A 72,089-nucleotide genomic window follows, 5' to 3' on the forward strand; every position below is an offset into this window, starting at 1 on the left:
TTTGAAGAGTCAAAAACTCGGGAATTAACCCCGGGTGGAGCTGGGGTAGTGAGACTACACGGAGGTCTACGGAGTAGGTGGAATACTCTGTGGAACTCCCCCACCCACCTCCACCCCCATCAAAAAACAGTTAAAGATTAATTTAATCTCCTCCTCCTCACCATCTCTCTCTCACATTGGGTACATCTTGAGAGAACTGTGCGTGTGTGCATGGGTAGTTTTTGAAAGCTGATCAACCTAAGTAGGAGAGAGACAGCGAGGAAAAGGAGGAGGGCACCCGGGGACGCGGCAGTACAGGTAAGTGTTTATTTTTTCATTTTTAATAAACTATTAATCATATTTGATAGGTGGGGTGGAGGCGGGGGCTGGCCAACTCTGCTCTGCTGTGGAGTAGGAATTTTGCCCTATACTCTGCATTCTACGTGGAACGCGAGTAGGCAAATCTCCGCACACTCCGCTGGCAGAGCAGAGTTCTGGCCCGGACTTACATTGAACTTTAACTTCTGTCTGACTAGACTCGGACCCACACTCAGCACCCATGCAAGAAACCTTACAATAAGCATTGGACATGTCCACTCAAGTCAATTCCATCACTGCATCCTGCTTCCACCCAATGAAGATGTTGAGGACGATCTTCAAATGGATCTCAAGCAAGACTAAAAAAAAGTGACTCATGCCCTAGTCACCAACAAGTTGGACTTCACCTCAATGCCGCAATCACCAAAAAACTCACTCAAAGCCTACAAACGATATAGAACTCGGCAGCCAAACTCATCCTCAGCCTCTCACACAGACCTCACATCAAACAACACATCAGGGTGTACAGGCTCCTGGTACACAAATGTGTTAATTCCAAACTCCTCAAACACACATTCAAGGCACTACATAACTTAGGCCCCACCTAACTCAACAGTTACAACTCCTTCAACCACATACCCAGACAGCTCTGCAGGACTGCTACTTGCATACATCTCACACACACATAGAACAAGATCAGGAGGACAGACATTCTCTTACACAGCTCCTAAAAGGTGTTAGACCTGGCATCATTGGTGTGGGCCTCTCCTGCATTTATTGCCTGTTAGACCCGGCCCTCGTAACATCGTCAGACCTGACCCCTGCACCTCACACCAGCCCCGAGCCCCTGGCCTGGCCGATCCTTCCCACCAGAACACACACACCCGACCCGGGCTTCCCCCGTCCGTAGGCCTTTCTCCTTTGGCCACCCCGGGCCCGCGTGCCCACTTCATGCACCAAGATGGCCGCCCAGCCCCAGCGCGACCCTAGCCTACAGGCGCCACTCCGGCTGGAGGACATCGCGCTCCCCTTGGGATGAGAAAGGGAGGAGCAGTTTCCATCACACCTCTGCGCTTCCCTGGGAAGGTGGGTTTCGATCGACCCGCCGGCCTCCCTGAGGGCTGGCTCCACGCCTGCTGGGTGTCTGGGGCTCCTCCCGACCCGGCCCTGAAAGGATCAAAGGACAATGGCAGGAAACCCCCAACAAGTGACCCCCAGGTGACGAGACCCCTGCCTGCCCAGACTCCGGACATCAAAGAGGAGTCGCCCTATAACAAGGGGTGCCCTGGGACTGTCCGGCAGATTCGCCTTGGAAACACCTGAGCCCTGCTGAGTGACTCGCGGCTCCCTGAAGATCGTAAGACCTCCAAACTTGTGCTTGAGCCCTGCTGAGTGACTCGCGGCTCCCTGAAGATCGTAAGACCTCCGAACTTGTGCTTGAGCCCTGCTGAGTGACTCGCGGCTCCCTGAAGATCGTAAGACCTCCGAACTTGTGCTTGAGCCCTGCTGAGTGACTCGCGGCTCCCTGAAGATCGTAAGACCTCCGAACTTGTGCTTGAGCCCTGCTGAGTGACTCGCGGCTCCCTGAAGATCGTACGACCTCCGAACTTGTACTCGAGCCTGCTGAGTATCTCGCAGCGCCCCCAGACTCCCTTGGTCCCGCCGGACCCCACGACGACAAGCGTATCCCCCAGCTCGAGGATTGTGAGCTGTGCGCCGGATATGCTCCTGCATTTGATCCATTCCCCCAAAGACTGTCCCGCTACCTCCTAACCCCCCTCCAAGACTTTGTGAGCCCGCGCTCTACTTGTATATATATTGCCTTGCTGATCATAAAGATCTTACCACTCCGATCTGATAAAGATTTGCTCTTAAGAACTCTCGGTGTGGTGTCTCTTTGTCGTGTGGTGCCGAGTGTACGATCCTAGATACGAGATTCCTCCCCTGAGGAGTCTCCCGCCAGTGCCCGGCTACGATACCTCGAGGGTTGGTCTCAGGACAGTCAGGGCCCCCTCCGGGCCCCTCTGAGGTCGCCTTCTAACATTGGTGGCAAGCGACGGGATTCGGGCCCATAATCTAGAGATCGTACCGTGAACGGCTGACGCACTACCGACAAAGATGGCAGAAGGGAAATGCCGTGGTTCTCGTAGAAGACGACGCCAGTACCGTGTTCCAGGTGGAACAGCTGGAAGAGTACACTCACAGGGAACTAAAGCAATTCTGTAAGGAACTCAGAATCGCTACCACTGTTCTCAACACCAAAGAAGATATGCAAAAGGCACTGAAAGCTTGGGTGGATTCGGGAGCCCCCCGCCCAGAAGGAGCGGTGGAGCCCCACGACGAAGCAGGACCCTCCCAAGGAGAACGCAGCAGCAACCAGGTGCGAGGCTTCGTACCAGACGGGGGCCTATCCCCGGAGGAACTCGCAGACAGAGAAAAAAGTCGCCATCACGAGCTCGAATTAGCCAAACTCAAAATTGAGGGCGAGTTGAAATTAGCCGAGAAAAAGCTAGCAGTAGAACAGTTGCGAGTGCAAGGAGAACTGGAAGAGAACAAACTCCAACGAGAACACGAGGGAAGGAGACTTCAACTAGAACATGAACGCAGTTTGAAGGAAATAGAACTAAAAGCAAGAAGCGAAGAAGCGCGGCCCCCGGGGAACCGGGAGGCGGCCGCCCCGACGGAACAGAAGGTCCACATCCCCAAGGATCTGGTCAAGGAATATTACAAGAATGATGACATTCAGCAGTGGTTTCGGGCCTACGAGGTCGCCATGACCTCCCATCGGGTCCCGCAGAAGGATTGGGGGGCTGGGTTATGGGGACGGTTCCTGAGCGAAGGAAGAGACACCCTGCTCGACCTACCCACCTCCATGCAGACCTCATATGAACACATGAAAGCGGCCCTCCTCACAAGGTACGGCCTCACCCCGGAGATGTACCGCCAGCGGTTCCGGGACTGCCGGAAAATCCCGGGTACCACCTGGGTGGAATATGTGAATTTCTTCAGCCGTGCCTTCGATGGGTGGATCAAGGGCAGCAAGGTAACCATCCTGGAAGAACTAACATCCTTATGTTATGGGAACACCTGGCTGCCAACTGCTTTGTGGAACTACGCCAGCATCTGCTCGACAGCAAGCTCACGGACCCGAGAAAGCTGGCTGTCGAGGCGGATCGCTGGACCAACACACGGGTCTCCCGGGGCCCTGTAGGAGAGTACCCCTGAGCCAGTCAGGGACCACCCCGCCAGAGAGGGGGGGGAAACCAGGGAGGGCAGAGAGAGCCCCAGACAAGTCCCCCAAAGTCCCAACCTCCGCCTTTCCCGGCACCCCCACCAGCTGTATCCGGCCCCCCCCTGAGACGGGGGCACCGGGTAACCATCACTTGTTTCCGTTGCCAGAAGCCCGGGCATTACGCCAACGACCCTGAATGCCCCATGGCCCCACGCACCAACCAGGCAGCACCCCCCGCTAGGCAGATAGCCAATGTAGCCCTGGGGGAGGAGGTTGAGGAGGCCGATGAGTGGGAACCCGCCGCTATGGCCCTAGTGTCCTTAGGAGATAGAGAGATGGTCCCTGGAAGCCTCCTGCCCTCTAACACAAAGAAATATGGGCAGCTCGTCACGATCAATGGCCACCAAGTAGAAGCCCTCCGTGACACCGGGGCCAGCATCACCGGTGTCCTCAGCCATTTAGTCCACGAGGACCAGGTCCTCCCCAACATATTTTGCCTGGTCATTTCAGCCGACAACACAGAAAGCCTATGTAAGGTAGCCCTGGTGCCTTTCGAGTGGGGAGGGGTGGTCGGTAAACTGAAGGTCGCAGTGAGAACATCCCAGCCCGTCGACTGTCTCCTGGGGAACGACCTGGAAAGTTCCCCCTGGGGGCAAGTTGAGCGCAAGACCCACCTAGGGATGATGGGCCTCCCTGAGTGGGTGTGCGCCACCACTCGATCCATGGCGACTCGACTGACCCCCCTGAGGGACGTCGATGACGCCCCGACCCCTGAGGATGGGATGGTCCCGGCTGAGGGCCCCCACATCCCCCCACCGGAAGAGTCGCTCGCCAGTGACGAACCGCCGCCTTCCGACTCCACCCCAGACACCGAGTTAGGCGATCTGCCCGAATTAGCACAGTGGTGCCACGAAGGGGGCCCCTCCCGAGAGGAGTTCTGCCGAGAGCAGGCTACCTGTCCCTCCCTGGTCGGCCCCCGGCAACAGGCAGAGGCCCAGGCCACAGGTGACCAGACGGGAACGCACCGGGTCTATTGGGAGAATGACCTTCTGTACAGCGAACAGAAGTCGGTGGAGCTAGGGTCCGGCCGAGTGCTGGTGGTACCACTACGCTTCCGAGACCTCCTCCTGGGCTTGGCCCACGACGTCCCCCTTGCAGGCCACTTGGGTCAGGACAAAACACACAGTCGCCTCGTGACTCACTTCTGCTGGCCCAGAATGAAAGCGGATGTAGAAGCCCACTGCAAGTTCTGTCCCACGTGCCAGGCCAGTGGGTAGAGTGGAGGGAAGCGCAAGGCTCCCCTCCAGCCCTTCCCTGTCGTCAGTACCCCTTTTGAGCGGGTCGGGATCGACATTGTAGGACCTCTGGACCCCCCAACTTCCCAGGGGCACCGGTTCATCCTCGTCCTGGTGGACCATGCCACTCGTTACCCTGAGGCCATCCCCCTGCGCACCGTCACAGCCCCCGTGGTGGGTCGGGCGCTGATGGGGATCTTCTCCCGCATGGGTTTTCCCCGCGAGGTCGTGAGCGATCGCGGTACCAACTTTATCTCCCGATACATGAGGTCCTTATGGCAACAGTGCGGGGTGTCCTACAAGTTCACCACCCCGTACCACCCCCAAGGAAACGGCCTGGTAGAGCAGTTTAACCGGACTCTGAAGGGGATGATCGCGGGCCTGGAAGAGCCCCTCCGGCGTAAGTGGGACCTCCTGCTCCACTGCCTCCTATTCGCATACCGAGAAGTTCCCCAGAAATCCTTGGGTTTCAGCCCCTTCGAGCTACTCTACGGGCACCCCGTCAGGGGGCCCCTCAGCCTGGTCAAAGAAGAGTGGGAGGCGGCGCCCCGAGGCACCCCCCGAGACGTGTTCCGTTACGTCCTGACCCTCCGCAATCAGACTAGGAGGTTCCGGGAAAAGGCAGAGGCCAATCTGGAGGCGAGTCAGGAGGAGATGAAGCGCTGGTACGACCAGAATGCCGCGCTAGTCGAGTTTCAGCCGGGCCAGCTGGTGTGGGTCATGGCCCCCGTGAAACCCTGCGCTCTCCTGGATAAATGGACCGGGCCCTTCAAAGTAGTTGAGCGAAAGAGCCCGGTCACGTACTTGGTAGACGTCCAGTCACCCCGGGACCCCCTCCGGGTCCTCCACGTGAACCGCCTCAAGCCCCACTTTGTGCGGACAGAGCTGAGCCTCCTACTGGCCACTGACGACGGGTCCGAAGAAGAGTCGGATCCTCTCCCTGATCTTCTATGCACCAAGGAGAAGGACGGCTCCATAGAAGGAGTGAACCTCTCCCCGTCTCTCACTCCCCAGCAACGTGAGGATTGCCGCCAGCTCCTAGGGCAGTTTCCGGACCTTTTCTCCCTGGTCCCCAAGGTCACCGACTGGTGTGTCCATGATGTGGATACCGGGGACAGCCCACCAGTGAGACACCGAGCCTACCGAGTCCCCGATCGGGTCCGGTCCTGTATCCAAGCCGAAGTCTCGAAAATGTTGACCCTAGGCGTGATCGAACCCTCAGACAGCCCCTGGGCCAGCCCCGTGGTCCTGGTCCCAAAAGCAGCCGCCCCCGGGGTCGCCCCGGAACTCCGCTTTTGCGTGGACTACCGGGGGCTCAATGAGGTCACCCGAGCCGATGCCCACCCCATTCCCCGAGCCGACGAGCTCATTGACCGGCTCGGAGCTGCACGGTTCCTCAGCACCTTCGATCTCACCTGCGGCTACTGGCAAATTGCGCTCACAGAGGGAGCCAAGGAGCGGTCCGCCTTCTCCACCCCGGATGGGCACTATCGCTTTCGCGTAATGCCCTTCGGGATGAAAAATGCCCCGGCCACCTTCCAGCGACTGGTAAATAGAGTCCTGGCCGGGCTGGAAAAATTCAGCGCTGCATATCTCGACGATATCGCAGTTTTTAGTTCCGAATGGAGAGAGCACCTCCAACACCTCCGGAGGGTGCTAACCGCCCTACGCCAGGCGGGCCTCACCGTGAAAGCCAGCAAATGCCAGATTGGGCAAGGTTCGGTAACCTACCTGGGGCACCAGCTCGGAAGCGGGCAGGTCGCCCCTATACAGCCCAAAATCGACGCCATCCTAGCCTGGGAACCTCCCACTACCCAAACAGAGGTCCGAGCCTTTCTGGGCCTCACGGGCTACTATCGGAGATTCATCCGGAATTACGGCAGCCTGGTCGGTCCACTCACGGGGCTCACGTCCAAGAAGCAGCCCAAGAGGGTACAGTGGTCCCCTGCCTGCCAAGAGGCGTTCAATGCCCTGAAAATGGCCATGTGTACGGCCCCCGTCCTCCAGGCCCCCGACTACTCCAAAGTGTTTGTGGTACAAACTGATGCCTCCGAGCATGGCATCGGGGCCGTCCTCTCCCAAGTAAATGACCAGGGTCTGGACCAGCCCGTGGCCTTCCTCAGTCGAAGGCTGTTGCCCCGGGAACAGAGATGGAGTACCATCGAGCGCGAGGCGTTCGCAGTAGTCTGGGCCCTCAAGAAACTACGCCCTTACCTGTTCGGCACCCATTTCAGGGTCCAGACCGACCATCGCCCCTTGCGATGGCTCATGCAGATGCGAGGAGAAAACCCCAAGCTTCTGCGGTGGTCAATCTCCCTCCAGGGGATGGATTTCACCGTGGAACATTGCCCTGGTACTGTAGAAAATAGGCCTCAGCTAGGCCTACCAGTGCAAGGGGTTCGCCCTTCTCTGCACAGAGTCTTCAGACTATTAGAAAGAAGTTGGCACAGAAACTGAAATAGAAAATACAGAGTTTATTAAACCTCATGAGATGGAACCACATTCACCCAGCACCCTGTGGTGCTGAATAAAGGTAGCACACAGAGTAGAAGAACCATGGGTCTTTTATACCCACACAAGGGCTCAGAAAAAAGGGCAGTGCAAGTATACATGAGAAGAGTTACATACATAGATGGTCATACAGAAATGCCCCGTCAACAGTAAAGGAGGAGCTAGCAGTTGCTGACTCTGGTAGAAACAACCTGATAGTTACAGACTAAAAACAGATGCATGGACAGTTAGATATTCCTGCGCATGTGCAGGGTAGCAAGTATAGCCAGTCCTTTAAACAGAGCACAAGGGAAGACAAAATGGCTGCCAGAAATACAAAATGGATTCCACAAAATGTACAGGATAGCCTCTAAATACCAGATGGATTCTGCTAACGCTAATTTAATCGCAGCCAATTTACGACAGACGACCCTTTTAGCGTTAGCTGAAGACATCTCCCATAATCCAGTAGGAAAAATGAAAAATATGCATATTAATTTTTAATATATATATATTTTTTTTCATAAATATCCTAATTCATTGCTAGGTGGGCATTTCTCATTCTAAATATTAAGTGAGTATGTATAAGGTATAAACAGAAGTACAAAGGGAACAGAGAATTGGGTCATACAGATAGCAGGAGAGAGTAATTACTATTATCAGAAACAGAATTATTAGCTTTCTAGTCCTAAGCAAATCCTAGAACCATGCAGTAAAAACATTTTCAAGGCTCCTATGCATTTCAGTTACCATCAATTTTAACTTCAAAAACATTTTCGCTAGACTTTTCCAGTGTTTCCTTTATGAGGGCTAGAGTATCTATCATTATACCCAATACAAACATTAAAGCAGTCAGACATATTATTTACAAAAATGATCCTGGATCCAGAGGACCAGGAGAACTACACAGGACCATGAGAATTAGGACGAAGAGCTGCAAAGGGTTGCTCCTCCTCAAAAATGGGACGATCAATGGGGTACATTTTCAACAAAAAGAAAAAGAAGTCCTTGGGAAATTAAAGCCGCTGTACAACCAACCAGAGGGGAGTCTTCTCCCTGTGTCCGTTTGAGCCTCACAGGCAGGCTCTTGTTGTTCCCACGGTGGAGCTGCACAACTCGCAACTCAGGAATCATGGCCTAGTTTCAAGGGAAAAGTTTCTTCTTTCAGGATAGGGCAATCACCCACCAGGGCAAATGCGCTCAGCGATCCTGTCCAGTGTCTCAGGCAGTGCACCAGTTTTCTTCATTTCAACCTAACAGGCACCAGAGACACAGCACCTGTACCCTGAACTCAAGTCCTTCCCTAACTCCTGTATGGCTCTGCTGGCACACTACTCTTTCGTTGGGGCCATAGATCTTGGCCAACAAAGGTGAAAACTTTACAGCCACTTTAGGACCAGGATTCAGAGGCCTGATGCTAGGATATCTGAAGCAACCCTTGTTTCAAAGGGGGTTACCTCAAGCAAAAACTTTCTCGCCTTCCTGGTCGGTCTGTGACTCTCGGCTGGGCATCAAAAGCTTGATCCACGATTTCTCCTTCTGATTTGTGACCCCGTCTTTTGCCCAAGATATTAGCAGGGGTACACTCATCACAATGCTTCCGGCCTTCTACCTTCACTGAGGTCCTGGTTGCCAGTAATGCCTGTGCTGGTTACCTTCACTTTGACTTCAAGCTGGACTGGTGCTGACTCCTCAAGCTGGATCTGATGTCCGCGCCCCTCTGTCAATGGTTGTAAAGCAGCAAATATCTATTGGTGGACAGAACAAAAGGTCTTTAGACAAGGCACAGAAATAATCTATCAACAGAGAGGATAGTCTCAGAATACTTCCTAGACTAGGGACGCCCCATATATTAACAAGGCACCCTGGAACCACTTTCATATATGTGAGAGTAAATAAAACAACAGCCTGAACCTATTGGCAAGTATAAAAGGAACTCTTTAGTGAACTGACAAGAGTAATACGTCACCCAATGCCAAGCAGTCAAGGAAGTCTGTGTTCATTTCTAAAGACCCTCAAGAAAAAGGAAATGTTATACAGTTTTACTCCTAAACATTGCATTATTTGTACAGGGCTGCAGACACTTCTAAAATGATTTTTCTTAATAAAAGCACCTACATTGTATACTCAGGACCATGCTCTCATGTTATAGGAGCAACAGGAAAGTCTAACACTGCTAATTTAACAAAGATTCTTATTACATAAAGAACTAAAAACTTCAACATAATGGATACACGTTCTCCAGTGGAACATCTTGTGACTAACAGACTCCTATAAAACAATATTTTCCTCAAAAATGTTTGCTAAGGATCACATAGACCTCTTCCCTGCATTCTACATTTTCACAATCCAAACTATGCAACATTAGTTCTAGTAAGGACTGTCAGTTTATTTACACAGACTAGCTAATAAAACTAGAAATGCACTTGCAAAACTGTATGTAGCATGAGAATAACAAACAATAGTGGTGTTGTCACCTGAGAATTTTCAAACAAAAACTACCCACAACTAGTTCCCCTTAAAGATCAAATAAGGAAGCAGCAATCTAGACTACTCATCCTCTCATAATTCCATCAGAGAGGATGGGTAGTAACATAGCAAAATATATTTATTCGTTTTATTAATGCTAATAATGTTTAAAACAGTATTACTGAATAGCCAATTAAATGTCTCATGGTTATTTCACAGACAGTTTAGACAGGCTCGAAAAACAAAAATTAAGAAAAAGAGAGAACAGATAAATTTGCCTACCCTTAATTTGTAGAGGAACTAGCCTCCTCTCCCCAGACTTGACAGTAAGAAACCTGTAACAGGTTTCATTCTGTCAACACTATTAGCACCAATTTGTAGCAACTGGGCCTAAACAAACTCTGAGGAGCTAAATAGCACATTTCAGCTAGCCAAAGAACATATTCCTTTAGCAAATGTACTAGTGCAACATGAGGCCGCATGAATTCAAACTGAATCCCATTGCTTCCTGAATTCAACCCTAAAAACATTTATACTATATATATATGGCAGAGCCATTGTCTTTTAAAGAGAGGTCACATATACTATGTTCATTGAGTGCACACAAAAACTTGCTTTTGCCAAAAAAAAGGTAAGCAAAAACCTCTTTCTTCTCCTGCCATTTCGTCTTTCAAATGTCGAAATGTCAAAGCTCATGGGAAGCCGAGCCCTGCCAGGCCTCTAAATGTAGGAGTTCGGCCTTTAACCTATGCAGCTGTTCCATCTTGTATGCAAGGTTGTCATGCGGTGCTCCCAAGTCAAAGTGACCCTAGAGACCGAAGGCAGAGCAGCAAAACCCACTCTAATGTGTGTCTACCAGCAATTTCAGAGGTAAGCTTAATAACTTCTGCCAGTTTTTGTACATAGGTATATTTAGAATCAGGGTGCTGAGTGCTTGAGCAATATAAATGTCAGCTATGAAGTTTTATGCTTACATATGTGCATTTACTTGAGTCTAAGGCAGTTTAAAAGCTGCTCTGACTGGAGAAATCTCATTTAAATAGTGAATTTTTACTCAATTTCGACTTTGATTTTTAGGGCACTTAAAAATTAATATCCTACAATGTTTTTGCATAATAGTCATCCCCAGAATGTCCTCTACATATCCAGAGATGTGGCATCAGAAATGTATAATGTATGCCCTTATAAAAATGAGTTTTGTACGCCTGGATAAAGTGACATTTTCACATGTAATTGACCCCCTATTGCTGTATAGCACGGCTTAAATTCTATTTGGATGCTAAGAGGTCACAGCATCATGATTCAGGCATTATGAATAGTAAAAAACGGAAGTGTTTTTGCACCTATTTGAAAGGACATTTTTTATATAATCAAAATATATATATATTTTTTAATAAGTCTAATCATTTTGATGAGTCCACATATGAAAAGCAAGCTGCATCCCTTGCCCATCATATGTAAACGCAATTATTCACAGCCCTAAGAACAGAAACTTATCTTGAAAGTCTGCGCCACTTTTAAAAGACAGTCATTATTATTTAACATCAAAACCCACTCTTATCCCTATTTAAAAAGGCATTAACAAAAGAAATCCCTACTGTCAATCTGTCCTCTGTTTATCAAGAATAATGAAACTATATTTCTAACTTTTAAAACAGCAGTCTGAAATGCCGCATTTTACAACGTGTTTGACTGTAGCTGTTCTCTGTGGCCCGAGTCCGCAGAGAATAGAAATAGTCTTGCTGACACAGCTGTTTGACACGTAAAGGCGTCGAATTCACACGCCTTTCAAGTCAACCTTTCAAGCCAACACAACTCTGTCGTTCTGTATAATGTGAATGCCTTTGAATACCCTATACAAAAGGATAAATTCTGTGACATTTTGTATCTGAATTTAGTCTATTGTAAAACACACAATTTCGTTTTTCTCTTTACACAGGTCATCTTAATTTTAACTTTCTAAAGGTAAAACTCTTATCTGATAGTCCATGTTAGCTTTGCTCCACAATTTCCACTGAGAAAATTAATTCTCAATTGGAAAATCGTTTTTATATAGGCATATAGCCCTTAAAATTTCAAGCAAGAGCATCATTTTACTTTTTGTCTAGGATTAATGCAACAGTTTAAAAAAAAAAAAAAAACAGTTTTCTATGGAAAGTCTAACTGGTCTTTGCACAAAATAGGGCCGAGGAAGGCTCCTTGAGTTTCGTTCCTCAGCTGCCCTGTCTCATCAGAGAAGCTAAAAATAGCCCCTCAGCGCAGAACCGGGCCACAGCGAGTGCTCCTGGCCCCCACCTCTCTCCAAGGCTGTCCTGCTGCAAGCATTACACATTTTCATGTCAGTGAAGCTTTCTAAGCAGTGATTTCACCTCCTGGTTCACTCACCTATTTTTAGCCCCCACCTTACAGGCTGCAAGGTCAAAATCTGCCTCACACAGCCCTGAAGCTGTCAAAGACAAAAAGCCTTCCTAATTTTATCTAAACTGCAATAATTTGCCCTATGGAAAAATTTATTTTAATATACAATTTCTTTTCAAGGGTCATAAGTTTAGGTTCAATTCTCAGATTAGCAGGTTCAGCTTAAATTAGAACCTACAACCCTGTGGACCCAGCACATTGGCTCAATGAACCACCAAGAACACAAAGCTGCATAGGAACAATTTGCAAATTCGAAATACCCATAATTTTTTTCAAGCTCAACTTTTAACCGGTCCCTAATTACTCTTCATTAATACTTTTGTACATTAAGGGTGTCATCAAATCACAGGGGTTGCTCTTTCTCTAGCTACATCCCTCTCAATTTCCTTTTGCGACTTATTGATGGTGATGAGACCAAATTAAATTTACTCCTTAACAATTTCACTTCTCAGAATTCTTTCACATATTCACAGTCATTCAATCACACGTTTTTTCCAGTGCTAGCAACATCCAAAACACAATTTATCACACCATAACATTTAAACACACATTTAACCCACAGATCAACACTTAAGACAGACACAAAAGACAGCCCACAGACTGTACTTAAACCAAACCATTTGTAAATACTAGTTGCAAGTCATATTCACCAGATTTGGCTGGCAGAACACCAGAAAAACGTTCTGCATCTCATCACTTAAGAATGTTACTAAGTGCACAGACCAGGATCCTTTTATGTACATTTTTAGTTCCTCGGGGTACTAGTCACCAAAGAAATAAATACTTTTATATACCTAACCCTAGTTAAGTACCCCCTCTAGAGGAGCCGGCTAATTATATACAAAAGAAATGGTACATCCAAGAAGGCAACACATTCATTCATTCACGTACTTTTTCTCCCACATTCGTACACAATCAAACATCTCTTGCCTAGTCTTTTGCTTAAACATACATTGTTTTCCAAAAATCAAATGACCCATACATAGGCCAACGCAACTCCGGATCCTTACAAATGTATTTATTCCATAATGCGCTGTACATTATAGAAGAAAGACCATACTTAATATACATATCCCTATTAGGCGTCCCCTCGGGGGGGGGGCAGTTGTGCTTCATCAAGATTCAAGGTACCATTCCAAAAGCAACACATCTTTGGAAGTGTGCTAAAGACAGGCATGCCAAAAATAGTGCAGAATATGCAATATTATAATCAAAGTAGCACTTAAGGTACCTTTAGTACGATGTGCCGTTCAAATCAATTCAGTTAGAGAAAATTCTCCTCATTACCTGCCTATGTGAATTGCAAGTCACATATGTCAAAACAAACCAAGTTGGCCAACACAAAATATACCATACTCAAAGCCACAGTAAGCGTTACTAAACTACCTTACCAATCACAGGCATCAAAACCAACAGCAAGTGCCGCAGAAGGACACTTACCAATCACTTGGTGTCCAGATTCATCCTGCCAAGTTCTAAAATCGACCAAATGGTCACTGCACGGTGAATCAACAGAAGAGATCTCGGTCGAGGACCAGTGCCACCTGGATGGTCAGATCAGAAAGAAAGGAAAAGTCGCCGTGGATGCCAAGACTCTGGTCTTATCGGGCAGTGATCACGTCCAGAGCGAGATTCCAATCCTTCGTCGCGACCGATCCTTTGGGCATCCGAGTCACCGATGAGCCCCACGTTGGGCGCCAATTGTAGAAAATAGGCCTCAGCTAGGCCTACCAGTGCAAGGGGTTCGCCCTTCTCTGCACAGAGTCTTCAGACTATTAGAAAGAAGTTGGCACAGAAACTGAAATAGAAAATACAGAGTTTATTAAACCTCATGAGATGGAACCACATTCACCCAGCACCCTGTGGTGCTGAATGAAGGTAGCACACAGAGTAGAAGAACCATGGGTCTTTTATACCCACACAAGGGCTCAGAAAAAAGGGCAGTGCAAGTATACATGAGAAGAGTTACATACATAGATGGTCATACAGAAATGCCCCGTCAACAGTAAAGGAGGAGCTAGCAGTTGCTGACTCTGGTAGAAACAACCTGATAGTTACAGACTAAAAACAGATGCATGGACAGTTAGATATTCCTGCGCATGTGCAGGGTAGCAAGTATAGCCAGTCCTTTAAACAGAGCACAAGGGAAGACAAAATGGCTGCCAGAAATACAAAATGGATTCCACAAAATGTACAGGATAGCCTCTAAATACCAGATGGATTCTGCTAACGCTAATTTAATCGCAGCAAATTTACGACAGTACGGACCACGCCAACGCCGATGGCCTCTCCCGATTCTTCCGCCTCAGCGAAGAGAACCCCAAGAAGATAGGTAGTTATCTCTGGCTTTCAGCTGGGGGGGACGCGTGTTAGACCCGGCCCTCGTAACATCGTCAGACCTGACCCCTGCACCTCACACCAGCCCCGAGCCCCTGGCCTGGCCGATCCTTCCCACCAGAACACACACACCCGACCCGGGCTTCCCCCATCCGTAGGCCTTCCTCCTTCGGCCACCCCAAGCCCGCGTGCCCACTTCATGCACCAAGATGGCCGCCCGCCCCAGCGCGACCCTAGCCTACAGGCGCCACTCCGGCTGGAGGACATCGCGCTCCCCTTGGGATGAGAAAGGGAGGAGCAGTTTCCATCACACCTCTGCGCTTCCCTGGGAAGGTGGGTTTCGATCGACCAGCCGGCCTCCCCGAGGGCTGGCTCCACGCCTGCTGGGTGTCTGGGGCTCCTCCCGACCCGGCCCTGAAAGGATCAAAGGACAATGGCAGGAAGCCCCCAACAAGCGACCCCCAGGTGACGAGACCCCTGCCTGCACAGACACCGGACATCAAAGAGGAGTCGCCCTATAACAAGGGGTGCCCTGGGACTGTCCGGCAGATTCGCCTTGGAAACACCTGAGCCCTGCTGAGTGACTCGCGGCTCCCTGAAGATCGTAAGACCTCCGAACTTGTGCTTGAGCCCTGCTGAGTGACTCGCGGCTCCCTGAAGATCGTAAGACCTCCGAACTTGTGCTTGAGCCCTGCTGAGTGACTCGCGGCTCCCTGAAGATCGTAAGACCTCCGAACTTGTGCTTGAGCCCTGCTGAGTGACTCGCGGCTCCCTGAAGATCGTAAGACCTCCGAACTTGTGCTTGAGCCCTGCTGAGTGACTCGCGGCTCCCTGAAGATCGTACGACCTCCGAACTTGTACTCGAGCCTGCTGAGTATCTCGCAGCGCCCCCAGACTCCCTTGGTCCCGCCAGACCCCACGACAACAAGCGTATCCCCCAGCTCGAGGATTGTGAGCTGTGCGCCGGATACGCTCCTGCATTTGATCCATTCCCCCAAAGACTGTCCCGCTACCTCCTAACCCCCCTCCAAGACTTTGTTAGCCCGCGCTCTACTTGTATATATATTGCCTTGCTGATCATAAAGATCTTACCACTCCGATCTGATAAAGATTTGCTCTTAAGAACTCTCGGTGTGGTGTCTCTTTGTCGTGTGGTGCCGAGTGTACGATCCTAGATACGAGATTCCTCCCCTGAGGAGTCTCCCGCCAGTGCCCGGCTACGATACCTCGAGGGTTGGTCTCAGGACAGTCAGGGCCCCCTCCGGGCCCCTCTGAGGTCGCCTTCTAACATTGCCTGTGCCGCCTGTGGTCTAGATGCTTTGGGCACTTTTCTACTGCTGTTCAGTGCCAAAGTGCAAGTGCTCCCTTTGTAAATTATTGGTATGGATTGGTATTTCCATGATAGGCTATTTGATTTATGAGTCAGTCCCTAGTACAGTGCACCGTGTGTGCCCAGGACCTGTAATTCAAATGCTGCTAGTGGGCTTGTAGCACTGATTGTGCCACCCACATAAAGCAGCCTGTAAATGTAACTCAGATCTGCCATTGCAGTATCTGTGTGCAGTTGAGTACTGTCATGTTGACTCTGCAAGTGCACCCACTTGCCAGGCCATACCCTTCCCTTTGCTTACATGTTATTCACCCCTAAGGTAGACTTAAGGTGCCCCTGTGAGCAGGGTGCAGTGTATGTGAAAGGTAGGACATGTCCTGGTGTGTGTAGCATGTCCTAATAGTGAAATACTACCAATTTTGTTTTTCACTATTGCAAGGCTACCTGTTCCCATAGGATTGAATGGGGAGTTAGCTTATAACATTTAATAAGCTGATCTACCCCTGGGAACAAGTTAGGAAAATAAAGTTGAGTATGCCTGAACTCAGAATGTTAAAATGCATCTTTTAGTGAGGGTGATTTTTACATTCTGTGTTTGAAAATACCACTTTTTAAAAGTAGGTATTTTCTTGCTTAGCTATCAAGTGTGCCAATGCTGAGATGTAGATTGACTGTCTGGTTTTAGAGTATCAGGGGCTCCAGAGAGTCGGATGAGTTAGGGCTGGGCTGAATAGACCTGGGCTGCATTTACAGTAGGAGGAGGAGATTTCCTTTCACCTGAATGGGCCTGGTATGCGCCCACAATGCAGTCTCCACCTCCTGACAGGAAGTTGCCCCAGAGAGGACAGAACTGAATCTGACTGAGCACAGGGCTTTTCTGCCACCAGAGAACAAATTATTTTGTAGTATAAATATTGGGGCCAGACCCTAGAACTTTAGATCACTTCTGGGAATCAAGAGGAACCTTTGCCAAGGAGAAGAGTCAGAGAAGCTGAGGAGGAATACTGCCCCAGTGCTGATTTGCTCTCTGGGGTTGTCCTGCAGTGGCTACTTGCCACTAAGGAAAGGAGAAAGACTTTGCTGTTTGATGTGTCCCATGCTTGAGGAAGATCTCCAATGGCTAGATATAGAGCTTGCCTCCTGTTCTGAAGTCTCAGGGACACAAAGACTTAACTTCTTCTGTATTTCTGCATCTGGAACTGTTGTTTCAGCTGCCACAGAATGAAATTACAACACGGATGCCAGCGAGTGATGCCGTAACCTGCACCGAAGCCGTGGGCATCACTCGTGAAGAGCACGACGCACCACACCCGATTTAAACCGTAGGCCCGATGCCTGCTAACATAGTGCTGCATCCACTCTGAAGCCATCTCCCGTGAAGGCCGCTGCCTTCACCAGAGAAGAGGACACTGCTCTTGACGTCCACGATACACCGTCCTGACTCGCATTGTAGCCCCGACTTCACAGACACCGGTGCTTCATCAACGCGTAGCCGATACTCGACGTGCATTCCTCCTGAATCCATCGACAGCGCACCGTCGTAAGGAACCAACCCCTCGCCACCAATGTGACGTCACCTCCCCGACACAGTAAGGAACCGACATCTCACCTCGCCTGCATCGCAGTAAGGAACCAAGGCTTCACCACCCCTGGGGTCATAAGGAACCAACCGGCGCCAACAAAATATCTCCTCCCTGACATTCTGCACCATCTTTGCTTTTATCGTTTCCAAGGTACTGTTCTTTGGGGGTCTGCTTGACTCCGCACCTGACGCCATGCACGTTGTGGTCGGCGCCGTGCTTTGGGGCTTTTCATCTGTCACAACGTTGTAATAACTCCAGGTGGAGTTATTTGTTGCTACAAACTTTATTTGAGTGAATCACCTATTTTTAAGGATATCTTGATAACTGTATGGTGGATCTTTTGTCATTTTGGTCTTGTTTGGTTTAGATAAAGATTACTTATTTTTCTAAACAGGCGTGGTGTCCATTTGTAGTGTTCTCACTGCATTACTGAGTGTGTTCACAAATGCTTTACACACTGCCTCTGGGATAAGCCTGTCTGCTTGTGCCAAGCTACCAAGGATGTGAGCAGGGGTTATTTTGGAAGTGTATTCCCTTACGCTGACTTGGAAGAAGGGCCCATACTTGGACAAAGGTACTTACGTCTGCCAACTAGACAGGGTGGAACAGCCTCACACTCCACATCATTGCCTCCTCCTCTCATCTTTAATTCCGTAAGAAGCTGAAGACCTGGCTTTTCAATGAACCAACCTATCATAGGCAGAACTAGGCACACACATCTGCTCAGCACCAGCATACCCCAATGGGTAATAGTGCACTTTACAAATCCACATAACATAACAATTTGTAACCACCATTTTTGGCATTTTTGTAGTATATTTTGACATTCCAGATTATGAGACCAAGTGATGACATTCAGCCTCTCAAATTAAACCAGGGACTACTATGACATTAACTTGAATTTGCACTCAGTAGCATGGATTGTTAGTGAAGTCTGAAAAAATATTTGGAGATTTTCAGAGTTTAGCAACAGTTAATGGAAGGAGCAGACTAAATTTTTATTGCTTCTCCATTAAGAGGCCCGAGAAGCTCCTCCTCAGAGTCAAGAACTATAAATGAGAAGAATATTGCCCAGAGGGCAATGGCTAATATAATATGTAGTATATAATCATTCATCCTGCTTACAATAGTTCAGCGTCTGCTCCTCTGCTGTGGTGGAGGAGTGTCGCCCCCTCCGCTAGCAACAGCAGCTGCAAAACTTGAAAACTAAAACAATAATAAATCAGGTTTATTATCGTTTTATTTTTCTTTCCTGGCGGGTCTTGGGGGCATGGCTGAATCCATGATTGTAATGGAGGAGGAGGGATAGGTGCTACCAGTGCACATGTGGATTTGGCCGGCCACCTCAGGATGGCCAAACCAACATACGCAATGAGCTGTCTCCAACCCGAGCTGTGTTGCTGGGTTGGAGACAGAGGCACAGGCTCCCAGTCTATCTGGGAGTGCAAATCAAGGGCTCTCAGACCAAACCTGATGCTGCTCTCATGATGTTAGAAGGAGAGTCTGTGAGCCTGTTCTGCAGTGGAGCCAAAAGAGCGGCAATGGTGCGATGCAACATGCATTCAGGTAAGTTCTTTTTCTAGGTGTTTTTTTGTTGTCCACCCTACCTCCCTCCACCCACCACTTTGCCCCAACACCAGCCAAGACTGCAATTACAGGTTCGATACTTTTTCGACTCAAGCAGGATGCAATATAGAGGGTATTGTAAAATCTCAGTTGCAAGAGACCATCTTTTTTTTCCTCTGGAATCTACTCTTTGTTACGGAAAATATAAACATGCTGGCTACTTGCATCAAAGGGCCAGATGGATCAAGACTTTTTGCTTTCTCAAATGGGCAGATTCGCAGAACCAGCCCTTTTGCGAACACAAAAATTGCTTTTCCGATGTAGCAAACCCAATTTTGTGATTCGGTAACCTGTTACGGAATCGCAAAATGGGGTTGGAATTCGGTATTAGGAAGGCCTTGTTTAGGGCGTCCCTTCCTAATACCGAATCACATGGGTATGTATGAATGTTTTGTGACCACAAATGTGGTTGCAAAACATTCACATTTCATCACCTACTTCAAGTAGGTGGTAACCCATTCGCAAATAGGAACGGGTCCCAAATGGACCACTGCCAGCTCTTAAAAAATGAACAGAAAACGTTTTCTTTTTGTAAAGCATCTCTTTTTCCTTTAAGGAAAACAGGCTGCTTTACAAAAAACAAGATTGCTTTATTTAAAAGAAAACATGGAGATGGTGGTCTGGAGGCCACCATACTCGTGATTTTTGCAATTCCTAGGGGGTCGCAGATTGCGACCTACTTTATTAATATTCATGTGGTAGGTTATTTGCGATCCCCAAGGAATCGCAAAAGGTGTACTGTACACATTCATACATTGCTTTTTGCGATTTCCAAATTGTGAATCCTTGTGATTCGCAATTAGGGAATTGCAAAATGCTATATTCAGACATCTGGCCCAAAATTTCCAGATAGATAAATATAGATTTCATTCACACTTCAAAAGTATCATGATTGGTGTTGAACTGACAATGAGATATTCTTCATATGTTCACCCTTTCTTCATAGCTTCAAAGAGGGGAGTTACAAAATGGGGAAATCAGCTATAGGTGATAGCTATGAAAACTTGACTAGATGTGAAAGGTTGGAGTCCTTGTGTAGGAGGTTGTGTCAGGGAGGGATGGAGAAAGGAATTGGCAGCCCTGAGAAGTTTTGGGTGTTCAATCAAAATAGAGAATTTTTACCAACATGCATACATGGAGAGTACAGCTGTGCTATTGTATAATGTAATACCTACATAAAGGTTTATATTTATTTTGCTTATATTGCATACCCTAAATAACCTATTTACTTCTAGGCATAACAGCAATGAGTTGGAATACATAGCAATATACCAGTGTATATAATTGTCTTCTGTAAGTGAAATCGGTTTTAATTGGTTGCAGAGTTGAGAGTCATGTACAATGTTCATATATTATACAGGTAACTGAAAATACCTTTGGTGATACCCTTTCACATTACACCCCACTGGGGGCAGAACTTTTGTGAATGCAAAAGTACTTCGCACATCTGGCCCTTGGTTCCTTTCATCGCAACTGGGCTTTTCCTCACTGTCCGCTTTTAAACAGGCATGGGAGACATTTTAATTATGCTGGAGCACTCTGAGTAATGTCAGTAATTTTATGCTATGCTTGTGATGTAAAGTTATGTAGTTCCGCCCACTTGCGGAGTTAAGAGTTACTTGCCTATCACAAGTGGGCAGGGACAGAGTGTGAGTGGGTACTGACTGCTGCTGTTCATGTTCTGTTGCATTTAAGACTATTTTCTTAGTGCAAAATGCATCCTTGGGTTCATTTTGGACATGAGGATGCATTTTGTGCTAGAAAGTAACACTAAATGCAAGGCTACACTTCTTGTGTAATTCTACATAATCTTGCATAATTTTGCTGAATTACTCTATGAGAAATTATGCAAACTACACCCACATCTACTTTTAGACCAGGTAATTTAAATTCCTGCCTCACTCTTGTCTTTCTGCCAAGATAATTTTTTTATCTGACAGATTATTGATCTATTCCAGCAGTCTCCTTTTGGACAGTGGTGAACCTATTTTATCTGTCAACCTGGATCAGTCGCAGCCTTCAAGGAATTGCAGGCCCTACCTTGGTTGCAAGAGATGGCGGAGGGCCCGATTCACAAAAGTAATCTGAGACAAAATCCTACTACTAATAACCTGAGAAAAATCCTAACTTTACGACTTTCGATATTCACAAAAGGTATTTAGTAGTAGTAAAGTTAGGATTCCTAACTTTACTACTACTAAACTGAGAAAAATCTTAACTTTACGAATTTTGTTATTCACAAAAGGTATTTAGTAGTAGTAAAGTAGTTAGGAATCCTAACTTTACTAATACTAAATGCCTTTTGTGACTTGTTCTCATTGTGATCAGCAAACAGCTTCTCCATTACTTGATTGAATGTGATTCCTAAAACATTACAGCTCTACTCAAGAAATGGATCACATCCAAGATCTTCTCGTGGAAATACATTCTTTAACTTCTCAAGTACAAACCTTGACTACTTAAAATGATGCATTGAGGTCCTCCTGGCAATCTTGCAGCAAGGCATTGTGTATCCACCGCTTGCCAGGCCTGCTGAAGAAACATTGAATGGAGACCCAAGAAGTGTAAAGAGTTCCTGAATACTAGTATTGTTTATTTTATCTTTCAGCCAAATATTTCTTAGCTGTCCTAACTAATGTTGGTTTATCATTAGCATTTCAGTAGGAAGTGCTTTAGCAAGTGTTTCTTCTTTGGTCACCCAAAGTAACCTTTTTTTGATAACTATGCAGCCTTTATAAAGGCATTTAAAAACGTTTATTTGACCTGACTAAATATATTCAGCTCAAGATGAACAGTTGGATATATCACAATGCACTACAAACTCACAAACATGTATACTCATGTTTAAGTATCTAGTTTCTTAGGAAAGAGTGAGAAGAAAAATTGGAGGAAGAACTAGGATGTGTGGGATGCCCAGCTTCCCTATCTGATCTAATATCTGTAGTTCTCCGATTTGAGAGTAGCTTCAGGAAAGAAGGAGAGTAAAATTCAAGAGAAATACCCGAGCAAGACCAAGTACTTGCCCTTGTCATCAAAGAGCACCTCCTGTTTTCAAGGAATCTGAACCTGCAGAAGAAAACCCCATGCAATAAAGAGCAAGGACCCCATTATCAAAGGGCAAGAAATTAAGAAGACAGATGAAACTGTGCCTATATCAGTAGCAGTTGATGTGTGGGCCGAGTGGAGGGCGGAGGACGACTTTGAATGTCGGGAAGGTGGTGGGAGTGGAAAGGGACAAGAAAACATAAAACAAAATAAGGAAAAAGAACTTACCTGCCGCTCGCCGCTCTTCTCCTTGTCCTTGTTGCAGCACAGGCTCCCAGACTCCTTTGCGGCCAATCCTGGCGCTGCTCTCATGCTAGAAAGTGGCATAAGGATTGGCCTGAGTGCCATGAATTTGCACTCCCAGAGAAACTGGGAGTCTGTGCTTTTTCTGTCTCCAACCAATCAATGCACCTGGGTTGGAGACAGCCCAGTGCCCATGTCCCTTGGTGAAAGGGAAGACATCGAACCATACCTGAAATTCCTTGCACAAATATATCAATTGCATTCTGGCTTTGTCATGATACAGTCCATCTTATCTTTTGAAAACAAAACCCACACTGGTAGACAGTCAAGCATCTGGGATTTTTTGTTGATATTCAGTGGGCCGAACAAAACTATGTTCCAACCTGCAAGAAAGGCCAGACAGTAATCAAAGAGATTAGAATTCAGATGGATTTGTTCAGGAAATCACAAGCTGGCAGTAGCTTACACAAAACTTGCTTCTACTCAACCTCTCAATGGAAAGTTAGTAAGAGGAAAACATAATTGTGCATCACTTGGGGAATTCCTGAAAAGAAACAATTATGCTGCAAAATTTCAACGAATGGTTGATCCAGCAAATGTTTTAGAAATAGCATCATAGAAAGTTGTTAGCTGTACCAGGAAGGACTCCTTATTTTGAAGAACAAAAACACTAGAGGAGAATAAAACAGACTGTAAATTGATCACAATGTACAGCAATTATGCAAGTCAAATAAGAAGGATTTATAGGAATCACTGGAAGTAGTCAAGATTGTTTCAGGAGTTGGTTACAGGAAAGGAAACAATCCTCGGATACCTTTCAGAAGATTGGGAACTCATAAGGATGCATTAGTCCATAGTCATTTGGAGAGTGCCAGAAAATGAAATTGGATTATGATTAGTACTGGTTTCTGGCTCTTTAGCAAGTGCAAAGCATTTAAAAATATAAACAAAATGTGCTCTGTTTAGAACACCTTTTTCAGAGACTGAATATAAACAAGCATTTCACATCCAAACCCCTTTTTACGATTTATGTATTCAAATGTGGTTGTCAAGTCAATTAAGTCAAGTCAATTGATCTTTATTCGGATATAAAGATACCCACAAAAGAACATGACACATACAAAATAAGACATTTCGTGATTAAAACACGTTATACATGGTTAAAAAACATTTAAAATACTTCACATCAGCGGGAGTTGGCCAGAGAAACAGCGCTAAAATAACAGGAACATAGGGATTGTAGGGCCACTAGGTAAAAAAGACCCCGAACATAGCAGCATGGTATAAAGTGATAAAGTACAAGAGTTTGGCAAATTTAAAACGGGATACCATAACGTGGGCCAGGCCTCTGTAAACAACATAATACACCCTTATAACAGTAAGCCAGCCCATACATATTAGTAAATGGGTCCTTGGCTGGTACAATGTTAAGAAAAATGCAAAAGAACTGCATAAAAACAACTACCAAAAAACAAGGAACCATGGCTACGTTTATGCGTCCCACCCATCCCTAACCTCTGAAACCAAGGTAGCTACACCTCATTTCTAGTCTTCCCAAGTTTTACAGCTAATCTTAAAAATTTCACAGTGCAGAACAACGTAAGGGGGTCAGAGGAAAGTTTCAAAAACAAGAGTGCCACCTTAACCTGGGTAAATTTATTATTTCTTAAAATGGATTTTAAAAATAAAACCCTCGGGTACTCATATAAAGAACAAAAAAAGACAAAATGAAGAGTATCCTGCGGAGATCTCAGATCGCAGCCGCAAGGACCCTTTATGTCAACGTCTGTTGTGTACCCTGCAGGAACAGATAAAATATGATGCAAAAGATTCAATCTGACTCTAGTCATTAAAAATCTATCATTTTTGTTATATATATACGCCAGGTAGGGTTCCAGACCCGGTAATGATTTTGTTAACAGGTGGCCTCTCACTGAGACTTTCAGAAGTTCGCTATCCTCCCTTTCACAGGCTAAGCGCCAAAGAAATTCAGATTGTATAACACCCTTAACTCGAGGCGTGAGTGTCGCGGGCTCATCAAAATAGTTGGCAAATCCCAGCCATTTCAGGGTGTCCTTTACATATTTGATCCAGGGTATCCGGAGGCCTTTATCTCGATTAATACAATACTCAAGTATTTGTCTGCTAAGGCTAGCCTCGGGATTGGTCCAAATTTTTATCCAACAAGTGATGGGTTTAAGGCTTAACCTATCACTAATATAGGTGAGGCCTAGCTCCTCATGGACAATATAGGCAGGCGTACTTTGGGGCACTTGCTAGACCCTCCTGAGGAACTTATTTTCCCCAGATTGTATCAAAGACGTATTTCTAAAGCCCCATACCTCGCTCCCATACAGGGTTTTGGCACAGCATATTGAACTGTACAAGTGCAAAATTTCATTTGGTGACCAACAACCTAATCTTTTGGCACAGTTCATGATTGAACCCATCGCACTAAATAATTGACTACATTTGTCAGAGATCAGTGTTTTAAAGTTAAGGCGTTTGTCAAATGTGATCCCTAAATAATTAAAAACCTTAACTTTTTCTAGTTTGTGAGCCCCGATTTTAAAAATGAAATTCTTTGTCGGTCTTTTCCCTGTTTCCATTATATATGATTTAGTGAGGTTGGGAGATAAATCTAAATCCGCCATAAAACTGCCAAAACCGTCAATAAGAGACTGGAGTCCCCTTAATGTGCGGGACAAAAGAACCGCATCGTCCGCGTATAGGAGGACAGGTATAATTCTCTTACCTATACGAGGACAGTCTACCCCCAGTTCTACAAGTACCTTATCTAAACCGTTAATGTATAACGTAAATAGAAAGGGTGCCAGAATGCATCCTTGTCTTACCCCCCTGGTACACTGAAAATGTTCCGTTAAGTTCCCCTCGTCGCTGTATCTGACCTGTGCTGTTGTATTCAAATGAAGCATTCTTAGGATATATATCAAACCTGGGTCAACGCCAAGGAGCCCTAAGATTTCCCACAATTTCCTTTGGTTTACCCGGTCAAAAGCCGCAGTTAAGTCCATAAAGGCCAAGAACACCGTCCCCTCGCCTACCAGGGTATACTTGGCCACCAGATGGTAAAGATTGAGGCACTGGTCCGTTGTGGAGCGGCCATTCCTAAACCCATACTGGGAGGCTGTAATGATGTCGTTTTCCTCGGCCCAGATTGTCAGACGGTTGAGAATGACCTTTCCTAGGACTTTCGCTGTCACGTCTATTAGTGAAATTGAGCGATAGCATTGCGGATCACTCCTGTTTCCCTTTTTAAACAGTGGTACAATACTAGCCGTGGACCATGACCTGGGCATTCCTACTTCTACTGCAGTATTAAAAACTCTGGTGAGTATAGGGGCCCATAGATCAACCTGACATTTAAATAGGTCTGGGGGAATCCCATCCGGGCCTGGAGCCTTATTTCTTGTCAGGGCGTTTATTCCTTCCTTAATCTCGCCCACCAAAAAACGCGTCCACGTACTAGGTAGAATGCCTACATCTGGGGTGTGTGGGTCGACAGAGCAGCCATGATTATACAAATTTTTAAAGTGTAACATCCATGCTTCGGGCAAAATATGGCAAGCCACCTTCGGGTTATTCGGTGCCTGGAAACAGGGATCATTAATCACCCTCCAGAAACTATTCATATCCCTGCGCTCGGCTGCCTCCCTCAAGTTCTCCCATGCCTCCCGCTGGAGGGAATGTTTTCTCTGCTTTATGGCCGATTTATATTGGGCCCTACGTTCCGCAACCCTACTCCTATCCTTGGGAACCATTTTAAGTGCCAACTTCAGATCCCTATGTGCCCTAGAGCAAGCTTTGTCAAACCATCTGGGAGATAAGTTGGATTGGGGCTTCGTTTTACTCCTCAGTAGCCTATCAATGTCCAGTGCCGTGCCCTCAAATGCACTAATCAATTCTCTTCCCTCCACTGTGGGGTCTAGACACCTCCATATCCGGCTTTCAGAGTTAATGAGAAGCATTCTATAAAACGCTTCCCCATCTACATCGCTCCATCTTATTCTCCTACCCTGGTCTGACGCTTTAAATAGGCCGCTAGTCGTCCTATTCCCTAACTGGGTGGATTGGTTAACGTCCCTCAAGGACAATACCAGAGGGTTGTGGTCACTAAAGGCACTAACGTTTATACTAAAATCTGTAATCCTACATTTAAGCACATGCGAGACAAAAATAAAATCAATAATTGTATCCTTACCCCTGCCCTTAAAAGAAGGGTTAATTGTATTATACATCCACCACAAATTAAATCCATCGTGTAAGTTAAATCATGAGTGCCCAGAATGTTACTTAATTCACGGCCTTCTCTGGTGTGCTCTAAGTGCCAAACCTTTGTAGATGGGCAAGAATCCCATGTTCCCCCGCCCCATTTCAGGTGTGGACATTGGTGACAATTAAAGTCACCCAATAATATGAGCTGGGGGCTTGTATCCTCTGACTCTTGTATGCCTGCCAAATTTTTGTCAAGCTCGCTCAGCCTATGCATAGATTGGCCCGCATTATAAAAATGTATCAAAATGAATTTTAGGCCCTTCTTGCAAAACCTGAAAACCTGAATATAGTCCGAACTCCAACCCAGATCCTCCCAGGACCCTTGGGAAGTCAGTGACACGTAGGTTATTAAACCGCCCGTGGCGCGACCCATGGTTGTTTTGCCTGCAGGGACAAAAAACATTTTATAACCCTCTAAGTGTGGGGCACTAATATCAGTTTCCCACGTTTCCTGAAGACAAATAATGTGGAATTGTCTAATAAAATCTAGCCATTCCTTATTTTGTATTTTGGCTGAGATCCCTGCAATATTCCAAGAGACCGCTCTAATCTCTTTGGTTGCTGGGTCATCCACACTTCTGCCTAAAATGTGGTTGTCAAAAAGACTATGGTAGAAATATGGGTCTTATGTTAAAAAAAGTGTGACTCTCAAGCCAGTCACAAACTGACTTGTGACCGATAAAACGTTCTATTGGTATGTTCATATTGCTTAAATTGCATGCATTTCTGTTTTTTAGTGCTGCAAACAAATGTTTTTACGATTTGTAAATAGGTCATCGTAAAATCAATTTAGCACTTTGGATTTTGTATATTCAAAGCATTCACAATTTGCTACCAATTGGATGCAGGTTTAAACCAAGGGCCACATTTCTTTACAGAATGACTGTGTCATATGCTATGGTGAAGTGGAGAAGAGGAGGCACACTATGGCAGCAGGGCAGAGTAGAAGGAACAGGCAAGATAGGATCTAGAGGGTCAGAGTTACACTCTTTGACCAAACAAAGGAGGAGATTTATACAAAGCACAGGCTTACCAGAAGGGTTATTTTATATTATATTTAATACATGAAATGCACCCTTTAGTGGAAAGAGACACTCACAGAGCCCAGGCTATGCCCTCACACATTCAAGTGCTGTGTTCCTTGCATCGTTTGGCATCCGGACATTACCAAGCTATTGTAGCTGAAGCAAGAGGCCTTTCACAAAGTGAACTATCTCAGGTTTTCAAAACATTTCTTAAAGCCATGTTGCTGAAATAAATATTTACATTGTGTTCATACAGAAGGTGACCGACTAGACACTAAGTTAGTATTTTTCAGAGCTATACAATTCCCTCAGGTCATTGGCTGCGTTGAAGGGACACGCATTGGAATTTGTTCACCATCCTGGTCTGGATGTTTATACTAAAATACCAAAAATTGCCACTCCTTAAATATACAGGTAGTGTGTAATGATGAGTGTGCCTATAACGGACACTGTATCACGTTATCCAGGCAGTATGTTCTGCGACTTTGGTCTGTACACCCATCTAGTACAGGGCAGCTTAGTGATGGTTTTCTTTTGAGTACGCAATGCGCTGGAATTTAACACATATGTATGTAACTTCATAATCTATAACATGTGCAGGGTTTCTTATAACTTTTAATAGGCCTCTAGATGACAGTGCATATGCTCCTCGAACACGGATTATGAAATTTTACCTAGGTCCTCATTCAGTCAGGCAGCGAAAATATAATGTGACAGACCAGGTCTAATATAGGGCGTATAGTGGGTCTTTGAGTGTCTCAACCCTGAGTCGCCATAGTGGAAAGACGCTTCAGATGCCTACATAAGAGAGCGGGGAACATTGCAGTATGCATAAGTTGTTTCGTGTAAAATTGTTGCACATTGTGCTAAGTTGCATAATGTAGCAACACAAAGAGGTCTTTCTATAGAGATGTGGGAGGACAATAGAGATGATGAAGAAATACCTCCACCTTGTGCACAATATCAAGATGAAGATGCGAACAAAGCCATGAATGAAAGAAATCTCTGAACACAAATCACCAACTACTACTTTTGAAGTAAGTTATTTTATTATTGGCATTTTTGCCTTCCACAAAGTATCATTTTTAAATTGGAAACAATATGTATTTATTATTTTTTACGGACCATTGATGAAAAAAGTTATGTTTTCCTTTCAAGTAACGTTTTGCAATTAAAATGTAACTATAATCAAATCTTGTACAGATATTTAATTCTGTTAAAATTGTATATGCAAAATAAACAAAGAAGTAATACAACAATAGTTTCAGATTTACCACTTTGCTCCTTTTTTCCCTTCTATTCCTTTAAATCTGGTACTGAGGAACCGGGCTGATTCGTAACAGGAAAACCTTCTCAATTGAATGTTGACTCCTTTAATCGCTGAATTTGTTTGTGATAAAAATGATTCCAGTCAAAGTTTTAAACCAGATTATTTGTTTGTCAACGACAGTAATATGGAAATGAAGGTGGAATAGCTTAATGACTTGTACTGGCAACTATACACAGAAGTTAAATAGAAACAGAATTCGATAGAGATTGATTTGCATTGAAAGGGGCATTCATTGAATGATGCCACAATAGATCTCAAAGCACAAACACAAACATCATCAACAAGCATTGGCATAGCCAATAGGTCTCGCCTTTGGGACCTTATAAGTATTTAGTTATGCAGCACAATATCCTTGGTGCAACAACATCAACTGCTGCATGGCTAAACACTTTTTAAGGTCCCAAAGGCGAGACCTATTGGCTATGCCAATGCTATATTTCTGAATATAGTGGGGGAAGTGTGCTGTCTCGCTGTATTAACATGCTTCAACACTTTGAAGCCACTTTGCATTATGTTCCAAGTTATTGCTTATGCAGCAAAATAAGTGTCGTTTTTATACAGCACAGCGTGGGCTCGCATTCCACCGCAGAGGCCGTCTCTCTTTCCAAGCGCAGACACAGAACTACGCAGATAAAAAAAGTCTACTTGTGGGGATATTGAAGGGAAGTGTACAAAGGGATTTTGATACACAAATGCAGGAAGACACGCAACAGCTGCAGCCATGTCGTAGACCGTGGGACACAGGCCTAGGTGCTAACCCCGCCATTCCCACTTGTTAAAGCTGGTGTTCGTATTCCTTCCTCAGTTTTACACAGTTTCCAGATGTCGCCCATTTGGGAGCCCTTAAAATACGCTCAACGCAAGCTTCAACTGCTAAATTTACAGTAAAGTGATTTAACGCCAGTTAGGCACTGCACATAGAAACGTCAAGCATGTAGCATTAGGCGCTATGGGAAAAAAATCAAGATTTTTCATTTCCATGACTGAAGAGATCAGGTGGTAACGAGCTACCGAAAGAATAGTGACCTCACACATATTGAGCCTAAGCTCGCCATAAAGGCCTACTCTTCTTCTCTCCAATCCCTAATTTCCCCTCACCCCCAAAAAACAAGTGGCACTTGCGAGAGCAAGCTGCAGCGGGCACGCGGCCACTCACGCTTTGTTTACATATCCTCACCGATGCCTGAATGGTGGGAGGGGGAGGCGGGCCGACCAGAGCAAAGGACTGTGGCGTCAGAGATGCACCGCGCGTAAGAGCCGCAGTGACATTCCCTCCTAACAGCTGCAAAAACATCACTTGACACCACTCCACCTGGTTTGAAAACAACACCCTCACTCACTAAGCAGTGTTGTTTCCCATCCTTAAACAGTTTCTCCTTTCTTGAAAGAACATGACGGCAGGGGTGCACCCCTGCTGACTACTTTCATAATCAGTGCAAGGCTACCCTATACCTTCGTGTATGGCAGTTAAGGGTGGGGATATGAGGTTAAGTCCCAGTACAAGGTTAACAGGCCCTTGTATTACTGGACTCAATGGAGCATTCCTATTCTGAACCTTTATGGATGAAATGCCTAACTGGCAAAGAGATATCCAGGCACGCACACATCACAGCTTCAGGCGCGTTTACCCACCGAGATGTCTTCCCAGCAACAAGTACACGTTCTTGGCATTTCGAGTGAGCTCGTTGGTTCTTGGAGGGGGTAGCATAAAAAAAACAGCTGTTACAGGGTTGGAGGCTCCAATTTTCAGAGCATTTATCCCTTAATTGCCGGCCGCCGCTGAAAACGAGCCTCTCTCGCCACTGCCCACATTGTTCCCACTCTTGTGAAGCTTTCTGAAACGCGCTTTAGTACATTCACGAGTGTGGCTGCGTAGAGGTCCCTTAATGTGGGTCATTTTATGTTACTTCGCTATAGTGCCGGGCGACTAGCAACGCTTTTGTCGTGGGCCACTTAAAAGAACCAATACCTGGGACATGGCATTTTAATCCCTCTCATGGCATTAATTTTCATGAGCCTCGTATTTATCCAGCCACTCATTTGACTACTTAAGAAACGCATCGCCAGCTAAGTGTAATGTGCAGATCAGACGCCCTTGCCCTGCTGGACTAAAAATAGCGCAAGGGACCCCGCCGGCAAATGAAGGCAACATTAAGACGGAACAAGTTTGACGAGGAGAGGAGGCGGCAGCAGGGGGAGGGGAGAGAGGAGGGGGCCTGCGCCTGTTACCCTTGCGGGAGCAAGCACCATCTGTTTGAAAGTTAATTACAAACAGATGGTTTCAAAGCGCGCTCCTGCAAGGAATTCGTCAAAACGTGCACGCCTTGCCATTGAAAGCAATGCAATGCATGCACGTTTTTGGCAGAAAAGCTAATCGATTTCAAGAGGTCTCCTCCTACGCAACGCATGCGCGCTGCGTAGGCGAGACCTAAAAAAGAACGTTCTGTTGTTGGAGATTGTCAGCGACACAGGGCAGCACAGGGAGAACTTTTTTTAAGATGCTTTTGTTGGGTTACTCACATTAATGGGGTTCTGTGATCCACTGTGCCAAGGCTGCAGCATGTTTAAGGAGTATTAAGGCCTATTGGTGACTCATCTAATTTTTAGAGGGAAATAATGGGGAAATTACCATTGATATTTGCAAGTGCATTTTCAGTTCATTCCAGGAGTCAGAACTGAGTTGTTTACCACACTGTAGTCTTATTGCACAGAGTTGTTGAATCTCATGGTTTACTTCTTGTTCGAGAATTTATCATGGAAGTGATGGTTTCTGATTCTGGTTAGTTTGATACTAATTCGGACAAGTTTACACATCCAAAGATTGTGACATGTCACCTTGCATTTTAACCAGCCAAAACTTTTACAAGCGGAGTGACAAATTTACCTAAACCCTAGATGGCAGCAGGACAGTAAAAACACACTCCTATATGCAATAGTTTCCAATCAAACTTAAATAGAGTCAACATCTGGTCCGGCCCCACACACTGTCTGCCACGCTCTCCTTACTCTGAACAGAAACCCTCATTAGTGTTGTGTCCCCTCCCTCCAATCTGCTGCACCGTGCAGTGCAGCAGATCTTCCTAGATTCTAAACACCTGTTCCGCCCATCTTATCTCTCAAAACTAATCGTATGTTTACAGGTATATGTAGTGAGCATTCATATCTACATCTAAATGAATACCCCCAAACCGTCAATAGTGCAAAGCCTATTTGACTAGAACCGCATTAAAATTAAATGAGTTCCTGATTGACTTCACCCCATAAAGAGTGTACCTGATAATGGTGCTTTCTATGTGCCTAGAAATTTAGGCCCATATTTAGGAGGCCTTTGCGTAACCCTTGTGCCATGCAAGGTGACGCAAGGACAATGGAAAGGCTTCAGTGATATTTACAAAGCCACGCAAGGCCTGATTCGTAAGAAATGTAATTTAAGGCAGCTGCTTGCGCTGCCTTGCGTTATATTCAAATTTGAAGGCGTTCCATGCGTGGAACATTGGCGTTCCAAAGCATCCACCCATGGATTTTGGCGCATTCCCAGTTTAAAAAGATTTGTAAACTAGGAAATGCAATCAAAATGTTACACCTTACCAAGTTAAGTGCAACAAGTAGAAATATGGTTATTTCTCCTCGTTGTATCCTCTTTCCACATGTTCTGTATTTTGTGGCACACATAGAAAGAGGAAACTTCCTCTAAGGATTGTTATTTTGCATGAAGGTGTCACTTCCTGAACAAAACAAAACCTGCCTGTAATGCAGGCAGCCATCCACTATGGTACAAGAGTGACTGCATTGGCGCTGGGCTGTACACAGTGCACCAGCACAAGGAGAGAGCAGAAATGCTACATATCTTTGTAAAGATGAGCCTTTCTGCTCTCTGTAACAATAGGTAGGGAAAGACAAGGATCAATTGTGATCCAGTAGGGCATTAATTACCATTCACAAGAGAAGGGAATAGAAGGTCCGGCCACAGTCGTAGCCCCAGATATGAAAGCAACAGAAAGAGATGACTGGGCTGTTCCTTAGGAAAGGAAAGAGGAAAGGATCACTAGGAAAAAATGGGGTTAGTGCTCAATGGAGGACAACCCCTGGGTATCCAATTTGTTGGATATAATGGCCTCACACACCCTTGCGAGTGTCATGCTTCATCATCGGCAATGCTCCACGTTGGGCAGGCGGTGCAATGCCCAACGGGCTCACCTCTAAGAGGGGCTCTTTATAGGAGATCTTTTATCTAACTGCCTATGGGTGAAGTGGGGGTGAGGGGCCAGGACAGAGTAGATAGTGTGGGTGAGGATAAAATGTGGCCTAAGGTACCGGAAAGCAATTTTTATTCTGGTGGTCCTCTGCCACAAGTAAAATCAAGGATAGCCGGTGCTCATGGGGACTATGGTTTCCCGGAATGGACCAGGGCTAGAGTGCAAATGATGTGGTCAACATGTTTCTCGCTTCTAGTACATTGACTGCGATTCTTCAGGACCTAGTAAAAAACTACAATCTACAAAACATGACCTAATGATTAGTATCAGTTTAAATACAGCACATAAGTTGCACTACCTGTATGACACTGCTCCTACCTAGAAAGTGAAGATAAAGGAGAACATTACCACAGGTAAGTAACAACATGTGACCCTGTATTGACCGTGAACACACTGTGAAGAAGTGACATACTGGTGCAGATAGTGACTAGTATGTGATTAAAACCAAGTTAAAAACTGGTAGCATCAGTATCCATTTGAACTACTTCACGCACCCATGGAATCGGTGATACTGTTACTCACCTAAGGGTTAGAGTTATAGGGTGTCAAGAGTACCCGGTGGATCTGACATCAAGGGAGAAGCCATAAAGTTTCAGGCTGGGAAGAAAAGGACAAAAGTGGGATGGTATTGAGATAAGTGGTAAACTCAAATGTTGGGCGCATATGTATCCTGCTGCCTCGGTGCAGACGTTCTGTCTACGGGGTAGAAAGCCAAATGGTGGAATATTGGCTAAGTAGTATGTATTTGAGGCGCTACACGGCACTACGTGGGAGTAAGCTAAATTTCCTCTATCCAGCCAGTAATAACCCGTTAATAGATGGTGGACTGGGCTAGGTTTTTGGACATGTTAGGTAGCTAACAATGGGGAGACGCTCCCATTGTAGTTGTATTATAAAGATATTGCAAAGATAGAGTAAAAATATAGTAAAATTAGACCCGAGTCATGGGACACTAATGTGCCGCAGTGAGTACTGGTCAAAAACGGATATTAATTCCTGGTCGCTGTAAAAGCGCACAATTCAAAACTGCTGTTTGTTCCTCCCAGGGCCGCTATAAGAATAACAGGAAAATAGTTAAAAAATAGTCAGGCAATAGGACCCTGCAGCGCGGTAAAGAGGTTTTAGTCATAATGGGTTGGAAATCCCTGCTGGTGTAGAAGGCGGTACACTTACTTTCTACTGCTCGTGTCCGGGCCAGTCAAGCCTACCCATCTCACCGGTCCGGATAGTGGAAAGCCGGTCGTGTCCCTCCTCATTAAGTAGCACCCAGGGTGTGTTCCACAGGATCCCAAACAGGAAGTAGGACCCGCCCGTAGATCATGTGGTTTCCCTCGCGAATCGGGCGGCCATGATGGAGTGGGGGGTAGTGTACAAAAAGGCAGTGGACACATTCAGGGTTATGTCACTAAAATGGCGGTGTAGCTCAGTGATAAGTGGGAAGTGATTGGCCTTATTAAGTGTGGTACGCCATGGCATGTGTATTGGCCATGATAACTGTTGTAAGACCAAGCCAGCGGGTGTACACTGAACTTTGCATAGTTCGCTGGGCGGATCAGGGATGTTTTGGCAGAGATGTGTTCACAGAGCACTCCATGGTATATCCTCATTCAATCCCTGGCTGTCGGTGGACAAACGATGTATCCACCTCTGTTCCTTAAGAAAAAGACTGTGCTTGGATTTGTCTGGGGAGGATTCAAGAACTAACCAGGACAATGAATCAGCCGTGTGGTTCTGTTCTATGTAGTGCCTGCACATCTTGGTGTTTGTTTTCTTACAATGGAAGTTACTTCTATGTTCAGAAATGCGGCTTTTCACAGGGCGGGAGGTCATGCCTACGTACTGCAGACCGCATGGGCATCTCAACAAATAGATGCAATTAGAAGTGTTGCAGTTAGTATGGCCACGCAGTTCCCAGCAGAAGGTGTCCGTCAGGGGGATAGTTTTGTATGTGCTGGTGAAAGGGCACACACTGCAGGAGCCGCACTGATAGTGCCCACGTACAGGCGGTAATTGCCACAGGGTGGTTTGTTTAGGTGGCTCTGCCTTCCTCGGTCTGGTATGCACCAGAATATCCTTTTGAAAATTAAACTTTTAGAAATGTGTCATTTTCCAGTCTCTTTTGTGGCTGCAGCCTGTCTTGGGTAACATGACTGGGTGTAACTGACAGTTAGACTTTGTGAATTTCTTCCAGACAGTCACACAGACAGTCACACAATAGAGGCATGAGGTGGGCCTAATTGGGTCACCTGCTGGCTGGATGGGGTAGCTGAGCTGAAAGCAGCCCCAATTGCAACTGAATAGGGTGGGCTCAGTCTTCACACAAAGAAAGGACCTATCACCTCCACATTGTCACTGCAGCCAGGGACACTCCTTACACTCCTGACACTCCCTTCTGCAATGTTACATGACACTGCATGAGCTCCTGCGATCCCACTGCCATGCTCATGCCTGCCTGTAAACCTGAAACTGTGGGTTCAATGTAGAGCAAATTAGCACAAGTCAGCGAGGAAGTTTATTGATTTAGAGAGTCCCAAGCCACATCCTACGTTGGTCAAAGCCCAAGGCATTCGCGGGTCAGCCCTGGTTATCCAGCACTGGCATTGGAGAACATAGGGGGACTGAGCATGCTCTCCCCGGGCAGCCAAAGAGAGCAGAGCACAGTTGTAGGTTTGAACCTTGGTTATAATTGCCAGCAATCTTCATTTAATTATCCAAATTACAGACCTCATCTATCATAATCACTGAAAATGTACCTTTTTAAATACTGATGGTGGTTACGGCAGCGGTGGCAGTGGGACAGAAGATCGATGAGGAGCGTATGCGGCTTGAAGGAAGGAGCTGGCCCTAAGCATTGTTGAAGAAATAGTTGGTTAAGAATGTAGCTCAGTAGTCTATCATTTGGGTGCAAGGACACCGGTATCTCAAAGTTCTGCTGTAGGGTTAATCTACCTGGGGGAATTATATAGAAAGTGACATAAGTACTGAATGGTTTATAGAAGCGAAAAGGAGGACAACCCAGGCTAACACAAGACAATGTGACAAGATGCCCTAAAACAAACTAATACCACATGGTGTATAAGCACAAATGAGAAGTTGAGGAGGTGAATCTGTAAAAAGGCAACTAGAACATGAACAATCTTGGTGTGACAACCAGGAAAAAGTATATTAGGTACCCCTGAAGTAAATATAAATATGAGAGTATCAGGGGAGATGGAAACTAGTGGAAATTCGCTGGGATCATCAAAGGCCTTAGGTAGGTTTTCCCTGAATCAATCAATAAAAGACTTCATAAGGAAGGATTTTGAAAGAAAAACTACGCATAGATTGTCAGCCTCCTTTGTCGACAATGACGCCAACAGGGGAAGTGGAAATAAGAGGGGTAAATGTAACTGGAATGTTCAGCCAGTTGGAGCCAGAATTGGACCAGGATCATTTTACAATGAAGGCAGTGGATGTGGTCAATTAAAAACCCTTTACCAGAACCAAGATTGAAAACTTAAGGATAATAGACAGCAGTGCAGGGGAGAAGGATGAGAGTGCCCCAAATAGTATAAGGATGATAGAAAAGAGGGCAAACCTGTCAAAACGAAATATAATGCAGTGTATGAAGTCTCCGTCTCCAGAGAAAGGGAGAAGAGTAATCTCATTTAGGGAAACCCAGGGAGAAACAACAGTCCAGATCACTTTGGAAGGAGCAGGTCACCAACATCGTGCAGGAGAGATGAAAGTATGCGTAGGTCAAAAAAGGCGAGACCGATTAAAGTAGGCACTAATAGTGGGGACAACATATGGGTCTTCTTGGAACAGGAGCAAGGTCATATTGGGAGGAAAAGAGCAAGGAAACTTAACCCAATGAATCTCTACCATCTTCTGTACGCACTTGCTAAGTGCCCAAGGTTGCGCAAAATGACATCTGGGGACATAAAGCTAGTAGGATTTGTAATAAATGTGAACAGAAGAGAGGTGAGAAAGGTGCAGTTTTATTCACAAATCATAAAATCACATTGATGAGAGCAGGGGTAGAGGTTTTGAGGGAAGCTATGATGCTCCTACACGTAAATGAGTTAAGGAAGGAGGAAAAGATGGGTCATAATCTCATGACCAATCATGCAGGGCTAAGTTTAAACCAAGTCATATAGGTTCAGCAAAATGATTATAATGACAGAATTCTGGCGAATGTAAAGGAAGGAGGTCTGCAGGTGACTGTTCCAGGGCACAATTCAAAGTGGCTAATTAAGGGTCTAGAAACGAGAAACCGCATTGAGTCCTTGTCAGATTCCTTATTAAGTTTTGAAGTTAGTGTAAGCGGAGATGGGAGTGATTTGGATTAGGTGTTCAGGACGTTGCACAGCCTGGTAGTTCAAACTTGGAACATAGGTGCCTATAGGAAATTGTTAAAATCAGGAATTTTTTAAAGAAATGCTGTCAATATGTGAGATAATGTGTTTGAGGGAGACATGGCATTGCAAAACGGCAGAGTCTAGGTAGCCCATTGGGTGGCTGATCACTCTACTCTCGACCAAAGTTACAAAAAAGGGGACCATTTTAACGCTAAAAAGTAGATGGATCTTAGCCGGTCCAGTAGAGCTACATGGTAATAATCAGTGAAAGGAATGCCTAATAACTATTACCTTTTATATTCAGTCACCGAATGCAGAATATTATGGAATCCAGTTAGGTTTGTTAGAAGAAGACTTAGGTGCTCATTATGATGGCAGAGGGACCCCCACCGCTGGGCCGGCGGTGGCGGTCCCTCCGCCATCTGGCTCCCATTTCCCCCCTGCCACATTAGGATGGTGGGGGGAATCGTTCCACAAGCGTGGTGGGCACAAACAGCGCCTGTCACGCTTCCCCCACAGGCAATTGTTGCGATTGCCTGGTGGAGCGGTTCAGACTGGGGATATGGTGTCGGTGCCTAGCAGGCATCGCCCGCCTGATCACAATGCTGCCATCAGCCAGCTTTTCCATGGCAGTGAAACCGCCAGTGGAAGGCTGACGGTGGCTGGATTTGGGGGGCCCGTTACAGGCCCCATCTGTGGTGTGGGTGCCCGCTGTGCACTGGGGGGTACCCATGGTACCCCCCTTCTTTTCCATGCACAAGATGGCAGGCACCGCGCGGTGCCCAACTCAGCTGATAGCTCTTTTAGGGTACTTTAACCAAAAATTAAACTTATGCCCAACTCAGCTAATAGCTCTTTTAGGGTACTTTAGCCATAAATTATACCTAAAAGTCAGTGATCCAACTTACAACGGTTTGTTATCTGTTTCCAAGGTCCCCCCACAAAACTTCCCAAATGCTTGCTGTTCAGCGTGTGACATAGCATTAGTGAATTTTCAATGGTCAATAGGGCTTTTTTGTGTATATAGTCAGGTAACAATGGATCGCAGAGCTAATCAAACTTTTCAATATGGGAACAAGGGATGCCCAATTTACTATGTCTTCATTAATGTATGGCATTTTCCATCGTTAGAAGGATTTAAGGTGCTGCACACAGAGGGAAGCGATCACTGGCGTTTACATCTAGTGTTAAATTTAGGGCCTAATGAGCTAAGGGACATCCCGATGCAAGAGGAATACCCCAGACGTCTTACAATTAAAATTTCTGATGAGTACTTAAAGGTCCATAATGATTTCCTTCAGGTGTAAAAGTTGCCTAATGTGAAGGAGGTCCCTGATAACTTTATATCATGGCACAATGGGGTACTGGCTCGTGTTGTTAACTGTTCGAGGGTGGATCTCCATACCAAAGCATGGAAGGAGAAAAGGGAGCTGGTTCCACAGACAAGGATGAATGGTTGGTCTGACAGGAAGTGTGGGCGATTAAAACAAAAAATATGAAAATGGGAGAGATCACTAAAGAAAAAGCATGATCACGAGTTAAGTAGCAATCTGTGCATGGTAAACATTCAATAGAAGAACAGGCAAGAAAATCAGAAAAAATTGGAATATTAGTACAAATCTGGCAAAATATAATTGAGGTAATTGATACGGAGAATAGCAGTAAGTTTGTGAAGGAAGAAGGTTAGGGAACATGATATTTTTAGTAGGAGAAAACGCTTGGGTTAATTATTTGGAAAAAGTATATGGTAATGACAATGATGAGGTGAGGCAGGAGAAGACGTTTATAGTGAGTATTGAGATTGTGCTATATTTCACAGCTAAGAGGATCAAGGAAAGCATCCTGTCCCTAAAGCTAACACAGCCAGCTTGTCCTGACAATCTCCCTGCAGTCATAATACAAAATAGTGTAGACTGGTGGGTAAGTTTTTTTCATGCAGTATTCCAAAAGGTTTTGGCTTCTGGGTGCTTTACTGATAGCTGGAAAGTGGACATTTAAGACCCATATATAAAAAGGAGGATGCTACTGGTTTAAGGAACTATTGCGTGGTCATCTTACTGGATGAGACAGAGAACCTTTTTCAAAAATTATATTTTGCCTGCTATAAGCCTGTGTGGAAGTAAACAGTACAATTAAGCCTGGGCAGAATTTGTGGAGTTCCACTATGCGGAACTCTGCAAAGTGACCCAAAAACTCAGCCATGCTGCGCACAGTTCCACAAGTGGCCGAGTGCACTTGGTCACATCTGTTTGCGTTGATTTTCAGCCCGGTGTTTGTCCTGCCCTGGAAAATGAACGCGAAGGGCACCATGAACCGTGCAAGAGGGTGCTGCTTCTTTTCTGCTGCTCCAGTAGATTTTCTACTGGAGCGGCAACTTTTTCAACGCAAACGGAAGGTTTCTCAACGCGAGCGGTCGCAACCACCTGCATTAGGAAATCTGACAACCTCGCCAGGAGCTGGATTTTGGGGAGCTAGGAAAAATCTCACTGGATGTGGATTTTCCTCTCTTCTGCTCACCAACTTGACGTTAAGGAGCGTGAGCGAGCAAAAAAATCTGCTCTGCAATGCAAAGCAGGGTTTTTCTGAACTCTGCATGCTCAGCAGAGCGCAGAAAACTCCACAAACTGTGCGAGCGGGGTTCACCGCCCATGCTTAAATATAATCCCAATTGGGTTTAAAGAAGGCCACTCAACTCTAGACCACTGTTTTAGTCTGTGGGTAATGGCAAGGAAATCAATAGACCTTAGGAGGAAACTGATCTGATGTCTTGTCTACTTCCATGCCGCTTTTGATTTGGTGAACCTCAACTTATTGTGGCAAATTTTGTCAATCCTTGGAATTCCCAAAGACTTTCTTTAGATTCTTCAGAAGTTACATAGCCGGAATTGGGTGTGGGTGATAACAGATACGGCAGATTCATTTTTCAGATAGATACAAATTAAAAACGGGCATTATTATTTTCCTTTAGCAGATCTGCTGAACACTATGAAAAGTAAAAGGCCTATGCTCCTAGATGAATGGTTTGCATGTCTCATGTTTGTTATATGCTGATGACCTGGTGACATTGCACATGATGGAAGTGCACTTACAAAGGAAGCTGTATGTCTTTTATGAAAATTGTTCAAGCAAGAAGCTTGCAGTAAACTTTGATAAGACAAAGATCCTGGTGACAGGGAAAGGAAATGTAAAGTACAACTGGTCGCTGGTCAGAAATATGTTGGATGTAGTGGAAAAGTGTAAATGCCTTGGAATGTGGTTTGATGTGAAGTTAAATTGCAAAGAACATATAGAATTTTTTTAAAAATCTACAGCATTGTCCTCAGTATTGGGTCAAAAGCAATTTAATACGAAAGATGGGTATCCCTATGTACGACCAATCTTGTCTGCCTAAAATGCCATGGTCCGTTCTCAATTCCAGTATGGAGTAGAACTCTTAAGTCAATTTGGTAAATTAAACTAGAATCATGAAGAAGATCAATGTGCGAAAAGACTGCTTGTCTTATCACCGTCATCTATGACTCAGGCTGTAAGGATGGAAACACAGCTTATGGTCTGGAGTTACCTGGGGTTTGCTGCTGAGATTAGGTTTTGGGTGGAGTTAGCCAAGGAAGGAAGCTTAAAAATGTCCACTTTCTATAAAGGAGAGGTAGAAGGTAGTGAATCAAAATTGGTAAAGCAAGTCAGATGAACGGGTGAAATCTGTAAAAGAATAACAAACAAATTGGATAAGATAAAGTCGGCGATGATGACCTCCAAATTAGAGCTGTGGGAGCTTTCAATAAACATGTACTAGAGAACAGGAACTATGGTATCTAAGTGAGAAACCATCCACAGTCTTTGTTAAAAGCATGGCATGACGGTGACAGTTTTCCTTACATTTCAGCATTGTCTACTCCTAAACTAAGACACATTGTATTGAAATTTAGAGGTGGGATAAATATCTGTTATGAAGATAGGAAGGTGAGATCAATAATTATAGATGATCTGGGCTAGTGTACATTTGGCATGAATGCAAAATGAAAAGGTGTACATTTTATATTAGATTGGCAATGGCTTTTAAATGCAATTAAAATGTTTTTAAAACCAATCCTTTTAAAGTTTGGAATTGCAAATTGGAAACAAGCGTTAATCTATTGATAGATATGAGATTCCTGGATTTTACCTGTGCAATCACAAGATTTGTATTCACAATTAAGAGTGTTTTGAGAGACAATGTGATTTAATGTGATAGATACGATTATGGGTGAATGGAAATCTATAGGTGTACAGTTTTACTTATGAATGTTTTACATTCAGTTTTTTTATTTCCCAAGTATAATAATGGTATTTATTTTGACATAATTGTATATATGGTGTTTTTTTTTGTTCTTATTCTTAAAGATTATTTATTGCATGTACTATGTTATGGTTGTATTTATGGTGGTTTTAATAGACTATGGTCTACATAAACATAATTGTTTAACTGTCTGGCTGACTGACACTGCGGCCAGCTTGGAGCTAGAACACAGAAGTCAGGAAATTCCATGCACTTAAAAGACACTGTCCAGAACCTTCTCCCACCATGCAGAAATGGGCCACCAGGGTATAAAATTAGGACCTCAGACTCTAATTCTTCAGTTCACTCCTGGCCCTGCAGAAGGACTCTCAGATAACTGCCTGCTACTTTGATCTGATGTGCACTCTGCAAGAGTGCTTTGCTTTACCTGGAGGACATTTATTCTGCCTTGAGCCTGCCTTGAACCCTCAGAGACCAGCCCTGCTTTTGAGCTCTAAATCTTCACCTAAACCCAGGACTACCAGAGTGACTCCAAGGACTTTGTAATAGAGATGAGTGCGTCCTCCCCTTACAGCTACCATTATAGTGAATATCGTCACTTCAAAGTAGTGTTCCACAGTACAATAAAAATCCAGATAGAGATGATAGTACATTTGTGCAATTATGAGTTTTATACACAAAGAGAGATTTCCTCAATCCATCATTAATAGAATGTTCAGGATGAAAACACGATAAGTTCCAAGGTGTTTCTGAGCAGCTGACAAGTGTTTTGCTTCTATATCCCTGATAGGCTCTGCACATTGGAATAACATACACTATAGATTTGACCTAGGACTAAGGCCAGTATGTCTCTATCGAGTATATTAAACTTAATTACTTGTGTGTGCCAGCTAACTCAGAGGTCACTAGAAACTTCTCGAAATTACAAGAAGGGATTCGTCTCTGACAACCGCATAAACATGACAACTTTGTTTCCCTTTAAAATCGTAACAGTCTCAGAATCGTGGAAACAATAGATAACAGTTTCACTCAGTCAATCATGCATGCTTCGTTTCTACAGAGTTGCACAGAAATAGAGAGACAGGCGTTTTCAATAAAAGGGTTTATTGAACAGTCTTATTTCTCGTGCAAGAGATATGAATTGCTACAATCGTAAGACAGACTGCGAAGTACAATATGTATGAGGTTAGCAGTAAGATAAAATAGTACTGCAATAGCATGGTTTGTAGCTATGACATATATGTATCAAAATACATATATAAATAACATATGCTAAAATGTGACACTCATCTGATGCTTCTAAATTGTTCTACCCCAGTGTACCTAACCTAAGTGTAGTACGAGGTTTGTAGTAGGTGCTATTTCTAAAATATAGCTAGCTATATTTTAGTTTAGCCAAGAGTTGCCAAAAGTTTCTCTAAGTTCTAGTCAGCTCCATACCTGGGAATGAGAGAGGTTGGAATCTCTTTTCTGGACTCGATAGTCTAACCCCCCTGCAAGGGAAGTCAGAGAGCACTGGAGCTGGATTCTCTGCGAGTAGGATGACAGCGTCTGGTCAGTGCATGAGGCTGGAACTTGATCTCCTTCCGAACTTGCCGTGGAAAACCGCATAGTCTAGGTTGGATCGAATCCTCTGGGAACCGCTATTTGCCAAGGCAAGTGCTGGTATATTTATACCTTGAAGATGTCTAGCAGTGCCAGTATTGATGTAAAAGTCGGGCAGAGGAACGTCATGAATGAACCCCTAAGGAATAGATGTTCATGCATACTTAATGAGTTCTTGGAGAAATCAATATTCAAGCTGGGGGAAATTCCTTAAGGCTTAAGGGTCTGGTTTTCCAAGAAATCGTTGTGACGGGGATGGACGGATGTAGGTGGCCATGCCTGTATTTGGTTTGTACGGACAATGTCTAAATAAGGGCCGGATTTCTATGTCCAAATAAGGGCAATGTGAATTGTACCTATATAAGAGCATAAATCGGGATGCCTATAAACGGAATCTAAATCTACACACACAACAGTGGCCAATTTGCTTGGGGCTTTTTTAAGGCTCTCAAAAATACGATAGAATTGCAGTTTTCAAGGTGCCCTCTAGAGATATTCTTAATAATCAATGGTAGGCTTGATGAATTCAATCTAGTATTTCCATTCCTTGGAAAATGCTTGGAGAGTGTCTATGTCCAATTCTAGGCACAGTTCATTTATTGTAGCTGGACATCTTTCTGAGAACTTCGCTTTTTTTGGAACTGAGGTTTAACTTTTGATTGGAGGTGTCAGAGTTGATTTCTCAGCTTATCTACAGACTCTTGTGTTTGTTCTTTTTTCTATATTATGGAGACAGTCACCAATTGCGCACCAATTTTGAGATTTATTTCAAGGATTGCTAGAGACTAAAATTCCTATTGTCAACCTTAAAAAGTAAATATAAATATATATATATATATATATATATATATATATATATATATATATATATATATATATATATATATAGACCGCCAGTAGGTAGTTATAGTTAGGACCCCTTTTCCATAGGAAAACCTCAACATTCTATTTTGAATAACTTTGGCGCCGGTCGATGAATCCTCGCGAATTTCTCAAAATAGGTGGGGCGCTACACTCCGCTCCTACCCTGAAAGTCTCGGGGGGATTCGTCAAGCGGGGGCTGAGATAAAAGGGGGGTCCCAAAACGCGTTTTTCCCATGCATTTTTCCATAGGACCTTTAGAACGAGCTACAGCCCGAACGGCTGAACAGAATTACTAGAAATTTGGCAGAGAGGTAGTCCCTAGGTCAAGGAAGTGCCTTTTGTAGGTTTGGTGTAAATCTGTTCAGTAGATTCTGAGAAAATAGCCTTTAAATCAATATATATATCTGAGCCCGCTTACGGTACGCTTACCGTACGCTTACCGTAAGCGTACGGTGGCGTGCGTGAGCGCGATTCTGATTGGCTCTTAGATCTTAGTAAACATTCGAATCGGCCGAAACCAGGAAGCGGCGGCCGCCATTTTGTCTCTCGCACTGAGTGTTGTTTATCAAACAAGATGGCCAAAAACATGTTACGGGGCTGTTTTGACAGCTCCCTCCCACATAGTCATGTTGAGGGAGTCCCCAAACATCCCCCAAGAGCAAAAACGGTTTTATTTTTTTTTCGGCAATTTCGCCGAGTACGCTTACCGTACGCTTACCGTAAGCGTACGGTAAAAAAAAAAAAAAAAAAAACACTATCCACACTTACCCCACCCCCTGTGCTTTTGGTGGCCGTAGGCCACCAAATGTACAGGGCTTATTAATAGGTAAAAAAAAACTAAATTTTGGCAACATGAAATTATAAAATCGAAATAAAAAAACACTATCCACATTGACCCCACCCCCTGTGCTTTTGGTGTACAGGGCTTATTAAAGTTGATAAAAACCGGGCACGGAACGAACTGCGTTAAGTGGGCGCGCACGCCTCGAATGGCGTAAAGTAACTTAGCATTTAAAAAACCGTACAAATTCACTGAAAAAACCATAGGTTTCACACACGTTATAGTTAGGAATTAGCATTTAAAAAACCTTGCAAATTCACTGAAAAAACCATAGGTTTCACACATGTTATAGTTAGCGGAAATTTTACTGATAAAAAACCAGTGAAATTGCCCCGTTATAGTTAGTGCTGGCAACTATAACTCACGCGACCGCAATCTTCTGCTGATGACATATGTGTCTTTATGAAAAAAAAATATTTGTAATATATTGTAATATATGTATAGCTAAAAATGTATGGAAGAAGACATGGGCAAATAAGTGTCTAAATACAGTATTAGCATCAGCAGAGGATTGCGGTCGCGTGAGTTATAGTTGCCAGCACTAACTATAACGGGGCAATTTCACTGGTTTTTTATCAGTAAAATTTCCGCTAACTATAACATGTGTGAAACCTATGGTTTTTTCAGTGAATATATATATATATATATATATATATATATATATATATATATATATCGTGCTCTCACTCCGTCTTAGTCCCTGCACTCGCGATCGGGTGCTCTCATGCACGGTGACAGAAACCGTGCGGATTACGAATCCCCATATATTCATACTTACCAACTGTAGCAGCATCTTCAGGATCAACAGGAACCTTTGAAATAAAAAGAAAGAATGCATGTTATATTTTTTGATGGTTTTGAATTGAACATAAGTAATTGTTTCCTTTGGATTGAATGCACTTTTGACACAATATCCACCAATAAAAGAGAGAGGCAAATTCCACAGCAAGTCAGGCAAATGAGATACTGAATGTAAAGATGACTATAGGGCTCCCTTTGAATCTCTGAACTGTAGTAATCTGCTTGTTGATGCAGGTGCAGGTTATTTCACCAGGGAGAAATAGCAGTGAAGACACCGGTGTGGCAGTCTCTCTTGTTTTTTCCCATTCTCCTTTTCCCCTCATTTCTGAGGTCAGAGAGTTTTCTGGCTCAGAGACGTTGGGGAGTTGGGAAGCATTCATCGTAGTTGGAACTTCAGCCATTCATCTCCTGTGGAATCGCGAGATCAGGTACTGAAGCTTGACAATACATTATTAATCTGAAAAGTTGGACTGGTTAAAGATACACCCAATGTAATGTGGGTAGTTGTGATGAGGGTGTTATTGCCAGCTATCCCTTTCTGGAAGTTTACATTTCTCCAGTTCTTTTGAGGTTTTTTGGTGCAATCCTTAACAAAGTAGACATCTAACCTTCAATACAGACATACGTTTTCTCTCTATCTTTGATCCTTTTCTCCCTTCTACACTGGTGGCCTAATAGGTTGGACCTAGAAAGGGTGGGAGTCTGTTCAGGTTGAAGTTACTGGGGGTTTATTTGCCAAGCACTTCTTTTGCCCCAGTCGTTCTGGGAGTTGGTGACTCAGTTAAAGTACTAGAGTAATGATCGCATCAGAAACACAGGAACGTTCCGCCACCAGAGCCAAAATGTCCTTGAGCTCATCACGCACCCCACAGTAAAACAACAATGCCCTCTCATTTTCAGGACAGTTAGTCTGTTAATGTAAGAAAGGTAGACTAGAAAATCTTGATTCCCTTGTCTGAGTTCCAAGAGCTTAGTGTCGACAGTCTGAGTGATAGTACGCCAGTCAAAGATGCAACTAAGTTCATGTTCAAAGAGTGAATGCAAGATTAGGTTGTCACCTGCCAACAGTGTAGTGGACCAAGCTGCTGCATCCCCAGAACTACACAATAACACAAAAGCAACTCTGGATTTAGGAGTGAAATGCTGTTGGACTACACAAAAAATGTAACTTAAACTGGGTTAAGTGCACATTAAGTTTCTGAGGGCTCCTTTTGTATTACTCCTGTGGGGCTAAGGGCACCTCCAAATGATTGTACAGCTTGAGTTGAGTGGGGGAAATTTGGGAGGAGAGGGTTCGGAACCATTTCCCTCCATCTGAGGTTCTTACTTGAGAAGTTTGCGAGGCCAGCTTCAACAACATATCATGTTATAAACACACGTCATGTATATTTACATAAAGCAACACACATATCTCACAACATTATCATCATCAGATTCCCACCTAACCACAGCGAGCCATAGGCATGTGTCTCAGAAAGTAACTGCTAAATGGACACTAATCCGTTCTCTACAATATACCAAACAACACAATAAATCACACAACAAGGTGTACAAAGAGAATCACAATACAGTTTCATGCTGCTGTAACACACCAAAACTAAACACAGTGATTACACACAAGAATCTTTTCCTCCAAATCGACTGTTGGCTCTACTCCCCCAGGAGGAAAGACTTATCTGAAATTGCAATGTCTTGTTAATGTAGATCATATTAAAAGTTAGTTGCAGGTGCTAAATATTAGGAGTAAATGCTAGTGCTCATCAGGCCAGAATTAGGCCGACCTATCTGCATGGTGACAGTATAGCAGAGCCTTCAATATTTCTGCTGTCTCTGCAAACGTCTCCTGAGACTGACCGGGATGGGAGCGAGGCGCAACTGGACTGCTTCCCTCAGGAAATTTGCAATGCAAAGCATGAAGACTTCCAAGGCGGGATTTAAGTATAGTCGGAGGATCAAAATGGCACTTGAGAGATTAGAGCCTCTTGTGATGGTGACCCAGCCACTAAAGTCAATTTTATTGCAAAGGAGCGCAGGCCCAACCACTCAGGGCCTGTCCAATCCAAGTTTACAGGAGGAGGAACACAGCCCCTGCCACCATGGCACCGACCCTCTTTTGGGCTGCTGCACGTTACTGACCAAGGTTACCTAGAAGGAATAATGATAAGAAAAATGTTTCAACCCACATTATGCATCATGTGCAGGTTACATTTGTAATGTTTGAAGGCAGAACATGTTTTGCTGCACAGTACATACACACTGTATGTAGAGTGGGTGTGGGCATAAGTAGGAGACTGGACGTATAGGGCGCAAATGCAGATTTCTTGGGTAGGACATAGGTTATGCATCGAGACATCGTCCAGGATGCCTAAGGTTTAGGGAAGTCCTAACAGCTGTACAGGACAAGCACAAGTTAACGTAGTCACTTTTTGTGATTCGTCCTGCAAGGGATTGTAGCTGTTGCTTTACCAGGGCTCACACCCCAGTCAACCAGCAACCTAATTTCTCAAATTGGGCTTCAACAGAGCCATAGCCATGAGTGGTCTGCAGAAGATATTGAAGCTATGCTGGTTAGATTAAATGTCCAGTGCACCTGCACAACAAAGTTTTTTGTTTTTCAGGAACAAATTACTAAAGCGGAAGAATAATTTTGAATAAAAATCCGTGGCCCTGATACACTTGGAATTTTCTCCCAGTGTCTGGTGGTCATTTTTTTGTTTTCCAGTTTGGACTGCCAGGATTTGCCTGGTGGCCCTGAACAGGACGAAATTACATTGAAGCATACACTCTAAGTTGGATGTACAGCTTTAGGTATGTTGATTGCTCCATGTCAGTTGTGTCTTCAGTCACAAGCTTCCTCCAGCGAATCAGTGAAAATCTACTGGTATAACGATTGTGGTTGTTCCAACTTTAAATAGAGGGGTCAACACATTTCTAGACAAAGTACTGAGGGCTTAATTTAGATCATGGCACAGGGAAATACTCTGTCACAAACATGACGGATATCCTATCCCGTCTGCCGTATTACGATTCCATTATATCCTATGGAGATCGTAATACGGCAGGTGGGTATTCCATCTGCCGAGATCTAAATAAGGCCCTAAGTCTGCTGAAATGTCAATAAGACCCTTACTCAAATGTATCTCCAGTATACAAGAACCATTCTCATATTCACTCTCTTTGAAACTTCCACTGCTATCCATTTTCACATCATTCAAACACTAAGTCTGGCTACCAAAACAAACTTCCAGTTCATCAAATGACAACTGCTCTTTCTCTTATCTTAAATATCTCCTCATTGTTCATACACTGAACATTACAAACATTAAACATACCTTCAGACCTACTTTCCGTAGCAAGATGATGGAAAGGGAGATGACAAATGTATAACTAACCAACATCCTCCATGCCCATATGTCTGAGGTTAGACCTGTGAAGGGCGTTGAAAGAGCAATAGCAGGTAAAAGAGAGAATTTCCTTTTCTCAATGGACAAAGATAAGAAAAAGGGCTTCATCCCGTTCAATCTTCATAATTAGAACAGATGCATCATCCATAAGTCCACTATCCCAGAAGAATCATCCCCATCTTTCATATTGAGCAATAACAAATCAACGTTCAAGTGTATGAAGATGGAAGACAACTACATTTCCAGCTAGGCATAAACCTATACAACACTCCTACCATCAACTTGTGTCTTGAACATGTCCTTTATTGGATGAAGTATAGATTAATTTGCATGGATTAATCCGATACTAAGATCATAGTAGTGAGAGAAAATAATCAATCAATGATGGGTTTGTTGAGCGCGACTACTCACCGCTAAGGGTCTGAAGGTGCTGGGGAGGAGGGGAGGTGTATCTCATTATGTATGATTGACCCTCCAGGTCTGGTGACTCCTCACTTAACCATCCCAAAAGCTAGGCACCTGGGGATCTGTAAGATTTGGCTATTACTTCAAACCAACTACCTTGGGTGATTAGAGCCCTCATTGTGTTCCTGCTGGATTATTGTAACATAATTTATACTGGCAGAATATGCCACAACCTCTATAAACATGGCCACTTTAATCCTTCTATAGAAACTCTCCATTTGCTTTCAGTCAAAGCCAGAATTGAATGAAAGGTTCTCTGCACTGCCCATCATGCTACTTGAGGGAACTATACACCAGCCAGAAATCTCCACACATCAGCTACCGAACTGGTTCATCAAAGGTGAAAAAACAACGTTTTCTCAAGTGGATGAAACATGAAGTCCAATCCCTGGGAGTACAAGGCACAAAACTGGAACTTCCTTTGCAGCTGGAACGGAATCATAAATTCTTCAGGGAACTAAACTATTCAGGCTCTCTGTCTAATGGACCTTCGGCAATCAGAGAACATCAGGTGTGTAAACCCTCTGTATTCGATAGAATACATTTCACCACACTTTTAAGGTCTGGGTTGGCAACAAAACTGTCTACAAGAACCAATGTTGACAACTGCTGTTAATTAAAGCATACATAGAATGGGCATCAGCTCTACATGGAAGAGTATTTATTTGTCATCTCATGCTTTTGGTTGTTTTTTTGCCTACTTGCTATATTATTCTACATTCTATGAAGCACATGTACTAAAATGAATGAATGACTTCTCAAAAGCACACTGAATCATTACACAATAAACTCTTGTTTTCATATACGCTTCATGTAAATAAAACAAACATTCTTTTGTTTTGTCTTTTCATTAAAGCAGAGTATTTTGTGACTCAATAAATCAAAATTTTCCTTATTGGGTCAATTGTTAAAAACAGTTACAGACAAATCATAAGCATTAACGTCACAAGAGTCACATTTTTTTCTATAAATTCCTTGCCTGAGAAATCAAATTCAACACTGAATAACAGAATGTTGGGGACTCACAGCGTTATAAATGCAAGAACCCTTCTTGGTGTGTTTTCAAACTTTTTGCAGCTAAAATTGGGCATACAAACCGGATTCTAAAAGCAGAATATAAAGTGCAAAATAACATAAAGTGCTGAGTGGACTGTAAGGACACTATCGCATGGGTAGCAAGGTAGTGAAGCAAAACACATTCCAGTGAAGGGGAAAACAACCAATGGCAACCAAAACCTATTGGTTTGTCAATGCTGTTTTCTTCTCAGAATGCACACCGCTTTATATGCTATTTAGTCCTTTGAGTTAGGGAACCAACACATTATTATTATTTCCCTAAATAATAAATAAATAAATAATCTTAACTAAGATAACCAAACTTGATTTTTAAAAGGACGCAGAAAAGGGGCATGGGAAGCTACTGATATTTCAAGCATTTCAAACAATGCTTTAGAATTGTTCACATATTCTTCAAGATTTCTACCACCAAGAACATAGCTGACCCAAATAATATGCACTGCAGCGTCAGTGCCACACCAGCTACAAGTCATCATATACTTCAATAGTAAAAATATTATTAAGCTGTGCAATGTAATGTGCATAATGTGGTAAATGCATCAAAATACAAGTTGTGGGAATAAATTAAATCTCTACCAAGTATCATAAACACATCATAAAAGGCTATGAATGTTTGATCTCGAATGTGAATTTCAAAAACATAATGACACAGAATGTGTAACCTCTATATTTTGCTGAAACCTAGCAAGTGCACCCTGACACATACTTCTGTACTCCTTAATGTTAATGTGTTAATTACCTAATTAAATGTTGACTGCATTTGAATTGTTTAATGCACCACCCCAAAGAGTACTTGGCAATCGAGGTTAGTTTATTAATGATGTTTACCTAAATTAGACATTAGGGGCTCTAGTCACAAAAGCTATTTTGGAGTACATAAAGTAGAACTACTTAACATACTCTAAAATACATTTCACAAACCTCCAGCAAGAGATCTCTGCCTCAATGTATCCTATGCTTCCTGTAGGAGGTCTCTGCAGATGTGCCTATAGGATATAGTAATAAATGTGAGAGTGATAGGAGAAAGTAGTGGGAAAATGGGGTGTAATTGCTTCAAAATGGCTGGAATCTGGGTAATTCTTTGAAGAGGTTTTGAGATAGACATTCCAATATTGCTAATACAAAACACCCACTCACATAAGAGTAAGAGAATTGCAATTCACAAAATACACATTAAAATCTACTGCAGTAGTCCTACTAACAAAACAGCCTTAAATGTACTGCAGGCCAATCTTGAAGTAAATCAAGCACCAGACACGACCAATCACTGGTAGTGGAACACACTCCCAAAACAAAATCATTGGAGGCAGGGAATAACAACAACACATAAAGAAACATTTATTTTATCAGTTATGCGTTAGTGTAGTCCCCTTATGTTAATTCCTAAATGTTCTATTTAAAATGTGTCAATGCTATTTTTTAATAAATACTGAAAACATTTTAGGACAATGTTTTGTAAATCATAACTTATTTTTAAAACAAATTGAATCACATATAAAATAACACATAACTTGCAGCCAAGAGCTTGACACATGTACCATAAAATATACTGTTATACTGGGGTATGAAAAATTAATACTTAAATTATTTTATTTATTTAAAAATGTTCAAATAAATATTGATTGTGAAGGTGGATACTTGTACGTCTACATCTAGGTATGAATCTACACATTGAGAATGGTTAATAACAATAAAGTGGAGATTTAAACCTAGGTGTAGGAGTAGGTATACATATTAGTAGATCAACACATGCAAATTTACCTCTTATGAATAGGGCCTGATAATGTGTATTTATTCCGAAGCACAAACATAAGGCATTAAAATTGTTTTCTTGACAAAAGATATAAATGAATCCTAATCCTAATTCTAGATTGTATCCCCAGATATGCACCTTGCTTTATACTCCTAATTCCCTTATCAGCTATGTGCACTGCTCTGGTGCATGTGTGTGCGTGTGAGTGCACACACACACACACCTACACACACCCACACGCACCCACACAAACATACACACAGACTTGTTTTTACACAGACAAGAGTATAAGTGGTTACATCCTTGCAGTAAGACAGTATCACAATAAGTGGGTTTTGTATGTATGGCAAACAAGAAATTAGTGTTAATAGAGGTTTACTCAGTGGATTCAATCTTTAGCCTAATGGGCTAATGCTTTGTCTTTATATGTAACAATTATAACCCTTCTTGATTTAAATAGTGTTCATACAGTTTTCAAATGTGTTACTAGTTTTAAGTTGGGGACTCCTTCCTAATGCTTAAACATCATTGATTAAAAACAAGGGGCTTGAATCACAAAGGGAAATATACATGTGTATTTTTTCTCAGGTGTAGATCTACTTCTATATATAGATGTAACTCTCCACTTTTTGGGTATTCACCATTTCCGAGTGGAAATCTATGTGTAATTGTACACTTACTTGTCTCCACCTACTCAAGTGAGGAATGGGGCATCCAACAATTGAATTCATGGGTATAAAATAACTTCTGGTGACTTTTTAACTGTTGGTGGAGTACACTACGGGGACAGAGTTTGACCTTTGGAAATTTATAGGGAAAACTAATAATGTTTATTGTTATTTAGTTTACATTTTATGAGGTGGAATATTTTTACTATTATGGGTTAAAATTAATTAATATTTATAAATGCAGTTAATACAAGTAAATAATGTAATTTTTTGGAATGCACGTTTAATTAGAGGAGATAATGTGCTAATAAATGTTTTTAATTAGTTCCAGGTTATTTGTAAATATTTTAAAGGCATTTTCTTTATATTCTATGATTAAATGTGTTAGATATATAAAAAAAATAAACATTACTAAATTTCCCTATACTTTCTCAAAGAGAGAGCTCAATCTCTTAAGCGGAAGTCTCAGCCCCAGTGGAGGACATGTCCGCCAACTAGGCGAAAAGTAAAATATGGTTGTAAAGTTAATTGTAGTAACTCGCAAGTCATACATACTTTTGTAAGTAAGCTGTACCCTATTTTGGAGTGTGTGTAGACATTTAAGTCTACACTTGGGTGTAAATCTCCACTTGGAAATGGTGGCCAGAAAAAAATGTGGAGTATTACACCTAGGTGTAGGAGTAAATATATACTTGGTTATAAATACACATACACTAATATCTTTGTGAATTAGGCGCTAAGTTGCCTATTTAGAGACTGACAAGCAACCTGCCAGCCTGCCGGGCCAGAGGTGAAAGATCGTCCAGTGCCCTAGCAGAAGATCATCTGCCATGCTTGGAGATCACGAGGAAGGTTTGTATATGCCTTCATCAGGGCTGCTGCAGCAGCAGCTCTTCTAAAGGCACTGAAATATTCCAGAGCCAATGCCATGTTAAGTTTAAAGAAGGAATTTGTTATTGAAATCAAAAATAAATGGCCCTAAAATGCTAGGAGCTTTCTCCCAGCACATGCAAGTCAATGTTTGGTTTTCCTGCTTGGGACTACCAGGCTTTCTCTGGCTTTCCAGAACAGTAAATAAGGTGGCTGGCATGATATGCATTAACTGACGGCCCAATTCCAGATGATCTGCTGGTCAGAAGATGAATTGGAAGAATTCTGTCAGAAATATGGTACTTTTCTCAACTATAAATAGAATAGGGGAATGGCAGATTTTTTAAGCAGAACATCCGTAGCTTTGTGGAAGATATCACGCATCCACCAGACTTTAAATGAGGCTCTATCTTGGCGAAATCATGCATTTTGACTACAGGCAGTAGATAAATAAACAGAACATTTTTTCCTACAAAAAAGAAAATATTGTATACATTTGAGATATTCGCTTATCTCATCTTACTGTTCAGTTGCACATCCTGCAGACCATATCTATACAAGGACGAATATTGCACAATTTATAAGGGAGTGTTTGGGTTTGCTAGAAAATCAGTTATAACCCCGTAGAACACATGCCTACTATTAACAATGATTAATACTTTCTCTCTCTTACATGATGCAGGTATGTGGTACTATACTAATTTCCCTCACATCCAATCTGAGTACAATATATTCTGTAGATGGCTGATACTCATCTCCCTTTTTGTCTTGCCTTGAGGAGTGAGGGGTTTGGAAGATACAATTCAGTGTGCTGCTTTAGTGCTTCGTGACATATGCCTGCTGCTTACCTGAAACATGAGATTATGAGTGAATAAATGGTTTGGAGGCCAGTGAACAGATGTATTGCGGGGATCCTTAACCTCTTCGCTGCGGCGCAAATTCCGCCGCAGCGCTACCGCAGTGCTGACATTCCAATCGCGGGCGTGGTCATGACGTCTCCCGGCCGTCGTCCGCACACGCCCATCGTGACTCATGACGGCCGGGAGACGTCATGAGCATGGAAGAGGTTAAAGACTTAGCCTGACCAGAACTTTATGACTCTTTAATGAAGATCAAAAAGGAAGATATTTTCTGGTGACAAAAAGTTGTTCTTGGATCTAAAAAGAAACGAAAGAGACATTCACAATTAACCAAAAATATTGCTGGATGTTGATGTTTTCTGAATTCACCCTTGATTACAGAAAAAAATAATTATGCAGGTTGTGGACCTTATGAACATTTTCTTTTGACACAGAGTTTCTTGGGTATATTTACAAAAGTGTTGGTTTTTCTGAAATTCCATGTATACCCCTGTGCCAAGGATTCATCCAAGTCAATGCAAAAGATTTAGAATTTGTAGGCAGGGGTCGTATTACAGAAATTGTCCCAGGGGTGCAACAGGCGTTTGCACCCGCTTTGTGTGCCCCTGGGGCATGTTGATATTATATAAGGGGCCACCGATGCTTGTTGGATCCCTTCTGTTGCACTGAAAGTGCTGGCACACATACAGTGCCATGGCATTCTCAATAAGACGTTCACTCATTTGCATGGGAGAATCCCTTAGTCTCTTCACCAACGCTGCATTATAAATACAGATGCAAAGATGCTTTACGAGGGCGCACTGACAGTGAGCCACTGTGCCACCTAAAAGTTGGCATACTGTCAGTGCAGGCCCTGATAGTAGCCTCTAGAGGAGGAAAAGGGGTCCTATGGTCCCCCAGACATCCCCTTGAAGGCTGGAGCAGTCACTCACTGCACCCGCCTTCTAGGGGATCTCTAAATCCCTTTAAAAAGGCAGGCAGGTTGCCACCTGCACAGTGAAACACGGAGTGGCTGCTTCAAAGCTGCTCTGTTTTTCACCTGAATGCACTGCTATGGGGGCAGCGCGCGTTTGCATCTGCCATGGGGGCAGTGCATTATATGTAATAGGGTGCACTTTCCCTGTTTGCACCCAGCGCACCTTAAAACAGGTGCATAAGGTGCAAACAGGAAAAATGCACCCTAAACATAATAGGGCCCCTGATTTTTATATTTTCATCTGCTGCCTACTCAACTGATACTTTTTGAGTAGCATGATTTATACGCAATGGGGTTAATTATGCAACTAAAATTATGATTATTCTCTAAAACATTGCCAATTTAAATTCTGCTATATGCTGTGGCAATGAAAATGCTTAATTGTGATTCAGGTATAGGAAGTAATGGGAAATTCCTTGTTACAGTTGAATCATATAAAAACAATCAAAGAATGCTTCAATTTTTAGATTATAAAAGAAATACACAACTATCGCTCTCTTTGCTGATCTTTCAAAGACGTTCTGTAACAGTTCTTTTGCATTCATAGCTACTTCATATTGAAGAAATGCAAACTTGGAATTCCTTTAGGGCGCTAACCTATGTCCATGGGTTCCAGAATCCAGTGCATCAAGTTTTTTTTTTTTAAGTAAATGTCTATATATTGTTAAATCTATGACTATTGTAGGCTGTGAAGAGGATTTCATCATCAATGAAAGACTAATCATACCATTCTTAAAAATGTGTCAACAAATTAACTTAATGAAGAGGGCAACTAATATTTATTCACTGTAACATTTGAGCTACTGCAAAGTGCTTAGGGTTGGATACAATGAAGACTGCTGTTACATGAGCAGACCTAGGGCCTTAATACCAGTTTGGCGGTCCTCCTGTCAGCCTGCCTTCGCCGCACCGACAGGAGGCCCCTAAAGCCCATTGTGTGCCCACCCATTGGATTATGAGTGCAATCCAGGGCGGGCGGTGCTGCTGTGGTCTTATGAGCGTGGCAAAATGAGACTCATAGGAAAGCTTTTTCAGGCTTACTGCCATCCAAAAGACGGTGGATATGTAGTTCGCAATATGCTCGGGGTTGCCGGCATCGGCACCACCAGCCAATTGAGGCCGGTTGCAGACCGCCGGGGCAGTGGGATCCTTGATCCCAGCAGAGTTGGTGGTCTTGTGGAGGTCTGACCGCCTCACTCAAAATACTGTGGGCGGACCTGCAGTGGTTGGACCGCCACCACGAGTACAGCGGTCCTGAAGATCACTGTGCTCGTAATAAGGCCCTACATTTGGAAACTGCCACACACAAAGGAGAGGAATGCGCCATATTTAAGGCACTATGGCGCATTCCAGTCTTCACCCCTGCACTGGTGCCCTTTTCACTGCCTTGCACCAGTGCAGGCACCCTTGCACTATGGTGCAAGAGTGCCTGTGTTGTAAGGAGGATTGTTTTCATGCAGGAAGCGGTACCTTCCTGCATAACAATAATCCCCTTAGGTGTTTTCTCTATTCTATGTGTGCTGCAGAGTGCATGACACATAGAGGAAAAAATTAGGAGAAATAAAGATATTTTTCCTTATACATCTCACGTGGGAAGGCGTAGGTTTTTGGCAAATTCTGCGGTCTACCACTTCTGGTGAATCTAGGAATGAGTCATAATCAATGGATGTTGCGAGGGAACACCCACATTGTTTGCATGGGAACACCCACGGAAATGCCTCCACGGCACAAAGTAATGCAACGCAGTGATTTGCAGTGCGTTGCATTACTCGAGATTTGTGAAGCCACTCAGGTCCACTTTAAATTTGTGGGTGCATTTTTAAAGTTGCGTGGTGCAAGAGCGATGCAAAGGGGCTCATAAATATGCCCTTTAGTGTTTTTTAATCAGTGATATGGTCATTATTTCAATGAGAATCGATGTTTTGCCCGGGAAACCAAACGTAAAAGTGCAAAAACAATAGTTCATGTTTAACCGGTTGAACAAAGTGAGGTCAACAGCTTTTGGTTGGAAACGTTACTGCGAACCAGTAGTAAGCTTTTACAAAGAAGTCTCTGTGAGCCCTGTCCCAAACACCTAGTGACTCTTCCTCTCGAGAGTGATCACCAGGAAATATTTTCAGAGCGAGCTACAGATAACTAATCAGACTCGAAGGACTTCCGTCTGCTGGTGAATGAAGAACTCACAGACTGGTGCAAATGTGCGCGTGCATGGCGTAATTGCACCGTGAGTCGACGCCCAAGGCTCTTCTAACATGCTTTCCACTTACTCGATTGACTCCTGGAAAAATAGGCTAATGCAATTCGTATCCCTGGCGCGTTATGGAATATGTCAAGGGCAGCAAAACAAAACCTTTATGGGAGGGTAAAGGATTAGTAACACATTGACCAGAAAGGGAACAGCTCGCCTGTTGTTTTCCATCTATTGGCTAACCGAGATGACTAACAAAGTAAATACATAAACATTTATCCTGGAAGCATAAACCATTAACAGAAAGCTTCTATTTTAAGCCAAATCGTTCACTGAAGTCCGATGACCCGGCTACTCAGCTCGGTTTCTGACTTGACATGGCATCTCCTTTTGTGTAGTTTGGACCGGATCCAAGGTCCCCTGTTGGAAAGCAATCTGCTAATTTGCATATCAAAGTAAAGAAATGAGCCAAACCCAATAGCACTGAAGGGAAATGAAATTCCGGAATTTGAGAGGCTTAATTTTGGCTACTTTCCCTTTCTCTCCATCCTCAAAGGGGACATGGCCTCTGTTCCTTTCATGAAATCCAATAACCTGAATTAATGTACCTGAATCACTGCTCTTCCTGGCTTCCTTCGTTCCATCTACTCTTTCTTCCATATTCCTCATACCCGCTCTCATCTTATATTTATTCTCCTCTTTTTCTATTTCGTCTTATTCTTTTCTTCTCATCTTCTTCATTCTTACTTTCTTCTTAGTTTCAGTCTCATTCTCGTTCATTCGTTCTTCATTTCTTTATTTTCTTTCTCACCATTTGTTTCATTTCATTTATTGCTGTTTCTTCTTTTTTCACCTTTCTTCCATGCATATTATTAATTTTTTCTTCCAGGTCGATGCTCAGTGCAAACTTAGAGGCAAGATGTGCATTACGAAAACACAAATATTAAAACGCCAGGCGTATTACAAGTTATCGATTAATAAACAATTTGAACTTGAGTATGCTGATCAACCCATTATCTAATTTCTCAAACAACGTGCAAATCACGACCAATACATTTTATATCACACACCATATGCAACATTGCCTCCAGCCTCTGAAATTAATGTGACATTTTATTACCCAAGTTAATTGTACTTATTTTATCATCCTCGGTAAGCTAAGAAAGACACTTAGTATTAGAAAGTTGGACTTCCAGACCCCGGGCATCATTTAGGAAGGAAACATGATGATCAGAAGTCGTGCAAAGTAGACGTATGCAAAGATAGACAACTTGCAAGAAATGTTCATGAGTCACCGACACTTATCACTGGATATCGATTCGCCTAACCAACTAATCAATTTGTTGAAAAATGGTCCATCACCATCTGTTCCAAGCCAGCACGAAAGGGAATCGCACAAACGATTCCTGTGTAAATAGTCTCTTCAGCACTGCTTATGCACAGCAGTGCAGAGGAGACTAGAATTATCGGAGTATTCATTATTTGAGTATTCACCACCCGCTGCTCGACACAAATTACACTCCACTAGTTAACAACATCTTTGGATGACGCATTCACTCACGCCATTACCACGCCCGCATTTACCTCACAGTTATTACAGCGATGGCAACACTACCTTGTATTCATTTCCCACAAAAGTCGTTACCACGCATATGCCATTACCATGCATGCCTTTGCAACTGATTTTCATTGTATGGTAAAGGAATATGTGAGGTACAAGTTTAACAAGTAAGTATACCCTCGATATTTGGGAGGAGTTGGCCTAACGGCTAGGGCGGTCAGCTTCAAATCTGGGAAACTGAGTTCGACTTTCGGCAATAACGCTGAACATCCTGTGATTCTGGGCAAATCACTTAATCTCCCTGTGCCTAACAAAAATGAATGTGTTCTCATGTAACGCAACTGGTGCCATGTAAAACTCTCTGATACACGATACCTTTGGGTCAAGATTGCGCTGTATAAAACTCCGTAAAATAAAATCAACAAAAAAAATATAGATAGATGAATAGATAGATAGATAGATAGATAGATAGATAGATAGATAGATAGATAGATAGATAGATAGATAGATAGATAGATAGATAGATAGATAGATAGATAGATAGATAGATAGATAGATAGATAGATAGATAGATAGATAGATAGATAGATAGATAGATAGATAGATAGATAGATAGATAGATAGATAGCAAATTCATGGACAAAACCAAAGGTTACAGGGACATTATAGCATTATAGTTAGGCTGACATTTCACTTCTAAAAAACCAGAGGTATTCAGCCATTATAGTTAACTGAGCTAACTATAACTCGCTCCCCCACAATGCACTGCTTATTACCTCACATATTACATCACTGCTGAGCCTCGAAGAGCGGGAGTTGGCATGTGTTGGTTCCAGAGGTTGGTGCAGGAGTCATCGGGCCCTTGAAGTCACATGCGTTGCAGATAAAACTCTGTGTTATTGAAGTCAAGAGCGCTGGTGTCAGCAGGTGGCAGGGTGCAGTGCAGCGGTGTGGTGTGTGGTGACCTCAGGTCGCGGTGCAGACAGTGGCTCGGTGACGGTGTCCAGCGGTGTCAGTGAGGCCAGGGCTGCAGTGCAAAGAAAGGGTGGTGCAAAGTAGGGTGGTGCTAGCAGGTCATAGTGCAGGCAGCGGCATCGTTGTTGCTGAAGTGCCGTCACCGGCAACCAGAGTTGATGGAGCCAGTGTGGATAGCCAAGGCTACAGTGTGGGATGGGGTGGTGCATCATGTAACTTACGAGTGGTGCCCTCAAACAGCAGCGGAGTCGATGTTGGCGTAAAGTGGTGTCGTAGGGAATACCAGTGCAGCAGCTTGAAGTGAGGCTGTGCGAAGTGCTTTGCCCATCGGTGACAATGCAAGCAGCGACACGTGGCGGCAGGCATCATTGTAGGTAAGACCAGGGATGCAGTGCGAAGTGCGGCATTGCCATCTGTGGTGCCTTTAGAACACGGAGCTGGCAGTGGTGTCATTGATGGTGTCAGGTTGCTTTTTCTTCTGTTGCGGCACAAAACATAGTTACCACTGATGGTAGCAGATGAATTTGAAGTCTTTGCTGTTACCATGAAAGGCAGGACACACTTCATCTCCCCTTGTGGCTGTCTACAGTGAATGCACATCCCCAACCCCTGTCACTCCAAAACCAGACAGTTAATACACGAACCAGCAGAGGCACACCGAATGGTTAAACAACAAAATGCCTACTTTCTAAAAGTGGGTAACAAGGGGAGTTAGGCCCATAGGGCCAGGTTCTGACCGGGCCGTATAAAAATATGTAGCAAGGGGGAAGGGCCAGAACCTGTTTTGTTTTGGCGTCTTTTAATTAACGCTAGATCAAACAATTTATTTTCGTATGAGCTGGTACTTTATTTATACCTTTTTTTCCAACTTTCTTAAATCTTTGTTGTGTACTCAAACAACCAAAAAGAGATAATAAAGTCTATATACAGAAAGTGCTTATGTACATTTGGTTCACAAAACATTAAACATTTTCTGTCTACATATAGAAGAAAAGTCTCATGTATAGACATCAATGTTTTCTCTGTGTTTCCCCACTTTTTCTTAATTGAAATTTCGATGTACACAACATCTTTAGAATGTCTATGCACTAATATTTAGACTTTGCTGCTAAAGGTAACACAAGACCTTTAAGATAATAGGATGTTTATTTATGATTTTTTCTCATTCATGTTTGTCCATATTGTGTATTTAAACCATATTATTGTTGTTTAATGTTTTGTGAACCAAATGAACATAAGCACTTTCTGTATATAGACTTTATTGTCTCTTTTTGTTTTTTTGAGTACACAACAAAGATTTTAAAAAGTTGGAAAAAAGGTATAAATAAAGTACCAGCGCAAACGAAAATAAATTGTTTGATCTAGCGTTAATTAAAAGACGCCTGAACAAAACAGGTTCTGGCCCTTCCCCCTTGCTACATACTTTCTAAAAGTGGCATTTTCAAACACACAATTTAAAAAACATATCCCTAAAAAGAAGTGTTATTAAATTCTAAGTTCAGAGAGCCTGAACTCTATTTCTGGATCTTGTTTCCATGGAAATTTATACTTGTAAGATGCTACAAAGCAACTCCCATGTTAGCTTAGGGGGGCAGATAGCCTTTCAATAGTGAAACACTATTTTGGCAGTATTTTATTATCAGAAATGTCACAAACACCAGGAAATGTCTCACCTTTCACATGCACTGCACCCTGCCCACAGGGCTACCTTGGACCTACCTGAGGGGTGCCTTACATGTAGAAAAAGGGAAAGAAGGACCTGGCAAGGGGGTATATTTGCCAGGTTGACATGGCAGTCAAAACTGAGTGCAGACTCTGCAGTGGCAGGTCTGAGGCACATTTGAGAGGCCACTTGTGTGGGTGGCACAATCACTGCTGCAGGCCCACTAGCAGCATTGGATTTACAGGCCCAGTGCACACACAGTGCACTGTACTACGAACTTAGTAGTAAATCAAATAAGCCAAACATGGAAACATAAATCTTTAAACACAATTTACAGTAGGAGCACTTGCACTTTAACACTGTACAAACAGTGAGAAAGTGCGCACAGGCACTAAACCAGCAAAACAAAGTCCAACGTACTGTTAAAAACAGGCGATCCGAAAGCACTAAGACAGGGGAAACATGCCAAAAGATGCCCAGTCTAACAGCTACTCACTCAGCATCTCACTCACCCACACAGCTACTCACATACTCGCTTTTATACCCATACAGCCACTAACATAATAAAGGTCAGAAGTAGTATCACTCAGTAATAGTGCACATAGTATACTAATTTAACATTTGTAGTAAGTGAGTATATATGTTTAACACCCATAAACTCTTTTAAATATACTTATGCTCACTTGATGATGTCATCAGTGAGGTCATTTAAGATGTCATCAGTGATGTCACTGACCATGTCATGAGTGATGTAATATGTGAGGTCATAAGCAGTGCATTGCGGGGGTGCAAGTTATAGTTAGCTCGGAAAACTATTATTACTGAATTACTATGGTTATGTACAAGTAAAATCAGAGCCTAACTATAACTTCCCCTTGTTTCAGTGAACATATATATCAATATATATATATATATATATTCAAAAAGGCCAACACTCCTTCTGGGTACCAGGAAACTCGTGGGCGGTGGCACGCAAACCAGCGGAGCCACCGGTAATTATGAATGAAAGCAAGTTCGTAGTAAGTGCGCTTTCAGGAACCAAACCACAAGGAATGTGATACAAAAGGATTTATTTCGTCATACATCCAAACTTCGTGATGCGTTTCAACCGTCAAGCGGTCTTTCTCACAAAAAATAAACATTGCACACAGAGCGTCATAAGTACACTTTGAAAACAGATGTAGGACTAATGCCTTGTAAGCAAATGCAACTGAAAATGAAAAAGGACTGTGCTCCTCATAATGTGAGTGCCATCTTGAGAGAGTATGAGAAGGGAAAAAGTCATGCCATCTAGACAATTCTCGTCAAAAATGGGGCGGGAGGAAAACATTTTGCTTGCACAATTTCTTACAGCACTAGTCAATCTATATATCAAAATAGTTGTAGTTTGTCCCACTCACAAGAAAAAATAATGAAAAAACAGTAACATCTGTTTGAAGTTATTTCAATGCATAATGTGCAATATAACATTGCCGTTATAAACATGGCACGTCCTTTTCTACTTTACCTAAAAGTAACTGATGCCCTTGTATATTAACAAGAATATTTGGCAACACTTTACAAACTATAGCCGACATAAAAAGGGAGGGTGTGGCCACGCTTAAGGGATATTTTATGAATTGCATTTTTATTTGTCACCCCTCTGATATATACAGTTTCACTTTCCTAAGAAAGTATATTAGTGATTGCTTAATAAAAACTGTTTCAAACCTAGACTGAAATTTTTGCAGCGCAACCACACCTCCCCGTCAGAAAAGTAAACACCACATTCTAAGTAAATAGTGCTTCTGGGCAGTATCCCACCCGCAGACTTAATAAAGAGAAGTCCGCAACACACTCTGTTATTTTCTCGCCTTGATTTGTAAGGCCCATGCAAAGTATATAAATGACCCTTAAAATATATAAAAAGCAATTTATCCCTTTACAGTCCCTATAAACTACCTAGTGAGCACTGTACAGAGTTAATAGTGTTCCTACCCACCCCTACTTCTTTTTTTCCGTACTCTTTTGAATTGCGTCACAAATGGCTGAACCGTTCCCAGCCAATAAGGAGCAATCTTGTACTCGTATCACTTTAGCAAGTTAATGTTCATGGTGTTCCGCAGAGGAGGAGGGAATGGCTGCCAACACTTCTACTTTTAATGCTTTACAGCCAATGAACATTAAGCTTGGGAAGGTACTGCTTAGAACATGGCACCCAATCAGATGCCCCTGATGATCCGCGGAGGGGGAGGAAATGGCTATCAACACTACTACTTTCAAAGTTTCGCAGCCAATGAACATTAAGCTTGGGAAGCTCCTGCCCGGAACACGTTACCCAATCAGATGTCCCTGGTACTCCGCGGTGGGGGAGGGAACGGCTGACAACACTTCTACTTTCAATGGTTTACAGCCAATGAACATTATGTTTGGGAAGGTCCTGCTTAGAACACGTCACCCAATCAGATGTCCCTGATGCTCCGCAGAGGGGGAGGAAATGGCTGCCAACACTTCTACTTTCAATGGTTTGCAGCCAATGAACATTAAGCTCGGAAAGCTCCTGCTTGGAACACGTCAGCCAATCAGATGTCCCTGCTACTCCGCAGACGGGGAGGAAATGGCTGACAACACTTCTACTTGCAATGGTCCCACATAATATTAAATTTCGTCTAAGCAAGTGACACTGTCCATGATAAAAGTGAACACCGCATTATAAGTAAACATTACAGTGCATTATATTCACCGTACAGACTGCTTAAACTAAGACCACACTGTTCCTACTATACCCTATTATACAATTATTATCTTTCTTCCGCACCACACATTCACACTACCTGTGTGTGCACCGTTACACAGCCTACTGAGCATGACCGCAATACCGCACATTCACACTACCTGTGTGTGCACCCTACACACTGCTGTCCACAATACGGCGCATTGTTTTCCCGAAGGGATTTCCAGAGCCTACGTAACCTTGCCACTATCCCGCGCACCGTTGTTATAAGGACATACAAAACATTCAAACTCCCTGCCTCTGCACCGTACAGACTGCTTAAACTAAGACCACAGTGTTCCTACTATAATCTCTTATACAAATATTCTCTTTTTTCCGCCCTATGCGTTTCAACCTAGTCACAAAATGGCTGCCAACACTTCCTAGTTTCAACAGTTCGCAGCCAATCAGCCACGCGCTTGTGCTCGTAACGCCTCAGCCAATCAGATGTCGGAATACTCAAATATCGATATCTGTAAATTTTTATATTTCTCTAAAACTACTGAATGGATTTACCCAATTTCAACAAAAGAATGCTTTCTGGACAAAGACCTTTCTCCCTGCCAAATTTGGCGTAATTCCGTTCAGAAGTTTGACCTGTAGCCTTGCCTAAAGTTTCCTATCGAAATTGCATTGAGAAAATACGTTTTTGTCCCCCCTTTTTTCTCAGCCCCCCTTGACGAATTACCCCCAAGCTTTTAAGATAGGAGCTGATCAAAAAAGAGAAACTTTTTGGAAGATTTCATAAAGATTAGTCAAACGGCGTCAAAGTTATTAGCAAATCAAAAAATGCTTCTCCTATGGCAACATGGTACTAACTATAACTATAACTATCTATAACTATATATATATTCACTGAAAAAACCATAGGTTTCACACATGTTATAGTTAGCGGAAATTTTACTGATAAAAAACCAATGAAATTCCCCCGTTATAGTTAGTGCAGGCAACTATAACTCACGCGACCGCAATCCTCTGCTGATGCTAATACTGTATTTAGACACTTATTTGCCCATGTCTTCTTCCATACATTTTTAGCTATACATATATTACAAATATTTTGTTTTCATAAAGACACATATGTCATCAGCAGAAGATTGCGGTCGCGTGAGTTATAGTTGCCTGCACTAACTATAACGGGGGAATTTCATTGGTTTTTTATCAGTAAAATTTCCGCTAACTATAACATGTGTGAAACCTATGGTTTTTTCAGTGAATTTGCAAGGTTTTTTAAATGCTAATTCCTAACTATAACGTGTGTGAAACCTATGGTTTTTTCAGTGAATTTGTACGGTTTTTTAAATGCTAAGTTACTTTACGTCATTCGTGGCGTGCACGCCCACTTAACGCAGTTCGTTCCGTGCGCGCACGGTGCGCTTCGCGCACCGTGCGCGCACAGTGAGCACGCGGTGCGCTTCGCGCACCGCGCGCCCACTTTACGCAGTTAGTGCCGTACACGCAAGGTGGGCATGCAGTGCGCTACGCGCACCGCGTGCCCACGTTACGCACCGTGCGCACATGGAGGACATATTATGCACTTCCTTGTGATAGGTAATCTGTTAAATTTAATTTGTAAGTGATGACAATAATATGCCATGCACAGAGAGTGTTTTTTTTTTTTTATTAAAATTTTTAGCGTAAGCGCACCGTACGCGTACGGTAAGCGTAATCGGCGAAATTTTCAAAAAATAAAAATGTACCGTTTTTGGCCTTGGGGGATCTTTGAGGACTCAACTAACATGGCTATGTGCATGGGCGCTGTCTAAACAGCCCCTTTATATGTTTTTTGCCTTTGTTTACAGCCCCCCCCTCAGAGTGCGAGAGAGAAAATGGCGGCCGCCGCTTCCTGGTTTCGACCGATTCGAATGTTTACTTAGATGTAACAGCCAATCAGAATCGCGCTCGGGCACGCCACCGTACGCGTACGGTAAGCTTACGGTAAGCGTACCGTAAGCTGGCTCAGATATATATATTGATTTAAAGGCTATTTTCTCAGAATCTACTGAACAGATTTACACCAAACCTACAAAAGGCACTTCCTTGACCTGAGGACTACCTCTCTGCCAAATTTCTAGTAATTCTGTTCAGCCGTTCGGGCTGTAGCCCTGTCTAAAGGTCCTATGGAAAAATGCATGGGAAAAACGCGTTTTGGGACCCCCCTTTTATCTCAGCCCCCGCTTGACGAATCCCCCCGAGACTTTCAGGGTAGAAGCGGAGCGTAGCGCCCCACCTATTTTGAGAAATTTGCGAGGATTCGTCGACCGGCGCCAAAGTTATTCAAAATAGAATGTTGCGGATTTCCTATGGAAACAGGGTCCTAACTATAACTACCTACTGGCGACCGCCAGTAGGTAATATATATATATATATATATATATATATATATATATATATATATATATATATATATATATATATATATATATATCTACTGGCGGTCGCCAGTAGATAGTTATAGTTAGGACCGTGTTTCCATAGGAAATCTGAAAATTCTATTTTGAATAACTTTGGCGCCGGTTGACGGATCCTCGCAAAATTTTCAAAACTAATGGGGCGCTGCACTCAGCTCCTACCCTGGAAGTCTCGGGGTGATTTGTCAAGCGGGGGCTGAGAAAAAAGGGGGGTCCCAAAATGCGTTTTCCCCATGCATTTTCTTATAGGACCTTTAGTCGAAGGTACAGCCCGAACGGCTGAACAGAATTACTTGAAATTTGGCAAAGAGGTAGTCCTCAGGTCAGGGATGTGCCTTTTGCATATATGGTGTCAATCTGTTCAGTAGTTCCTGAGAAAATTGCAGTTAAAAGTACATAAATATCTATATGCGCGCACCGTGCGCGCACCGTGCGCGCACCTTAATGTGCGCAAGCGTAATTGTGATTGGTGGTTACATGTCAGTCAACATTCGAATCAGTCGAAATTAGGAAGTGTCGTCTGCCATTTTGTGTGTGACAGTGAAAAAGAAAGGTGGAGAACGTGAAAAGGGGGCAGGGTACAGAGTTCCTGACCCCCTAGCTTTTGTCAGGGGGTCCCTGAAGGACCCCGAAGGGTGAAAAAAACATTTTTTTTTTAAATCGCGGGGTGCGCACACCGTCGCGAGGTGCGCGCACGGTGGAAAAAAATCATAAAAAAAAATAGAATGAAAAATAAAATTTAAGTGTTTAGATGTTAGGTGGCTCTAAAAAGAGCTGTTGTGTTAATTGAGGAAGAAAGGAACAAAAAAATGAAACAAATTATGGGGTGCCGCATGTGTGCTGCTGTATCTTGCTCTCTATTAGGGGAATGCTGGTGTCACCATAAGAGAGAAGAGCATTGCACGCATTGCACCGTATATGCACCCTCTTGAAAAGAGGGTGTATATCCAGAGGAACAGAAGCAGGTGAAGCTGCCGCCGCAGATGAAGTGCTCGGCTGAGCTGCCGATGATGTGCTCGGCTGAGCTGCTGCGGATGTGCTCGGCTGAGCTGCTGGAGGGTTGTCTCTAGCAGCTCGAGCAAAAGCCACAGGATGTACTCCTTTAACGTGCCTGATCATAGTGAAAATACTAAAAGAGTATTTCTTTTTATGATCTCCTCTTGATAAGACAACACCACAAATAGTGCAGGTGACTTTTGGATCATTCACCTTCTTCTGCCCGTCTGTAAATGTAAAAAATTGCCATAAAAAGAGTCTTTCTGTTTCCTCTGTCTCACAAGGGTCTCCTGCTCACTCCCAGAAGATGACTGCTGCTCTGCCATTCTCAAGTACTGGAGTACTGGAAAAGCTGCTCAGCTCCTTCTCCAAGGGAATCAGAAGAAATAATGAGGGGAGTGGGTGTGGTGTTGGAAGTTTCTGGAACTGAAACTACTATAAACCAATGAAAAGTGTTGTTTCTTAATCACATGACATGAAACTACTATAAACCAATGAAAAGTGTTGTTTCTAAATCACATGACTTTCTGTGCGCGCACCGTGCACGGACGGAGCACGCACGAATGCGTATACGGAGCATGCGCGTACGGAGCACGCGTGCATGCGCGCACCGAGCACGCACGCATGCGCGTACGGAGCATGCGCATGCGGAGCACGCCAGCGTATGCATGCGCACGTGGAGCACGTACGCATGCGCACACGGAGCACATACGCATGCGTGCACCGTGCGCACGCGGTGCGCGCAGGGTCAAAAACCCTCCAAAAAAAAAAAATACATTTTTTAAAGTGTTTATAAGTTTATAGAAGATATTAACTATGCTGTTCAACTTTATCCAAATAAAAAAAAAAGAGCTGAGCCATTCCATATTACAGGATAAAGTAAATTTATAACTATATACATAGGTAGCTTATTGTAAAATAAATATTTAAAAAAATATAATAATACATTCATAAATTAGCATTTAAAAAACCTTGCAAATTCACTTAAAAAACCATGGGTTTCACACACGTTATAGTTAGGAATTAGCATTTAAAAAACCTTGCAAATTCACTGAAAAAAACATAGGTTTCACACACGTTATAGTTAGGAATTATCATTTAAAAAACCTTGCAAATTCACTGAAAAAAACATATGTTTCACACACGTCATAGTTGGGAATTAGCATTTAAAAAACCTTGCAAATTCACTGAAAAAAACCATAGGTTTCACACATGTTATAGTTAGCTGGACATTTCACTCGTACAAAACCATTTACATTTCCCCGTTATAGTTAGTTCAGCTAACTATAACTCGCGCGCCCGCAATCCACTGCTGATGACGTCACATATTACATCACTCATGACATGGTCAGTGACATCACTCATGACATCACTGATGACATCTCAAATGACATCACTGATGACATCACTGATGACGTCATCCATGTGATAATTTATCACATCTTCTCACACCCTAATATAACCTTTGATACACCGACTCAAAATTTCAGAGTTCCATTCTCAAAACCATACATACTCCAATACCAATAACTACATACCCACTTATTAACTCTTAGGTCTACATACACCTCCACTCATTCACCTGTACAGTCACTCATACTTACAGTCACTCCATACAAGACTATCATATGCATTTATACACCTATATAGACACTCACACACCACCAATCATCCATAGAGGTACTCTCACACCTAGTCAGTCATGCAAATAATCACACTCCCATTTACTCACCTATGCGGTTATACACACTCAAGTTCACTTACTCATAAAAATAGTACCACATTCTTACGCTCTTATAGAATCATTGATACAAGCACACACTCATCCATCTCACAATCACACACTCTCACATCTACCCACTTATATACTCTTACACGCATATATACTGCCTTTCACATATGTAGTTAGTCACAAATGTACCACTGAGATATACATTCATTCCCTAACACACCCATACATACATTCACTCAACCATACAGTCCATCACAGATGCACTCTTAAAACCATGCACCCATAGAATCACCCACTCACACATCTATGCATAGAGTCATACACACCCTACCCACACAAACACTCAGGAACCCATACTGATACTGAGACAAGCAATCAATAACTCATATAGACACTCATATAGCTATTCACAAAACCATGCAGCCACTTATACACCCGCATACAGACACATACAGAAATTTACACAGTTTAGTCACTAGTCTGCAGTAAGATACATTTAACCCCTTCCATGCTCATGACGGAACGATTCCGTCATGAGCATCGGTTGAGCTGTGCTCATGACGGAACCGTTCCGTCATGGCCCCGCCCGCGCTCGAACCCTTCAGCACCGCGGGGGAATCCGCGCAGCGCTGAAGGGGTTAATGACTCACTTATAGAGTCAGTTACGCACCACAGAGAATCATCCATTTATACACTTGTACACCCACTTATTCTTCAACAGGCCTTTCCCTATATATATTAAACATATAAAAATTGTTCAGAAACACATACTTAATGGATGATGTCATCAGTGATGTCATTTGAGATGTCATCAGTGATGTCATGAGTGATGTCACTGACCATGTCATGAGTGATGTAATATTTGACGTCATCAGCAGTGGATTGCGGGCGCGCGAGTTATAGTTAGCTGAACTAACTATAACAGGGGAATTTCATTGGTTTTTTACGAGTAAAATGTCCAGCTAACTATAACATGTGTGAAACCTATGGTTTTTTCAGTGAATATATATATATATAAATATATATATATATATTACCTACTGGCGGCCGCCAGTAGATAGTTATAGTTACATCCTGGTTTCCATAGGAAAAGCATTGTTTGATTTGCTAATAACTTTGGCGTTGTTTGACGAATCTTTGCGAAATTATTCAAAACAAAAGTCTATCCAGGTCAGCTCCTATCCTGAAAGTTTGGGGTTATTCGTCAAGCGTGGGCTGAGAAAAAAGGGGGGTCCCAAAACACGTTTTCCCCATGTTAATTTCCATAGGAAATTTTGCGACGAGCCACAGCCCGAACTGCTGAACGGGATTACTCCAAATTTGGCAGAAAGGTAGAGCTTGGTTCAGAAAGCGACCTTTATTTTAAATGGGGTCAGTAGTTTTTGAGAAATTCAAAGAATAAGAGTCAAAAAATCAATTTCCCATAGGAAACTTTGTGCAAGGCTGGAGCCGAAAATACTGAACGAAATTACCCCAAATTTGGCAAGAAGGTAGTGCTTGGATCAGAAAGCGACCTTTTGTTTAAATGGTGTAAATCCGTTCAGTAGTTGCTGAGAAATTAGAAAAATAAAAAATAAATGTTTCTAAATCTGGGCGGAGCCTAAGCCCCGTGCACGAGCTTCACTGTGATTGACTGTCAACACTCCAAACCAGGAAGTGTTGGCAGCCATCTTGTGACTCGGTAAAAGTGGTGAGTCACCAGAAAACAGAGAAACAAAGGTATAAAACAAGAGACGGGG

Source organism: Triturus cristatus, chromosome 5_2 (genome assembly GCF_964204655.1).
Source record: "Triturus cristatus chromosome 5_2, aTriCri1.1, whole genome shotgun sequence".
NCBI classification, from domain to species: Eukaryota; Metazoa; Chordata; class Amphibia; order Caudata; family Salamandridae; genus Triturus; species Triturus cristatus.